Below are 51381 nucleotides of genomic sequence, written 5' to 3'. Positions count from 1 at the left end.
AAATTAAATTGGGTAGGTTTTGTGTTATGATTGCCAGCATCCTTCCCCCTAAAGTTTTGGACAATGTTTGTATGTGAAAAGATAATAGAGAAAATCACATTTGTTTTAAAAAATCTGATTGGTTGATGTTTGTTTTCACATTAGCTTTTGTACGTAAGCTGCTAAGAATTTTAAGTTTATTTTTTTAATTGATATATCATTACACTTTTTAAATATGATATAAAGAGTGTTTTAGTATGTTTGATGTGTTTTTAGGTTCTTTGTCTTTACAGGTTTTCTAGGATTTTGGTACGGATGAAGCAAAATAGAGCAGTTTGGAACGTTTTGGAGCATTGAAACCGAAAAAATCAACTTGAAGACAATCAATACCTTTGGTGTCGCTCGACACCTCTGTTAATCGACACAAGAAGCCCAAGTTTGAAGATTTACAAAGTGGTCCCAAAGTTTTCTCTAATTGCAACATTAGTCCCTGACGTATTTTAGAACACATATACGTCAGGGGTGTATATATATATATATATATATATGTGATTTTTAGGTTTTAGAAACCCAAAAGTTTTATTTTCTTTAACCCTCGAGAGAGAGATATTGAGAGCTTTTGGGTGAAATAGATCTGAACTCATCTGTAGAGAGAAGATTTCTAAACTCCTTATTTTCTCTTTTGATTTCTATTGCAATTTATTCAGAAAGAGTGTTTGTTCTTCTTTGAATATGTCTGAGTAGTTTGATTGTTAGGTTCAGGGTTTTCATAGGAGTTTTATGGTTTATTAGATTTGTTTATTATTTAAGATTTATTATCTTCTGAGATCTTCATCTTTGGTTGTTCTTCATATTAACTCTTGATTGATCACCTAGAATTAATAACATAGGAAAATAATTTGATAGTCAAAGAGGTTTCCAATCCGTACAAATTTCAAATCCTCCCAGGCACCTTTACCGAGGCAACGAGGATGGCTATTGTCCGGATCTCACCAACTGCTCTCCTCCAATGAAAAAGAAGCCCTGCTTTCCCTGCTGGATAAACCCATACACTGAATGGTGTTCTTCCCAGATCCCTCAAGGAGAGCCCCCCATCCCCACAACCACCAAGAAGATCCTGCATATTTACTCCGATTAAACCTGGTAATTGCGTCTACAAACCCTCTTTAATGCCCTTCGCACCCCCAAAACCCTCTTTCATAGGAGTTTTATGGTTTATTAGATTTGTTTATTATTTAAGATTTATTATCTTCTGAGATCTTCATCTTTGGTTGTTCTTCATATTAACTCTTGACTGATCACCTAGAATTAATAACATAGGAAAATAATTTGATAGTCAAAGAGGTTTCCAATCCGTACAAATTTCAAATCCTCCCAGGCACCTTTACCGAGGCAACGAGGATGGCTATTGTCCGGATCTCACCAACTGCTCTCCTCCAATGAAAAAGAAGCCCTGCTTTCCCTGCTGGATAAACCCATACACTGAATGGTGTTCTTCCCAGATCCCTCAAGGAGAGCCCCCCATCCCCACAACCACCAAGAAGATCCTGCATATTTACTCCGATTAAACCTGGTAATTGCCTCTACAAACCCTCTTTAATGCCCTTCGCACCCCCAAAACTTTAGTTTAAACTCTAATTGCGTCACTTCACTGCATTTTTTCGAACTTAAACCGTTACCTTTCCACTCCTACCGGAATTTTGTGATACTGACGAGTGGCTCTACCAATGGAGAACCACATCCCTCAAAACCTGAAAGGCAAGGAAGTTGAGAGAGGTTACTCACCCCCAGCTAGAAAGAGAATAAGAGCCATAAAGGAGAACTCTCTGACCCACATTGGACGTCTAATGAACCCGTCAATATAGAGGATGTGGGCCCTTTTCCCCTTTCCTCATCAACCGCTGGAACCTTAGAGGTAAAGTCTCGGGATCCGACTTAGGACAGGGCTGCTTCCAATTCACTTTTGAGACCGAGGATGACTTGCACTAAGTCATGGCAAACAGACCATACCATTTTGACCAGTGGATGGTCATCCTCTAAAAATGGGAACCGGTGATCTGCCCATCCTTCCCTGCCATCATGGTCCAATTTATAGGAGAGGCCTTGGGAGAGATTTTAGACTGGGAGATCACATCATCCACAATCCAGCTAAAAGTCCTCTTAAACGGCCTGGAACCAATAACCAAAGAAACTGTGGTGGAGTTTTCAAATGGTAGCGAGGCGGTTATCTACTTGGAATACAAGAATCTAAAGAATCACTGCTCCCACTGTTACCGCCTAACACATGAAACCACCAAATGCCCTGGGCTAAAAGCCACTAATGATAAACCAATTGGAACCAGAGGCTGATGTGGATTCAAGGCTTCAAAAATGTCGAATGGCCATTATTTCCTGGGCACGTGATCACCAGAATAATAGCCAAAACACTATCAAGGATCTGAGAGATCAGCTGGAAGAAGCCATGACAGATAATTCATGTTCATAAGAGGATATAGACTCCCTGAACTCTCAACTACTAATTGCTTATCAAAAAGAGGAAGAATTCTGGAAGCAACACAGGAGGCAACTCGGGCTGGCTTTGGGAGACAGAAACTCGGGTTTCTTCCATGCAACAACAAAAGGGCAAAGGTAAACAATTTTGCAGTGATATAATCAGACCAGGGAACTGCCGTTTATGAGGAGAAAGAAATAGTTGCCGCCATCATTAACTATTACCAAAACATGTTCACTACAGTGGGCACTTCAAACACCTCCATCGTCCATGATGCACTGAAACCAGTAGTGACACTAGAAATGAATGAGACCCTGATCCTTGTACCCTCCCAAGATGAGATCAAACAGGCTTGTTTTGCAATGCATCCTGATAAAGGTTCTGGACCTGATGGCTTCTCAGCAAGTTTTTTCCAGACAAACTGGGACACAGTGGGGGACAAGATTGTCGCAGAAATTCAATCCTTCTTCATAACTGATCGCTTGCCCCTATGATCTTGTCAGATTGATTCCAAAAGTCACTAGCCCTTTTAAAGTATTCGACTACAGACCAATAGCGTTATGCTCGGTATACTACAAGATCATAGCAAAGCTACTGACGAAGAGACTCCAACCTATCCTCCATAACTGCATCTCCCCAAACCAATCCGCCTTCGTTCATGGGAAAACCATAACAGACAACGTGTTAATCACTCATGAAACCCTGCACTATCTAAAGAATTCAGATGCAAAAGAGAGGTGCTTCGTGGTTGTCAAAACCAATATGAGTAAAGCGTACAATAGGCTGGAGTGAGATTTTATCAGAGCAACCCTAGGCAGAATGTGGTTCCATCAACAATGGATTACTTGGCTAATGCTGTATATAACCACTGTAAACTACTCTTACCTCATCAACGGTAAAGCAAAAGGCCTAGTCACCCCCCAGCGGGGTATTCGACTAGGGGATCCCTTGTCTCCCTACATCTTCATTTTGTGCAGTGAAGTACTGTCAGGAAAATGTAATACTGCACAGGTACAAGGGAAGTTAGTTGGAATCCGGGTTGCAAAAGGTAGTTCCAAAATTAATCACCTACTGTTTGCAGATGATACCATGTTCTTCTACAAATCGGACCAACAATGCTATAACCACCTACAGACCATTCTCCAAAAATATGAGACTGCCTCTGGACAACAAATTAACCAAAGCAAATCATCTATTACCTTTTCCTCAAAAACAAGACCCGAAATCAGAACCAGAGTGAAGAAAGAGTTAGGCATCACCAAAGAAGGGGGCCAAGGGAAGTATCTAGGTTTCCCGGAATTGTTCAGCAGGAAGAAGAAAGATCTTTTCACCATGATTGTGGACAGAATCAAGCAAAAGACACTCAGTTGGTCCACCTGTTTCCTCTCTTCCGCTGGAAAACCGACAATGCTGAAATCTGTTATGGCGGCTATGCCTTCATACACTATGTCATGTTTCAAGTTGCCAAATTTCTTGTGTAGCCGCATCCAGTCTGCTCTAACACGATTCTGGTGGGACTCACACCCTGAAAAGAAAAAAATGTGCTGGATTGCTTGAAATAAAATGACAAAGTTCTTTAAGGATTGTGGACTCGGCTTCCGAGACTTACAAACCTTTAATGATGCGTTATTGGCAAAAATTTGCTAGAGGCTACTCAACCAACCTAAAACCCTTCTGGCAAAGGTACTGTTGAGGAAGTATTGTAAGCATACTACTCTTCTAGACTGCCTTGTTCCGAATTCTGCCTCCCATGGTTGGAGAAGCATATGTGCAGGAAGAGATATTCTGAAGAATCATCTAGGGAAAGTGATCGGCTCGGGGGACTCCACCCCCCATTTGGGGAGTGCCTTGGCTCTCACTTTCCAAACCACTGACACCCATTGGTCCCCCAACACAAGAAAGCACTCACCTCAAAGTGTCAGACCTCCTACTACCTAACTCCTGGGATTGGAACCTGCAACTGATCCAAAAAACACTCCCTCTTTACGAAAAGACATCCTCCAACTCTGCCCCAGCAAACAGGGAGGTCCGGATAAATGGGCTTGGCTGGCTACAAAGGATGGTGTCTACTCAGCAAAGTCAGGGTATTATACTGCCCTGAATGAAAATCTCTTGACCACCACCATCACGGAAGAGTTTCCACTTTCCTCATCGGAAGAAATTTTCAGGTGGAAAGAGAGCATCTGGAACATCAAGTCCTCCCCTAAGACAAAACATCTCCTCTGGAAAGCAGCACAAAGCGCATTACCTGTGGGAGACAACCTAATCAAAAGAAAAATCACAACAGATGCCAAGTGCCCCCCTAATGCAGGGATATAGAGACTGAAGTCCATACCTTTTTCAAGTGCCCATTCGCCTCCCAAGTCTGGAACCTTTCTCCTTTCAAAGAACCTCTAGAGCTGTGCACAATCCATTCAGTGAGGACAGGGCTTACACTTGTGAACAAATTAATCTATCTCCCGCCCACTGGTATTGGTATTGGCCCGCTAGCACCCTGGATTATTTGGACCATCTGGACGGCGAGAAACAAGCTAATCTTCAATAAAGAGCAACCCCTGGCGGAAAAGGTCCTACTACTAGCAATCATCATGGCCAAAGAGTGGCAGGCCGCACAACCAGACCAAGAGCATCATGGCCCTAAACTTCAGCAACCAAAACCTCCGCTACCCTTACCCAATCGTGTTCTCTGTTTTACTGATGCCGCTTGGAAGGAGAACTCAGTTGGAACTGGCTGGATTTTTTAGGATCACACCAACAGACCCCTTCTTTGAGAATCAGCCTCTGTATCGAATGTGATTTCACCGCTGATGGCCGAAGCCTTAGCAACTCTCACCACGGTGGGAGTTGCAATCGAATCAGCCTTCACGCACATTCACTTCGCTTCAGACTCGCAACTGTTAATCAAAGCGCTCAATAGGAAGATCCAACCGCTGGAACTTCATGGGATTCTATATGATATTCTCAACCTATTCTCTTATTTTTTATCATGCTCTTTCTCCTTTATCCCGCGGGACATGAATCGGCAAGCAGATCTCTTAGCAAAAGAGGCTCTTCGCTTTGCCTGTATCGAACCCTAATTTGTTAATATGAAATTAAATCAGTTTGTCCAAAAAAAAAAAAAAGGAAAATAATTTGATATGAAAATATAATTGATTTTCCTAATAAAATTTTTGATGAGCAAAATTAATTTTTACAAAGAGATTTGATTTAGTAATTTTATGATAAATTAAACTTGTTTTCAAAGCTGGTTTTTAAATTGAATTTTACAAAGATATTTAGATTTTCGAGTTTTAAACTTAGATAATATTTGCAATGAGAACTGATTAATATTACAATTGAGTTTAGAGTTCTTGATCTGATTTTAATTAATTGAATCATAATTTATTAATTGATATGATATTCTATAATTTCGTGAGAATTACCCTAGACCTAGCTTTTTAATCCAATACTTTTGCTTTTTATTTTAATACAAAATCATTCTGTTTAGCCTAATCATAAAACTCTGCGTTCTATTGTGTGATTTTGTGTCTTTGTGGAATTCAACCCGAAGTACTACAATGATCTCTTAATTTGAGAGGGTAGCTCTAGGGTTAATTTGAGCATATCACTAATTTTCCCAATTTTAGTTACAGTTTTGGGTCTCTAATTTCAAACCACAATAAAATCCATTTTGGAGGAACTGTGAACAGTGAAGGAGAAGATTACACGCACAGTGGAGAAATGGTTTGTAAGACAGTTCATTGGACATTTTCTGAAATTTCATGGAAGAAATTTGATGACTTATGTATTACGGAGGCAAAAAATAGAGAACTGATTAGGTTCATTTGGTACAAAGAGACAAAGAAGGAGATGAAGTTTTTACAGTATTTGTTTGACCCCACAAGTGAAGTTGATATGGTTGACCTTTGTTTTCTAGGGAAAACATCATGTGAGCTTGATATTTTTCTCGAGCATAATTCAATTATTTATCCTCCAGGTAGCTGAGATCAGCACATGTTAGAAGATAAAAAGTATAAGGATTATAGTAGTGCCGATGAAGAAGTTGATAGGCCAAAAGAGGAATACCATGTAGACATGTCATGTGTTCTAGATGATAACCAAGATGATCCAGTATGGTATGTGGCTAATTATTACTTCACTTCAGTTTTTAAGAAGACATATGAAGAGAACATCAAACCTGTCAATGGTAAGAAGCTGTGGAGTAGGATAAATAAGCCTCCAATATGGATATATGAGATGAGAAAACCAAGAGGAAGACAAAAAAACAGAGACAGACGAAAAAAACTTTTTGAAGACCTAAAAAATTCAGGGAAATCAACAAGACATGACATGATTCCACATTGCAGCCTATGTGGTCAGGCTGGGCATAACAAGAGTAGTTACAAGAATGAACCAGTTGTCGTGGAGGGTCCAAAAAACAAACGTGGGAGACCCGAAGAAGCTTATAAATGGGTTACATTTAATTATTATTTTTCATTGATATTTCTTATGAGTCATTACTCTTTGCTTGGTATGTTTCAGAGTCATCCTAAGGCACCCCCAAAGCCAAGAAAAAGAAGAAACAGTCTTGTAGCCAGAAGTAGTTCACAGTCTATAAAAGCTGGTGAATCAAGCTCACAAACTTAAATAGAGATTTTGTTTGCTTTTGAATTCATTTATGAAAATCTGTAACAACCCATCCCGTGGACCCCACTAGCCTCACTGCTAGCCCACTAGCCTCACTGCTAGCCGTCCCAACGGACCCCAAGCTGGCCCTGCAGGGCATCGATCCTAACCCATCACTGTGGATATCCAAATCCACCAGTAGGTTATTGGTGCGCCAGGCGTTCCTCGAATCCTGGCCCTCACCCTTTAACAACCTTCCCACAGGACAAGTTGCCACAAAACCAGAAATTAATGGTGTCGACCGACACCACCAGTGGTGTCAATCGACACCCATCCCCAAAATACACATTTTGGTTCGCGGATGTTACATATTCAGACTAAGAAAATGTTATCATTCTAACTAAACCATTCAGCTCACCTTCTCTCAAGTTCAGCCATATTGTCAACTTGTGTTTGATTGTACTGAACGAGACCGGAGAATAAGAAAGCAAATGCCGTCAAGCTCACATGCAACACAATTTCAATTCCAAAACAACTAAATTTTTAGAAGATACAAATTTAAAATTAATGATCACACAATAAAGAGATCAAAAACCGAGAGAGAGATTTAAATCAAATCCCCATCACAACTATTAGATGCGGATCCAAATCGAAACAATGTTCTCAATTTCTAGTATGAGAGCCATAGTAATGGAGGAAAAAAAAACCTTTGTCACCCCGTCATGGGATATATTTATCGTTGTTGAAGGTCACAAATTAGAAAACTCTCTAGATCCAACACCAAATAAATCATTCAAATTAAAATTAGAGATAGAGATTGGGACCTGCAAAGCTTGGGCTATCTCGTTTTTCTGAACCAGAGCTCAAAGATCTCTCAAGTCCTTAGATTCATGATTGGGCTCCTTTTCAATGTCGAGAACGCAATTACTTGTTTCACTGACTTTGGATTACTCACAAATCTGATTGGGTTCGTCTGTGATTGAATTTGGAATCGGAGGAAAGAGAGGAGTGAGAGAGAACATGATTGTTGCAATCTCACGATTTTGACATTGTTATAATTTTATTAATATTTTTATTTAAATAATATATAAATTTGTGCTAATTTTGGAACTTTTGAAAATGGGTGCTAGTTTTGGACTAAAAACTTAAATTTGTGGTATTTTTGAAAATCTCCCATATTTAATGGCATGAATTGTAAATAATATTAACTAATGAGGACAAATCTCAAACATTTGTTTCAAGCTCTCTAGCAATGACACGTAAGATTTTTTACAAAATTCTTCTCTATTAATATATAGGGGATGTGTCTATTCTACAATGTGAAATAATGTTTATTGACAAATTGATATGATATTTGATTAAAATATATATGGTGTTAAAGATTTAAGTAAAACCTCTTTAAATTAATAAATTTTGTTGATCCCAAACTGGGCTAGTGTAAATTTTAACAAAATTTGATAATATAATAAGAGAATAATTTTTTAAAAATAAAGAGATATTCAGATATATAAATTTGTATTAACAAAGTGTTTGAATAAAATATTGACTTTTTGAAAGTAAACTGATGATACAAGTTACTATTTGACTTTTTGTATATGAGTATTTGCAAACTTATTTTTTTTGTAACTAATACTTTATTCATGTCTCTACCTTCCATTGGAGGGACATTGTTTTATGATCTAAACAAGATGAAATGTGAAATAGACTCTATCTGAACAGTGGATCAAGTTAACTTGTATAAAATTTGTGGATAAAGATGAAACTTGTGTAGTGGGTATCACGAATTTGCAAACTTGTATAAGCTAAATTGTACTCAAAAGGGACTTAATAGTTTCTCTCATTTTATATATTTTCTTATTAAATGTAATAGATGAGCCAGTGTTTGGTTCCTTTAGATGCGAAGATGTCCAAAAAAATAACTGAGAATAAGCTAATTTAGCTGGAAATATATATTTTTTTAGTAGTACAATGCAAGCGTTGACAAAATAAAACACTGGGAGCGTTGACAAAATAAAACTTATCTTAAATAGTAGTACAATGCAAGTAGGGGTTACTGAAAACAATATTCCTTGGAAGACTTTGTGATTTGTGTAGTCTTTCTTAATGACCATCGAAGTAGGAGTCTTCCTTCTCGTTTTTAATGTTTGTTTAACTTTTCTCTTTATCACCACTTAATTTAAGAATTTACTCCATTAATATCGGAAATGAGATTTAAAATTATAAGACCAACCCAATTGGGAGTTGTTGATACAAATACTCTTACCAAAAAAAAAAAAATAATAAGAAAAGAGATAAGAGAAAAAAAAAACTATTTGAGAAGTTTGAGAAAGGATTTTCAGAAGAAATAGGGCAGGTGTTATTTATTCAGTGGAACATATATATATACTATATTTTTAAAAAATTTATAATTAAAATTTTTATTTTTTTTTATTTTTGTTGAGAAACGTTCACCGTCATTCCCGGTAAAGATGCCCTAAGTAGACTTCAATATAAGTTATGTTAATATATTGGCATAGGAGTCATTTCTGTTTTAGTGTTTTTCTAATTTTTTTAAAAAAAAATATATAAGAAAAACCTTACTAATTAACTAATAAGAAAACATAAGCACAAATGATCACAAGAAGTAAAAACTTTTCAACTCAATATTTTTTCAACTCTTTTTAATTACAAAGATACCTCTCGTCATAGATAACCAGGCTTTCCGGAATATTCCCGTGTTAGTCTGTTTGAATGATCGTACTCTTAAGCTTGGTTTGAAAAGTTCTCGGCGTTGTTTGTCACTGCTTGACACAGAGTTTGAGTCATTCTTGCGGGCGATGAAGTGCCTTATTTCTCTCTGATATCTCGATGTTGTGTTTAAGACCGATTGCAAAGGATTTGACAAAGTTGATAAATTTTCTAGAGGATGGCCTTCTTTTACCGCAGAATTTGAACATTATCAAGTTTGAAAATCTCTTTTACCACTTTTTCTTTAGTTTTCATCCTTTGTTGTCATAACATCCGTGCGTATTTTTTTTGCTAAAAACCACACACACGAGATATATTTTTCCCCCATATATGTAAGCTCTGTTGTTCCAAATTGGTTTTCCTACGTGGAAAACCAGTCTTTTAGCTTCACTGATCATTCCTTTTGGTGTAAAAAAATTAAAAGTAAAATTTTGTGTCATAATACTTGTCGTTTTAGATTTCCAATGCAAATGTTTGGTAAATATTTCAATTTCATCCAACTTTTTTAATGTTTTAACCAATCAAAATATTAGAAAATATATTTTAAAAAAATAAAACAATAAAATTAATGATTTTCTTAATCTCTGTGAAACAACCTTAAACGACAACTAATAAAAAAACAAAGGGAATATATATTAACGACTATAGAAGCAATGTGCGTATTCACCAAAATAAGGCCACAAAGATAACTAAAAACAACTTATATCAAAATAATATATAGATGGTTCCACTATATATTGACAAAATAATGTTCTACTTTCGTTTTGAGGAAAATATATTGATGTCACCCCTTTTGGAGTTTTTAATTTTATTTAACTTAAGTTGATTTATTATGTGGCTTTAAAAAGACCAAGGATTTTAATTGCTTTTAGTTTTAACTAATTAGTTTTCAATATTAGTTTTTAATTTAATCTTTTAAAAGAAATATTTATAATTCTGCTCTTTATGGTGAAAGGCCCTATAAAATAGTACACAACTTCATCCTTTTGCTTATAGATCAACATAGCCTCTCAGTTCAATCAGCTGTGTCTCTCTCCTCGACTATAATAGGTCAGTTCTCTCTTTATGGTGCTTTTATTTACATCAATGTTTCAAAGCTCTAATATCTTAATTATCTAAATTTTTGCAAACGTAATGAGCATGTTCTTAAAATGTAGATCATCGAATATCAAAATGTTGCTTATTACGTTTAGATAATAGTCGCGTTTGCTTATTTTTCACCAAAACTTGATCGTCTTCCTTCAACTTAGAACTAGTGTTGATCCTTGGCTGGAAAGGGTATATATTACTAACTAAGTAACACAATTCCCATCCATATGTGAAGATTCATCAACCTGTTCGAGATGACCCAAAGATCGGAAGGGGAAGGGAGCAAGAAAGGAAACCTTAAGTGGGATAACGAATCTGACCATGATGATGTAACAAAGATATATGTACATTATTCTCTGAAAGGCATAGAGTCCATTCGTTTCGACTATGTCAAAAGTGGAAAACCAAATGATGGATCCTTCCATGGTGAATCGTGTAATACTTACACGCAGACGGTATATGATGACATCAGAAATTTTTACTCGTTTTTTGTTTTGTCAAACCCTTTTTAGCTTGGAATTTTTTGTAATCGTTTTTCACCTAAAAAATGAACATCTTGAATCTGTTGAGGGCTACTACACAGAGGAAAATGGGATTCAAGCACTTTAATTCAAAACCAACTTGCGGATTTCTGAACCGATTGGATATCATGACGGGTGTACTAAGTTTATACTAGCAGTAGAGGGGAAAAAAATCATTGGGTTCCACGGATCATGTTATGATTATTGGAAGATTTACTCTCTAGGAGCATATTTCACTTGGATTACTCCTACTAGAATAGAATCCATAGGGGGCAAGGAAGGCACGAAGTGGGATGATGGAGTCAACCAGGCCGGTTTTACAAAGATACATGTACGAAGTGGTCAAAAAGGCATACAATTCATCAAGTTTGAGTACATTGACAAGGATGGGCATCTGATAGAAGGGCCAATTCATGGTTCTATCTATAGAAGAGGTTCCCCACACGTGGTATGTATACACGTCATGGAAAAATAGTAATTAAAATTCTAGATCTGTTACGTTACGTTTATTCAGTTGCATGAGTATAAAATTAAATGTTAGACGTAACTTTTTTTTTACAGTTTGAGATTAACCATGTTGACAAAGAATATCTGGTGTCTGTTGAGGGTTACTACGATGGCGATGCCAAAAATGGGGTCATTCAAGCGCTTCAATTCAGGACTAACATCAGGACTTCTGAATTTATGGGATCCAACACGGGTAAGAAGTTTAGACTTGCAGCCAGTGGAATGAAGATTGTTGGGTTTCATGGATATGCTGAGACAAATCTAAACTCTCTTGGAGCATATTTGACACCGCTTACTCCAACAAAGTTGGAATGCCAAGGTATTACTGCTGGAAGCACCTTTTGGGATGATGGTGCTTTTGACGGTATTAGAAAGGTGTCCATTTTATCTATATATATACGGTGTCTCGGAGTTACCTATGAAAACGCTGGCAAAGTAGAAAAGCGTTACCATGGAATGAACAACGGTGACCTAGAAGAAGAGGTCAGAATACTTATTACTATACACATCCTTCAATGAAATATACATATATGTTGTTTAAGCTTATTGTGTTTATTAATTGCAGTTTCTTGTTGACTATCCAAATGAATTTATCACGTCTGTGGTGGGGACTAAGAATTCTACAAGGGTTACGTCATTGACTTTCAAAACATCAAAAGGGAGATCCTCTCAGACATTTGGAGACCGGTCTGAGTCTGATTCAGTTGAATTTGTCCTTGGGAGCAACGGTTGTGCTATTGTCGGATTTCATGGATGGTATAAGGGTAATGGGTCTGGGTTAATTACGGCTCTTGGTGCTTATTATTATCCGATGCCTCTTCCTCCTGCTGCGGAAAAGATAGAAGCACAAGGTGGTGCTGGAGGAGCTCCTTGGGACGATGGCAGTAATTTCGAAGGTGTTAGAAAGATATACATTGGGACAGGTGAGATTGGTATTCTTTCCGTTAAGTTTCTGTATGAAAATGACACTCAGGAGATAGTAGTGGGAGATCATCATGGAAATAAGAACCTACTTGGACATGAAGAGGTGATTTACTACTACTTCACTTCTATTAACTACTTGTCCAATTATGCAAACTTATTTTTCATAATGATCTTCTTGGGTTTAAAATTGTATAGTTTGAGCTGGACTATCCGTACGAATATCTCACATCAGTGGAAGGTAGTAATGAATTAGAAGTTATACTCATGCTTAAGTTCACCACCAACATGCGAACTTCTCCATGTTATGGACTCGATGATGACCCAAGCTTCGTGCTCCACAAGGAAGGTCACAAGATCGTGGGGTTCCATGGGAAATCAAGTAGCATGCTTCATCAACTTGGCATCCACGTGCTCCCCATCACCGACTCCTGATCAAATTTATATGACTTAAAACATAACGTTCTCCTCCTCTTTTTTCAATGACTTTGATTCGTTTCTCCTCTGTTTTTATTTCCTGATTCTCTGTTTTTTTTTTTTTTTTTTTTTTTTTAATCTGTGGATCTTATAAACTTTAAAATGATTTCTGTCAATAAGAAAGTGTATGGAGTTGGAGTGTGAAGCTCGTTGTGACTTATATGTGTTCAATCAGAGATGCTCAGCTGTTCAACAAGAAGCTTTAAGTGCTTCACTCATCTTGCTTTGAAGCTTCAAGAACAATATTCGGGTTTCTACACTCTTCTTCCAAATTCACAACACATTTCTCTAATTCTTCTACTCTTTCCACACATTTCTCTTTTTTTTTTCTTTATTGGCATATATATATATATATATATTTTTTTTATGGGTCTGTAGTTAGTTAATTAGGTCCAAACAAAAAAAAATACAGGTATCAGAAATATAATAAGCTAAGTATCATGTCTTTAGCAAAAGTTGAGAAAAACCTTCTCATATTAGTATAAGATTTCTTTAGGAAATTAAACTTGTACCAATCAATATTACAGTAGGACATAGTTAAGATTCGAGTCTAAGTAGGATTTGGATTAAGATTTAGAATATTTCTATTGTCTATATAAACCTTCGGAAGTTAAAAAACCTTAAGAAGAAACTCAAAACCTACATACCTACACGCTTGTTTTTTTTTGAACGACGATGCCTAAAAGAAACAGAGACGTGGATGACATTATCAGCAACCCGAGCATTGTAGAATTGCCCCAAGATGTGGTGGGAGAGATACTTGAGAAACTTCCGGTGAAATCACTATTGAGATTCAAAGCAGTTTCCAAACTATGGAGAAGGGAAATCGAATCCCGGCGTTTCCAGAAGAGACATCTAAGACATGAGCAGAAATCTCGAGACCCGAGTATCCTGGTATGCCATCCTAGGCTTGACCAAGGCACAAAATTAGCTTCTCTTAGGACATTGAGTCTGGGAGCAGCGTCAGTTTCGTTTGAGACCCATACTCAATACCCTGTCGATACAACGATTAGATCATACATGTTAAGAAATACACGGAGTTGCGACGGTCTGACTTGCATATATTCAGAAACCTTTATGTATGTGGTGAATCCCACAACTAGATGGTACCGTAGACTTCCCGAGGCGAGATGTCAAGCATTTTTTCGTGATACAAAGAACCAGTTTTTAGTGGGTTATCCAGGATTTGGTAAAGACAATATCACGGGAATATACAAGTTGGTTTGGTTATATAACTCTCACTGCGTAGACCTATACGACGGCCAAACTAATACGTGCGAGATTTTCTCTTTCGACACCAACAACACTTGGAGGTATGATGTGATTGTTTCTTCTCCTCATCCAATGCTACGTCATAAAGTCCCGGCTCACGCACATGGATCCCTCCATTGGTTTATTGATGCAGTCACAGAAACACAAGTCTTAGCTTTCGATCTTCACACTGAAACTTTTACGGTAATGGCCAACATACCGGTTGCCCATGCACCTCATCCACGGATCTCGATGTGCACCTTGAATGACCGCCTATGCTTATCGGAGGATAAGGGAGACACACAAACTATATGGTCGCTGAATCAAGACAATATGACATGGCACAAAACTTTCTCCATAAATCTCCGTGCAACTCTCTCTTGTATTGAAGAGGAGTATATTTTTCCAGTACCACCCGTCACATCCCTTTTCAACAACCGGTTATTGCTTTATGATGAAAGCGACAACGATGGGAAGTTTGTGATATACAATTATCGTTTAAATTCGTATGGTGAGATTTTCAACCCTCGTTATTTGGGAGGTGCCATTTCTTTTTCGGAAAGCTTAATCACTCTTCCATAAAACTCTCCTTTTTTTTTCATTTTTTGTTCACATATATAACAGGTTATTGTCTAGTAACTTTCATGGGTCTGTTGATGGCAACTCCTATTTTTATATATACTCAATTTTTCCTTATCAAAACTCCTTTTTCATTTAACAGGTAAATTGAAAAACAAACAAATCCTCTCTTTGTCTCCATTTGTGCTGTCGGAGATTGGTTTGTTTTAATGTACTATGTGAACGTTAATAGAATATAAGAATATTCTGTAAACAACTTAGCTGTAGTACATATTTTGTTATGTGTATCCCATCTATATAGGGAGCTCGTTGTAACCTCTTAGGCTATATAAAGCCTTGTATATCAATGAATCACTCAGGGGAGTTTATCCAACTTTCATGGTATCAGAGCCAATATTGCTCTTGATATTTCTTCTTCCGCTTCTTTCCTCTGTCTGTTCTCTTTTTGTTTTTCTGTTCTTTTTCTGTTCTTTTTTTGTTTTCAATGGCCGTTCCCCCAGCCAATTTAGAGAGAGCTTTTGGTGTCACTAACATCAAATCTCACATACCTCTCATACTTGATCTTGACGATCATAATTACGATGCCTGGCGTGAGTTGTTTCTCACACACTGTCTCACGTTTGATGTCCTTGGACACATCGATGGCACTCTCCTTCCTGCTAACGCCAACGACACTGCTTGGTTCAAACGTGATGGCCTAGTCAAGCTATGGATCTATGGGACACTTGCCCCAGATCTTTTTCGATCTTCGTTTGAAACCGGTGGCACATCACGTGATGTTTGGAGACGCGTGGAGAATCAATTCCGCAATAACAAAGAGGCTCGGGCGATTCAACTTGATGCGGAGCTTCGTAGTCAAGAAATAGGCGATCGAACAATACAGGAGTACTGCCAGAAAATCAAATCACTCGCCAACTTGCTAACCAACGTCGATGCCCCCGTTAACGAAAGAACTTTGGTGACGTATTTGCTTAATGGTCTAAATGAAAAATTTGATTACATCATCAATGTAATCAAACATAAAGAACCATTTCCGACATTTGAAGTGGCCAAATCGATGCTCGAGCTGGAAGAAACTCGTCTCAAGAAGTCAACAAGGCCAAGCTCTACACATTCCGATCACTCATCCTCAAATACAGCTCTCACGGTTGCCGTTACATCATCAGACCCTCGTCCACAACAGCAGCACAATCAGTAACAGCACTTCAACAATAACAATCGTGGAGGTCGCCGCAACAACAATCGTTCAAGAGGAGGAGGTCGTGGAAATAATCACTCTCGACCTAATTTTGCAAATTGGGCCTCTCCCCCATTTTGGCAAGGCCCGTTTCCGTCCTGGCCCAGTTACATCACTCCATGGCAACAACAACAATATCGGCCCCAATTTGCGATGTCTCAACCGATGAGTTACCATCAGTCTCCGCCTTACCAGCAAGCTCCGACACACCACCAAGCTCATCTAATGGAGCTTCCGCCTGCAAGTCCTATGACAGAATCTCTGACTGATCCCAATGCGTATCCATGGATAATGGACTCGGGTTCGACGGCTCACTTGTCCTCAACTGCAGGTAATCTCCACTCTAAGCTTAATCAAAGTATCAATAAATCGGTCATAGTTGGTAATGGTTCCAAGATTCCAGTAACTTGTGTTGGATCCTCCTCCATTCAAAGCCTTTCTCGTCCTCTTAACCTTCGAAATGTCCTTGTCACACCAAATATAGTCAAAAATTTGATCTCTGTTCGTAAATTTACAACAGACAATTGGTGTACTATCGAATTTGATCCGTTTGGTTTCTCTGTGAAGGATCTTCCAACACGGACAATTCTGCTCCGATGTGATAGTTTGGGTGATCTTTACACACTTCCTGCTTCCATCAATAAAAACCAGCCAACCTCGACAGCTCTCCTTGCATCCACTCCTGCTCTTTGGCATAAGCGTTTAGCTCATACCCATGACGCTAATCTCAACTCTGTTTTTCAAAAATCTTTGGGAATCTGTAATAAAAACAAGCTTTCTAAGTCTTGTGAACCATGTTATTTGGGGAAACAAATAAAACTTCCGTTTGAAACATCTCTTTCTACCGTTTCTAAAACTTTTGAAATGGTTCACTCTGATGTTTGGACCTCACCGGTTCCAAGCATCAGCGGCATAAAGTACTATGTGTTATTTCTTGATGCCTATTCTCATTATCTTTGGGTTTACCCACTTAGACGCAAAAGTGATGTCTTCTCTAAATTCATTCACTTCAATAATATGATACAAACCCAGTTCAAAACAAAAATTCAAGTTTTTCAGTGTGACAATGGAGGAGAGTACAACAATCGTCAATTCCATGAATTCTTTGATCAGAATGGGATCATGATTCGCTTCTCCTGTCCACATACCTCCCAACAGAATGGGAAATCTGAGCGAATGATAAGAACAGTCAACAATGCCATTAGAGCTCTGCTTTTTCAAGCTCGTCTTTCACCTTCATATTGGGTTGAGGCATTAAACGTTGCTGTTCATATCTTGAACATTCTTCCATCGACAGCTATCCAAAACAAAATCCCATTTACTCTCCTTTTCAACAAAAACCCTTCTTACACTCACCTAAGAGTTTTCGGATGCCTCTGTTTCCCTAACTTAAACCATTCAAACCTTTCAAAACTCTCACCTCGATCTACACCTTGCCTGTTCCTTGGATATCCTATACAACATAAAGGGTATCGCTGCCTGGACTTAAAGACAAACAAAATCATCATCTCTAGACATGTGAATTTTGTGGAGGATAAGTTTCCAGCCGCAGATCCAACTCTAATACATCATTCCAAATACACCTTCCTAGATGTCGTTGATGAACCTTCACCAGTTTTCAAACACATCCTTCAAACACCAAACACCCACCAAAACATCCCTATTGAACCTGAGCCAAATCCACCGCAAAGAACCACTACATCAAATGTGCCTCCAGTTCCTAGTCACACCATGACAACTCGTTCAAAAGCAGGTATCACCAAACCAAAAAAAGTGCTTTCCCTTATCACCACAAACAAATCTCCTCTCCCAAAAGGTCATAACCAAGCTTTATTGGATCCTAATTGGAATCCAGCTATGACTGATGAACATGGTGCAATGATTAAAACTAAGAGTTGGAATTTGGTACCTCCACCACCAAAGGTCAATATAGTGAATTGTATGTGGCTTTTCAGGCACAAGTATGATGCAGATGGGGTTCTTACGAGACATAAAGCAAGGCTCGTTGCTAATGGCAAGTCACAAGAACCAGGGGTAGATTTTACCGAAAATTTTAGTCCTGTTGTAAAACCGGCTACCATAAGGGCTGTCCTTGATGTTGCAGTCTCTTTAAACTGGCCAATGCATCAGCTCGACGTCAAAAATGCATTTCTACAAGGAGATTTGAAAGAGACTGTATATATGCGGCAGCCACCAGGATTTGTGAGCAACGAATTCCCACACCATGTTTGCAAGCTCAACAAAGCCATTTACGGCTTGAAACAAGCCCCTCGGGCATGGAATTCACGCTTCACAAAATTTTTGATTCAGATAGGGTTTGTCATGAGCAAAGCAGACAACTCACTATTCGTGTTTAGAAAAGGCTCTCGCATGGCTTATCTTTTACTATATGTTGATGACATAATGTTGACTGCTTCTTCCATTGAGCTCTTGCAACAGATCATAGAGAAACTCAAAAGTGAGTTCCCAATGTCCGATGAAGGAAGGCTCCGTCACTTCTTAGGCATCAAAGTTGATTACAACAAGCAAGGCCTGTTCTTAAGTCAGCAAACTTATACACTCGATATAATCAAGCGAGCAGGCATGGAAGACTGCAAACCCTGCACAACACCCGTTGATCTCCAATCAAAACTTTCGGCAACAGATGGTGATCCAGTTCCAGATCCCAAAACCTACAGAAGTCTAGCTGGAGCACTGCAATACCTCACCTTCACACGCCCCGACATCGCTTATGGAGTTCACCAAATATGTCTTTACATGCGCGACCCACGACAACCACATATGACAGCTCTTAAACGAATCATTCGTTATTTACAAGGCACAACAACACTCGGACTGCAACTCGTTCGTGGAAACATATCAACACTGACGGCATACACTGATGCAGACTGGGCGGGTTGTCCAGATACACGACGATCGACATCCGGCTATTGTGTGTTTCTTGGTTCGAATCTGGTGTCTTGGTCAGCAAAACGACAACAAACAGTCTCACGTTCAAGTTCAGAAGCAGAGTATAAAGGCGTTGCCAACGTTGTTGCGGAACTCACATGGCTGCGCAACTTAATGCGAGAACTTCATCTCCCAATACAGAAAGCTTCTCTTGTTTACTGTGACAACATTGGATCAGTCTACTTAGCGAACAATCCCGTGCAACATCAGCGAACCAAACATATTGAACTGGATATACACTTTGTACGTGAGAAGATCGCTATCGGAGAAGTGAAAGTGATTCATGTTCCATGTTCCCTCCAATATGCGGATATCTTTACAAAAGGACTTCCCACTTGCCTCTTCAATGAGTTTAGAACCAGCTTAACCATCCGCAGACCCGATGCTTCAGCTGCGGGAGGGTAATAGAATATAAGAATATTCTGTAAACAACTTAGCTGTAGTACATATTTTGTTATGTGTATCCCATCTATATAGGGAGCTCGTTGTAACCTCTTAGGCTATATAAAGCCTTGTATATCAATGAATCACTCAGGGGAGTTTATCCAACTTTCAAACGTCACTAATTAAAATCAAACAGACTCGGCATGTTTCTTTATGACATGAAGTGACAAAATTAGAAAAATTAAGTAAGGCCTAAATGGGTCTTGCCCGGGAAAGAAATTTACTATGTGCATTATGAATTGAGGGAGAAAGTAATGGTAACATATGAATTCATGGACTACATGTATTTGAATTAACGTTGGCTAGTAGGTAATGCATATGTAACGCAACAGGCTTCTACCACATACTGTAGGCAATGCGTGTTACATAATAAAGTAGTTAGTGTTTCTAACTTACTTTTAGAAAAAGAACGACACAGATTTCTTATGCAGTTTATTTGTGGAACGAGATTTCGTAAGCGCCTCCGCATACCTAATCAGCTCTTTCTTCCCGTTCTGATCTGATTCCAAATATCAAGAAAGTAAACCATGAAGAAGTTTAGAAAACAGAGAGACTTTTGATGAATAACTTGTATTTTGCTTAATGTTTACTTTGGGGTTTTACATCTTTTTATATACAAGGAAGAAGAACAATCTAGAAACTTTTGTCTTGGAGGACAGCTGTATTAGGGTTAGTCACCAACTTCGTACTGTCTCTGCAATGCTCTGTATTGTCCCTGTACTCTTCCGTTGATGTCGCTGCTTCTCTCCGTAATGTTGCTGCTGTTCTGTTTTGACCATTGAGATGTGTCAGTAGTCAACCTTTGATGTTGGGCAATCAAACTTTGATGTTGGACTTGGGCTTGAGGCTTGTTTCCTGAGGCCTTATCTTCTACACTCTCCCTCAAAGTTGGCGTGGAGGTGACGGAACAAGCTGACACACCAAGTTTGCCGCGAAGATAAAAAAAAAGAAGGACGTGGTAATGGTTTTGTGAAGATGTCGGCAAACTGTAGTGTCGCAGGAATGTGGTGTGTCTCGATAAGTCCCAGTCCTACTCTTTCTCTGATATAGTGAAAGTCTTTATTAAAGTGTTTTGTGCGGTTGTGTAGAGCAGGATTGGCAGACAAGTAGACTGCAGAGATATTGTCACAAAACACACGAGTAGGATGATATTGTGTAATACCAATGTCCCGTAGAAGAGAGGAGATGTGAGCTCCTTAGCGACAACTGAGAGAGCTCTATATTCTGACTCTGTTGACGAATTGGAGACCGTGGACTGTCGTTTTGCAGACCAGGATAGTAAGGTAGAGCCAAGGAGAATACAAAAACCAGTGGTGGACCTTCGTGTGTCCTTGCAGCCAGCGTAGTCACTATCACAGAAAGCTGAGAGAGAAGGATTATTGTGCTTCTGTATCGGCATCCCCATATTGAGAGTCCCTTTAACATACCTGAGAATTCTCTTAAGCAGAGTGAAATCTGAGTTAGTCGGAGCATACATCCCTTGACAGTAGTTGACAGCATACTGAAGGTCTGGCCTCGTGATTGTCAGATACTGTAATTTGCCTGCAAGACTCCTGAAGTTTGTAGGTTCTGCAAATGGTGTGACATCGAGTCTGTCAAGCTGTTGAGGCAGAGGAGTAGGCATTGGATTACAGTTTGTCATGCCCGCCTGATGGAGGATGTCAGAGGCATAAGCTGTCTGGTGTAGAAATAGACCATTTTTGTAGGCTTCAATCTCGATCCCAAGAACGTAACGAGGAGGACCCAGGTCTTTCATGGAGAATCTGCTGTTTAAAGCTGCGAGGAGTTGTTCCAGTAGGCCAGTGTCACTGCCTGTGAGGAGAATATCGTCGACATACAGTAGAAGAACCAGAGTTTTGTCACCTTGATTGCAGACGAAGAGTGAGGGATCGGATGTGCTACATTCAAAGCCGAAGTCAAGCAAGAAATTGCTAAATGTATCAAACCAAGCTCGTGGTGCTTGTTTGAGACCATACAGAGCTTTGGTGAGGCGACAGACATAATCAGGTTTCTCTGGGTCAACAAACCCTGTTGGTTGATACATAAACACAGGTTCCTGCAACTCACCGTGTAAGAAGGCATTGGACACATCGAGTTGTTTGATTGGCCAGTCCATGTCTGTAGCAGTGTCAAGAACTAGTCGTATGGTGGTTGTTCGAACTACGGGACTAAAGGTTTTGAGATAGTCAAGTCCCTCCTCCGATTCGAATCCTTTTGCCACTAGCCTGGCTTTTAGTTTATCCATTGTTCCATCTGGTTTGTGTGTTGTCTTGAAGACCCATTTGGAGGATAAGATGTTCATATCTTCAGTGGGAGGCACCAGAGACCATGTATGGAGCATGTGTATGCGTCCAATTTTGTCCATTACCGCACCATTCCAACCCGGATGTTTCATAGCCGCGACAATGCTTAAAGGTTCCTCAGTGATTTGTTTGGAAGCAAGAAGAACATACCGAGGGTTTGGTTTGTGAATCCCTGCTTTTGACCTTGTTGTCATCGAATGGTTGTTGTCAGCGACTATAAGCGTGGGTTCTGCAGTGTCTTGAACTGGTGCATCGACTTCTTCATTGGCTTCTTCATCACTATCTGCTTGACCACCAGATTCACTTTCAGCATATACGACATTGTCTGCCTGTTCTGGTTCTGCTTGGTCTTGTGTTGTGGGATTCTGAATTGGAATAGCAGGTTCAGTGCCTCGAGACAGCAGTTGCAGAGATGGAACTGACACAGGCTGAGGTAAGGCATCGGAGTGTTGCCAGGCTTGCAATAGAGGTGTTTGATATTGTGGAGACAAGTGGTGATATTTATCCTTGAAAGGATATTGACATTCATCAAATAGTACATGGCGAGAGATGTAAACTTTGCCTGTAAGTGGATTATAGCAGCGATAACCCTTGTAGTTGTTGCTGTAACCCAGAAAGACACATTGCAGGGATTTAGGATCGAACTTGTGCTGAGCTACTGGTCGCAGACACAGGTAACAGGCGGAGCCAAACACTCGGAGAGGAGAGTAGTCTACTTTCTGCTGGAACAGCGTTTCATAAGGACTAACATTGCTTAGAACTGATGATGGTAGAAGATTAACCAGGTAGTTAGCAGTGAAGAAAGCCTCGACCCAGAACTTCATTGGGACATGACCGTGAAACATCATGGATAGGCCGAGTTCAACTAAGTGCATATGCTTTCTCTCTGCAACCTCATTTTGTTGAGGTGTGTAGGGGCATGAAATGTTATGTTGAATACCATGCTCTTCTAGGTGTTTCTTAAACCCATTACTGGTAAACTCTCCTCCTCCATCAGTTTGAAACACTTTGATTTTTGCATTCAGTTGATTTTCAACCAGCTTTTGGAAAGCAATAAAAACAGACATAAACTCTGACTTCAAGCGCAAAGGATAAAACCAAGAGAATCTTGAGAAATCATCAACAAACACTGCATAATACTTGAAACCTTGGTTTGATACAACTGGTGAAGGTCCCCAAAGATCACAGTGAATTCGATCTAAGGGTTTTAAAGATTTAGAATCAGAAGAAAAAAACTGCAACTTAGTACTCTTCCCCATCTGGCAAGGCTCACAAACGGGTAGTGTTCTGCTCTTATTGACTTGAATTTCGTTGCTGGTTTGTAGGTGTTGAAGAATCGGAGAGTTAGAGTGTCCTAAGCGATGATGCCATGTTTCTAAGTCTGCTCCACACTGCCTATTTGAATAGAACACCATACACTCTTGATTCTGCAACACATAGAGGCTCTCTCTATGAGGACCCTTTGACACCACTTTCTGAGTTGTCAAGTCGATGATATACACATCATTAGAATCAAAAAAACACACCACAAGGATAATCATCACATAGTTTTGACATGGACAAGAGCGATTTTTTGATATCAGGACAAACTAACACCTCATTTAATGGAATGGTACCTTTAGCAGACGAGATAGTGGTGGATCCAACATGAGTGCTTGGGAGATAAGCTCCATTCCAAACCATCACCGTGTCACTTCCTTCATAAGCCTTTGCTTCGTGCAGACCAGAAGTGGATGATGTAATGTGTGCAGTGGCACCAGAGTCTAGGTGCCACTCTTTTCCCGTTTCAGCAGCCACACGCAGAGAGGAGAAGGCTTGAGTGATTGATGTGATCACAGGACGCGAGCTCGGCCAAGAAGACCAAGACACGCCGGACGCGACCGAGACGCCCGACCAAGATGCCTCGGACGCGGCCAAGACAACTCCTTCGGACGCGGCCAAAGCTCCAGCAATCCTTCCCGGAGACACCACACGCTCCAAGAGCTCAGCAAAGGCGGCCAAGCAACGGCTCAACCTATTCGTCCGGTCATTCGCTCAACACCAGCCATCCCATGAAGACTCGGAAGGCGCAATTCGTTTAGTTTTCACTCTTACCCAAGAGTGAAGACGATCAAGTCGCTTAAGCAAGGAAGTGTACTCTTTTTCCTCACTCCGGGTTTTTCCCAATGGGTTTACCGGAGAAGGTTTTAACGAGGCATGGAGCTAAGTGCACAACGCCAAAGGCTAAGTTGCTTCCCGCACAAGGCCAAGGCGGTTAACTTTCTTCTCTCTTATCTTTGGTTTAAATTTGAACTTTGGGAATATTCCTCGTGTGATCCTTTCGCTTTTGAACGTTGGGAGCTTTGCGTTGAAAGTCAATTGAGGCGACGTGTTCCATTTACAAGGGAAACACGTCTAAGGACGTTTGTGCGGATCATAAAGAATCCGCGTGTCCCTAAGCCCTCACTTGACCTAATGTATTTAAACTCTCTCTTAGCATTTGTTCCTCCTTAGACTTGTATGAAAATAAAACTTTTCCTCAAGAGAGATTCTTGAAACTTGTCTCATTCTTCTATTTCTTCAATCCAGGATTGAACCTTGAGAAAACCCTAACAAGCCTCGAACCGGGTTCGACCTTGTTAGAGACCGTATCAAGAGGAGAGTCAAACCTCTTGTGTCGTCTCTCGATCCACTCTCATTTCCCCCTTGCTTCACTTCCACCTTTCAACCATCGCAACCTCGAGTTCTCTTCCACAAGCCCTCGAGTCTTCATCGTTCCATCTCGACTCCTTATCACCATCGCTTCCACCACTTTCATCCGATCACCGCATCCGACCGCATCCGTACGATACGAACACTACAAGAAAACAATCGATTTGCGATAGAAGAATCCATCGCACATCCCTCGCAAATCATCAATCGCAAGGGATTTGCGAGATACTACGATTCCTCGCAAATCGCGTCTCGCAAATTCCAAACGTCGCAAGTACCTCGCAAATTTTGCGAGGAAAATTTTCCCTCGCAAATGCCTTGAAATGTGCGAGGACACATTTCCTCGCAAATCACTAGCAATTTGCGAGAAACCTCTTTACTCGCAAAGCTGAAGCAATTTGCTAGAAACTGAATCCATCGCAAATACGTTGTAATCTGGATTAAGTGTAATAAAATTAATTTAGAATTTGGATTAGAATTGAAATTTTAATTTGAATTGGCAATTGGTAATAGAATTAAAATTTTAATTTGAATTGGAAATTGGTAATAGAATTAAAATTCCTATAAAATCCAAACTGAAATAGAATTTTAATTGTCTTAACAAAAAATTCAAACTAGGATGAAATTTAAATTGTCTTAAAAAAATATTTACATTACAAAACACAAGGTTTTAAAAAGTTTGAGAGAGAGAGTCGGTTCTGGTTCCGGTTGCGCTACCGGTGTTGGTAGTGTTGCCCTCTCCTCCGGCTTCTGGGTTGGTAGTGTTGCCCTCTCCTCCGACTTCTGGGTTGGTCCTTGTCGTGTTTCCAAACTTAGAAGCAAATTCTGGATCCTTTTCAGCGAGATACTCAAAGTATGCATCATAGCTATGCATCCTCTCTGAACTTGTTTGGATTTGATTCGCCTGAGTTTGGATTTGATTTGCCTGAGTTTGGATTTGAGTCGCCTGAGTTTGAATTTGAGTGGCCTGAGTTTGAATACAATCCTCAGCGGCAGCTAGCTTCTGAGCCAATATTACCGGATCATTAGCCGGAGACATAGGCGGTGGACCGCTACTGGCAGAGGATGCTTCAAACTGCAATGAATCAACCCCATAAATCCTGTTTTTCTTCTTTGGAGCAACCTACAAACAAAACAACAACACACCAATGAACTTCAAAGAAAGACGAAGAAAAAACTCAAACAAAAACAAAGACAGTCAAAATATATAAAACAGACAACTTACCGATGTGTAAATTTTGTTTTTGACATGAATGGGCACCCCACCAGAAGCAGTGCTCTCTCCATTATCCCCTGTGCAATTCTCAGATTCCAAATCCTGAATCTTGGACGACACCTCGTTGAACAGAGCCTTAGACTTTCCATCCGTGAAAGACCCATCAGGGTTTCGATGAGTATCTTCTAGGATGCGTACAAAATCAGGAGTTAACTCACCAGTTAGCTCACACTGAAACAGAGAAACAGACAGATGATTAGTGTATTGATTGTCCATAAAGTCAATGCTAGTTCAAAAAGAAGAAGGCCTAAACACTTACATGTTTTCGAGCTCGAGCTTTAAAAGAGGTTTGGCCTGAGCGATGCTTATGTATGCCGGTGCCATCAGGATCATGATATCAAGCATTCCGGCTGTTGGTACTCTTGACTACTGATTTGGGGTCAAGCCAATATTTAACAAGACCAACCCATACTTGAGGATCAATCCACCGTGGCTTTGCCTCATAACTTTTTAGTTTCCACTTTAACTTCCACCTAGACACTTGATCACACATCCTGTCCTTAAGTTTGGTTTCAAACTCCTTCCTAACCCTATCGTTTATGGAACGGTCCCAATTATATATTTGCTTCCAAAAAACAAAAAAGTAAATTAGTATATGTTTAAACTTGACATATAAAACATTTTGTAAAGTAGCAAAATAGATTTGACTTACCACAAAAGATTCATACCAACGGTCTACCACGTTAGTCGGCGTCTGTGTCCAATTGGCATGAGGCTCTTTGAAATCTCTTTCAAAGATGCTTCGTAGAGTAGCGGCAACAGAGGAATCTTGGTCAAACCTCCAAACAAAATACAAAATGAAAGGAGTGAATTATTTGGATTCAACATGAAGACTGATTCGAAATACAAGTGTAACTATCATTCAAGTGTAACTATCATTCAAGTGCAACTATCATTCAAGTGTAATTATCAATCAACATGCAAATATCAGATTTCAACATGAAATTAAAAACTTTAAAGTATTGCTTACCAGACAGTTCCTGGAGGTCGACGTGGATCAAGCTTCGTTAAACCTGCACGCCCAGGACTATCGAGCAACTCTTCCAGTGTAAGATTGTTGAGACATGTAGAAGCTCGTGTAGACGACGAACGAGCGGATGGAGTCACCTCCGGATGATCCCCAGAGCCAAGATTCACATTAGAGGGTGAAGGTGAAGGTGAAGGTGAAGGAGAAGGAGTATGATAAGACGGTGTCACCGGTAGTGGTTACGAGGTTGAACGGCGAGAGTTAGAACCGGTGGGAGTCCGTGTACGGTTAGAACCGGTGGGAGCAGGTACACCTTGATCAGACAGGAACCTTGTGTAATCGTTGCCATTAAACATCTATAAGAAAATCAAAATCAATTTAATCAGATCTAAGAGAAATAAGAAATTAGGGTTAATTTATGAAATTAGGGTTAATAGAATTAGGGTTAATATATGAAATTAGGGTTAATAGAAGAAATTAGGGTTAATTGAAGAGATACCTTGACGGAGAAGACGAAGAGTTTGCCGGTTCAACGGAGAAGACGAAGAAGAGCGGCTACGGTTTGCCGGAGAAGACGAAGAAGAGCGGCTAGAGTTTGTCGGAGAATACGAAAAAGAGCGGCTACGGTTTGCCGGAGAAGACGAAGAAGAAAGGAGATTAGGGTTAATTGAGAGGATGAAGAAGAGATATTAGGGTTTAGGTGAATGAGTTTGAGCTTCGCTCAAACCAGAGCTCGGTGGTATATATAAATATTTTGAGCCCTCGCAAAGCCCTCGCAGATATTGCGACGGAGTAACTAGGAACCGACAAACTGACCAATCAAAATTCACCAAACTTTGCGAGGGATTCGCGATGGATCCGTCGCAAATCCCTCGCACTTGTATAATCAATCGAAATTAATTTTATACCAAGATCATCCTCATTAAAATGTAATTAATCAAAAGCTAAAGAAATACCAAAATCCAATATTATTAATCAAAAGCTAAAGAAATACAAAAATCCAAGAAATCAAAATCTAATATTATTAGTTTTCTAAGTCCAACATTATTATATACAAATAGTTTGTTATGTGTAGATAAATCTCTAAAGTTTTGGAAATTAATCTCCAAAGTTACTTGTCACTGGATGCAATGTTGGTTAGTAATGCTCTTCTTTAATTTGCATGTAAAAGATCAAATTACAAGGGAACCGTGAGGCTTTAGCGAGGGATTACCTAGGGTCCCTCGCACATTCCTTGCAAATTGCGAGGGATCTGCGATGCTACACTCGCAGATCCCTCGCAAATCGCTCGCAAGTGTATATATCCTTTTGCATCAACTTTATTTTCTTAATAATACAATCTCTATTAATTTCATATTTTTCCTATGTTTTGGAAAGTTCATTGTTCATATAGTTGGTTATTACTGGACTATGGACTCTACATTGCAATTGTTGATCAAAACACCTTTAACACTTGGTCATATATATGTTCATAATGAAAGTAAATCACATATTGATTTACATATATATATATATATATATATATATATATATATATATATCTTTATGTGTTTTCTTTACGCATGTTGATTCATCTCAAATGTTTTTTTGTCTCTTGATGTTTAATGGGAACTTCACTTCAGAATTAAACCTAAGCTCAAACCCTAAGCTCAAACCCTAAACCCTAAACCCTAAACCCTAAATCCATAATGACCTCACAAATCCCTCGCTTATTCCTCGCAAATTTGCTACGGATTATATTACTCGCTAATTCGTCGCAAGTCTGCGATAGATTTGTGAGGGATGGCTGCTTCCTCGCAAATATATCGCACATCCCACGCAAATTTGCGAGGAACCTGCGATGGACTATTCCCTCGCAAATTTGCGAGGGATTTGCGAAGGTTCTCGTCTTCGTAGCAAATGTCCCGCAAATTCATCGCAAATTTGCGAGGGCGTTTGTCCGTCGCAGATTTCCGTCGCAAATAACGTGTTTTCTTGTAGTGGAAGAGGTCTCACGACCGTTCTCGCGAACTACTCGTTGGAATCTCTTCTCTTCCCATTTCTGTCGTTTCAATCCTCCCTAGATTCAAACCTCCAAGGCTTGTCTGAGGAAACTTTCACCGGTTTTGACTTGGCCGAAGACGCAACCATACATCGATCCACATCCGCGTCTCCGGGTCACATCAGTGACAGTCTCACTTTGATATTCGTTATCAAACTTGTTGTAGCATTTGATAGCCGTGTGTCCAACTCTTCCACAAATCTGACAAACAGGTCGTTGCCCCTGGGACTGTGAAGCGCTCTGATGTTGTGGAAACCCTCTGCCTCGTGTCGAGTAGCCTCCTCTTCCTCTGTTTTGACCAAACAGACCTCGACCCCTCTGGCTCGGATCATAGTGAGGAGCATAATGGTGGGTTTGCTCAGTCACAAAGGCCATGTGAGGTGTGACAGAAGCAGCTTCATTGTACGACTGCAGCTTGCTGTCGAACCCTTCAACCTCGGAGACCACATCAGTGAAGCTTGGAGGTGAAAGTTTAGTGAGAGAGCTTTGAATAACTGTGGTGATGGGATCATATTCTCTCGTCAGACCATTGAGAAAGTCGAAGATCTTCACTTGAACTCACGAGTGTACTCAGCCAGACTTTTATCGTTTTTTGTGAGAAGTTGGAGGCTTCTACGAAGAGAGAATTCTCTGGAAAGTGAGCTTCTGTTGTAAGATTCAGCAAGATGGAGCCAGACATCGTGAGATGTCGACAGAGTATGGACAGAGCCCAAAACTTCCTCAGAGAGTGTACCAAAGATCCATAAACGAACCAGTTGGTCGGTGCAGAACCAAGATTCATAGAGAGGGTTGGATTCTTTAGTTTGAGCCTCATCACGAGTGACTATTCTGGTGACTGGTGGAGGCGTGATACTTCCATTGATGAATCCCAGAAGACGTTGACTGGAAAGAAGAGATTCAAACTGTGTTTTCCACAGTAGATAGTTGCTATCGGTGAGCTTAATAGTGACTGAACTTAAGACATGGACATTACTTGGAAAAGGATAAGACCGACAAGGATTTGTAGGATCAGCCATTGATTTTACCTGTTAAGGTTCACAAAGGCTCTGATACCTTGAAGGAGTTTAGAAAACAGAGAGACTTTTGATGAATAACTTGTATTTTGCTTAATGTTTACTTTGGGGTTTTACATCTTTTTATATACAAGGAAGAAGAACAATCTAGAAACTTTTGTCTTGGAGGACAGCTGTATTAGGGTTAGTCACCAACTTCGTACTGTTTCTGCAATGCTCTGTATTGTCGCTGCACTCCTCCATTGATGTTGCTGCTTCTCTCCATAATGTCGCTGATGTTCTGTTTTGACCGTTGAGATGTGTCAGTAGTCAACCTTTGATGTTGGGCTTGGGCTTGAGGCTTGTTTCCTGAGGTCTTATCTTCTACAAACCAGAGCGGAGCGAGGATATATGTAGGTTTCTAGAATTTTAGTATTTGTTTCTTTGTAGAATACAAATATTTAGATTTTCTAATGGACCTAACTCACTTCCAAAAGCTAGATCAAGAAAGGAGCATTGTCACACACTATATATATTGTCCAATGAATATTAATTCTTCTGATGTGGTAACCCACAACGGAGAAGTTTGAACCTAGCTAGTTCTGATACTATATTAGTAATGGGCCAAACTCACTCCCAAAAACTAGTTCAAAAGAAGAGGATTGTCACACATTATATATATTGGAATAATTCTAACATTTTCTGATCGAAAAGCATGTTTGAAACAGTTCAATCAAATATTTTTGGGTGTACAATATTCAATCAAAATCTTTCGCGAATTTGAGTTTCAATGTGTTTTTTTGTTTTCTTCTTTTTATCATAGTAATGTTTGGTGTATTATTAAAAAAAAATAGATGTCACCTATTTTCCGAGAAGAGTAGTTTTTTTTTTAAATGTATTTTATTACAAATCACACATACCATCCTAATTGATTGATATCATATCCATTCAATAACACTGTTTTAAAATACGTTCAGATTATACCAATGTACATCATATTTGAAGACTTTTCAAAATTCAGGTTCTGAGTTTTTGTCATTCAAAGACAGACCATCCTAATTGATTTATATAATATTTTCTAAAATATATGTTTTTCGTAGATAAGAAGTTAACATCAAAATTCAAACTTCGGAAATTAATTTATTATCATATAGAAAACGTACGACAGTTTAATCAAATTGTTTTGATTATCTAACGTTAATTAGGATATTTGCAGTGTCGTAGTAGTTTTGTCTCCATGTTATGATAAAGCCAAAATAACATTGGCATCTCGCGGAAGACCTCAGGTGGTCTTTAAATTTATCATTTACATTCAATACTTTTTAGCAACTTGAAATATAAAATACAGACTGGCGAACCAAGACTCATCATGTATAGAAATATAAAATTTTTGACGTAAAAGAGCCAAAACTTGTATATAAAGAGACAAGTTTGATGCTAAATATTGACTATGAAACCCTTCTTGTACAGCTCAAGATTGATATCCACCCGAGATGACCGAAAGGTTGGCCGCAAGAGGGGTCATGGTAAACCAATATAAATGGGATGACGGGCCTGACCATGATGACGTAACAAAGATATATGTAGGACTTGGTGATGAAGGCATACGTTATATTTATTGTGACTATGTCAAGAGTGGAATACAGAAAGAAGGATCACTCCATGGTATAACGTATCGTGGTTGCACACAGATGGTATGGCTTGATAAATTAAATACTAATTTTTGTGTGTTCAAATATCAAATTTTTTGTGTTCACTATGGTCATGGAGAATGCTGACTTTTATGCAGTTTGAGATTGACCATCTAAGAAATGAACACCTAGAATCTATTGATGGTTACTACGCTGACCCTATTGGTATTACAGCACTTCAATTCAAAACAAATTTCAGGACTTCTGAACTCTTTGGATTTAAAGAAAAGGGCACTAAGTTTACGCTGGCAGTCAAAGGGAAGAAGATAATTGGACTTCACGGGTCTGCTTTTATGCATGTTCTTTCTCTTGGAGCATATTTAACTTGGATCACTCCTATTAGACTGGATGAGAAAGGAGGTAAGGGAGGCAAGGAGTGGGATGATGGATCAGACCATGACAATGTATCTAAGATTCATGTACGAGGTGGTTTTGAAGGCATACAGTTCATCAAGTTTGACTATGTCAAGGATAGAAAAGTGCTAGAAAATGGCTCCATCCATGGTGTCTCTAGCAGAGGTTTCACACAGACAGTATGTATTCAAGTATATATATTTGTAAGTTTTAAGTTTTGTTTTTGATTTCCCAATTTTTTTTAAACTTTTTTGCAGTTTGAGATTAACCATCGCAATGATGAATATCTAGTATCTGTGGAAGGTTACTACGACGATGCGTCTGGAGTCATTCAAGGACTGCAATTCAAAACTAACATGCAAACTTTTGATATGATGGGATATGAAAAGGGTAGGAAGTTTACACTTGAAGCCAATGGATTTAAGATCATTGGGTTTCATGGATATGCAGGGAAGAACCTAAACTCTCTTGGAGTATATTTCACGACGCAAACTTCTAATAAATTGAAATGCCAAGGTCTAACTGAAGGTTTACTTTGGGACGATGGCTCTAATAATGATGGCATAAAAAAGGTATACGTCGATGATACAGGGGACTGGGAGATAAGGTGTATCAGGCTGGAGTACGTTAATAACGGCAAAGTGGAAAAGACTCATCGTCGGTATTATGCTGAAAACGAAAAAGAGGTCACAATAAAATTTCCTTTTAATTAAGTCTTCTAAATAAAATGAATATTCTTAGACCGTACATAGATAAATATTGTTTTGATTGCAGTTTGTGCTCGACTATCCAAATGAACTCATCACATCTGTGGAAGGGACTATGAGTACTGATTCCAATACGGATATTCGGTCGTTGACACTCAAAACATCAAAAGGTAGATCCATTTCGTTTGGTAGAAAGTCTGATGAAGATGTTGCCAAGTTTGTACTGGAGAAAAAAGGTAGTGCTATTGTTGGGTTCTATGGATGGGCTGGACTTTATCACCTTAAAGCTCTTGGAGCATACTATCGTCCATTTCCTACTCCTCCAGATGAAAATTTACTAGAAGCAAAGGGTGGAGATGGAGGAGCTTCTTGGGACGATGGTGGTAGTTTTGATGGTGTTAGAAGGATATACATTGGACTTAGTCAGAACGCTGTTTCCTTCATCAAGTTTATTTACTACAAAAACGACCAACTGGTATTCGGAGAGGATCATGGGAACAAGACCAAAATTGGACTCCAAGAGGTCATTGATTCTACTTCCCTAATTTCAAATCTATGATTGATTTATTACTACTCTTAACTCTTCCTTTATTTCTCTTGTTTAATATATATGCAGTTTGAGCTGAATTATCCAAGTGAATATATCACAACAGTGGAGGGTACTTATGATACTAAATCCGGAGTTATCACCATGCTTAGGTTCAAGACCAATAAACAAACCTCTCCACCTTTTGGACTCGTTACAACATCTGGCTTCATACTCCAAAAGGCTGATCACAAGATCGTTGGTTTCCATGGAAAATCCAGCAACATGCTTCATCAAATCGGAGTACACCTAAGTTTGATCAGCTGATTAATTTATGTTTACTTCCACCACACGTTTGTCTCCTATGTTGTTTAAGAGACAATCTATGTAATAAGACATGTTTTTATTTCTTCTAAGAATAAGCTATGGTCAATATCGTTACACTTATTTTATGTTTGGTTCACAAATTTACAAACTTTGAGCTATAATCTATACACATATATGTAGCTTTAGGCAATGCGTGTTACAGAACAAAGTAGTTAGTGTTTCTACTTACTTTTAGAAAAAGAACGACACAGATTTCTTATGCAGTTTCTTTGTGGAGCGAGATTTCGTAAGCGCCTCTCCGCATACTTAATCAGCGCTTTCTTCCCGTTATGATCTGATTTCAAACATCAAGAAAACAAACCGGAGCTGAGTGAGAATATAGGTTTTTAGAAATTTAGTATTTGTTTTTTTTTTAGAAATACAAATATTCAGATTTTTCTAATGGGCCAAAATCTAGTTCAAAAGAGGAAGTTTATGGGACTGGACATTTACGGATGGTAGCCCACAATCGAGAAATTTGAACCTAGACTCTGATACTATATTAGTAATGGACCTAACTCATTTCCAAAATCTAATTCAAAAGAGGGAGTTGCCACACACTATATACATTGTCCAAGAAATATTAATTCTTTTGATGTGGGATAATTCTAAATTTTTCTTATCGAATAATATGTTTGAAACAGTTCAATCAAATATTTTTTGGTATACAATATTCAATCAAATCTTTCACGAATTTGAGTTTTGATATGTATTTTTTGTTTTTTGTTTTTTTTTTGTTTTTTTTTATCATAGTAATGTTTGGTGTATTATTAAAAAAAATATTGATGTCACCTATTTTCCGAGAAGAGTAGTTTTTTTTTAATGTATTTTATTACAAATCACACAGACCATCCTAATTGATTGATATCATATACTCCATTCAATAACACTGTTTTAAAATACGTTCAGATATATTATACCAATGTACATCATATTTGAAGACTTTTCAAAATTCAGGATGGAAATAGCCTGAGTTTTGTCATTCAAAGACAGACCATCCTTTGGTGAACCAAAAAAAAAAGACAGACCATCCTAATTGATTTATATAATATTTTTCTTAAATTTTTTTTTTTGTAGATAAGAACAAAATTCAAACTTCGGAAATTAATTTATTATCATATAGAAAACGTACGACAGTTTAATCAAATTGTTTTGATTATCTAACGTTAAAAAGGATATTTGCAGTGTCGTAGTAGTTTTGTCTCCATGTTATGATAAAGCCAATATAACATTGGCATCTCTCGGAAGACCTCAGGTGGTCTTTAAATTTATCATTTACATTCAATACTTTTTAGCAACTTGAAATATAAAATGCAGACTGGCGAACCAAGACTTATCATATATAGAAATATAAATTTTTTGACGTAAGAGAGCCAAAACTTGTATATAAAGAGACACCTCCAAGGCTCCAACCCTCTCAACTTACAGCCCAATCAAGGTCATTAAGTTGAAGGTCAGCTATATATATTTATTTGTCTACATAGCTCTGTTCATTAATTCTCTCTCGCTCAGTCGCTTCAATCAAGGTCAGCTATATATATTTATTTATATGAATGTTTTTAGCACTAAGATCTTATATAGACTACGTTTTGTTATTGTAACGAGCATGTTATTAAAAACTGTAGAACAAGAAATATGTCCATGACAGTTATTATATATTAGATAGTAATTTATTTATCTTTTGATAAACTTTGTTAAATAATAATTGGCTTTTGATGAAATGGTTCTTCGTGAAGATTATTTCCAACCTAAAGAATTACACGAACGTGGGTTTGATGCTAAATATTGACTATGAAACCCTTCTTGTACAGCTCAAGATTGATATCCACCCGAGATGACCGAAAGGTTGGCCGCAAGAGGGATCATGGTAAACAAATATAATTGGGATGACGGTCCTGACCATGATGATGTAACAAAGATATATGTAGGACTTGGAGAGAAAGGCATACGTTATATTTACTGTGACTATGTCAAGAGTGGAATACAGAAAGAAGGATCATTCCATGGTATGATGTATCGTTGTTGCACTTGCATACAGATGGTATGGCTTGACAAATTAAATACTAATTTCTTTGTGTTCACTATGGAGAATGCTGATCACTTTCTGAATTTTTGTTTAAACAATTTCGATGCAGTTTGAGATTGACCATTTAAGAAATGAACACCTAGAATCTGTTGATAGTTACTACGCTGACCCTGTTGGTATTACAGCACTTCAATTCAAAACAAATTTCAGGACATCTGAACTCTTTGGATTTGAAGAAAAGGGTACAAAGTTTACGCTGGCAGTCGCAGGGAAGAAGATAATTGGACTTCACGGGTCTGCTCTTGTGCATGTTCACTCTCTTGGAGCATATTTGACTTGGATCACTCCTATTAGACTGGATGAGAAAGGAGGTAAGGGAGGCAAAGAGTGGGATGACGGATCAGACCATGACAATGTATCAAAGATTCATGTACGAGGTGGTTTTGACTATGTCAAGGATAGAAAAGTGCTAGAAAATGGGTCTACCCATGGTGTCTCTAGCAGAGGTTTCACACAGACAGTATGTATTCAAATATATATATTAACCTTATTTGAATGTTGTAAGTTTTGTTTTCTATTTCCCATATTTTTATGAAAGAATTACTGAAATGTTATCCAAAAGTTGGTTTATTACTCATATCTATAAATCTTTTGAAAATTACTCAAATGTTTAGTGTCCTGGGTGTAATTACAATTTACCCCTTAGATTTAGTTTTTCGATTTTAAGTAAAAAAAATAAAAAAAATTACACATCAGCAAATTAAAATACACATAACTTTATATTTTCCAAGTCACTAAACATTTTTTTTTTAGAATCTATAATTACTTTTTCTTGTTTATGTCAAAGAGGAAAACAAACCGTTTCCATTGTTCATAGCAAAAAAAAAAAACACCTCTCTTGTTGTCTCTCGTTGATTTTGTTGTCATTGTTCTTTCTTCTTCTTCTTCTTCCTTCTTCTTCTTCTTCTTCTTCTTCTTATTTGATCTCGATTAATCTCTCTCTTTATTTAACAAAGTGATTGATTTCAATTTCACTTTATGATTTTTTGCAGAAAAAGGAAGAAACGGCGACGAAACCTCCTCAAGCAGAGAAGAAACCTACCGCCGCCGATGGTGGTGCGATGACCATGATGGAGTCGAAAGTGGTACATCACCGGTTCGAAGGACATCAAACCGGCCAAGGATTCCAAACCGCAAATACAATTAATTATGTGGTTTGTGTTATTTGTTATTTTTGTTGTTTCATGTTTCAGTCAATAACGAGAGTAGTGGTCTTCCTGGTGTTAAGGAACCAACTCTCACACTTTCCCCATTTTCTTGTTCGTAGGAGTTGCGACTCCATCACTTTGTTTTGTTCAGCTATTTAAGATAAATGAAAAAGCCAAAATAAGCAATCTTAATTGCCAAAGAAAACTGTCTCTGTCTTATTACTTGCTCTGTCTCTGAAACGTATCAGACCACCACCGTCGTTATGAAGATTGATATGCATTGACGGTGGAGACTGATTATAAGGGTAACAAATTGACGGTGGTCGGAAACGTAGATCCAGTGGCAGTTCGAGATAAAGTTGCCGACAAAATCAAGAGGCCAGTCGAACTCGTTTCTACTGCCTCCTTCTTCAGGCGGTGAGAAGAAGCCTCCGGCGGAAGAGAAATCGGCAGAGAAGAAACCTGCCGCGGAAGAGAAAAAGGAAGAGAAGAAGAAAGAGGAAGCAGACAAGAAATCTTTGTATTTAATTTATTATATATTTTTTCGAAAATACAAAAAGTGTTGTTGGGGAGACGCAAACAATAATTATGTTTATTGTTAAGAACCACATGCGTAATAAATGAGATTTTAGCGATTTTTTATTTAAAAGTAATTCAAAATTTGAATTGTAAAAAAAAAAAAAATCAAAATTTGAATTTGAATTTTAAATTTTTTTTAATAAAATAAAAGTATTTCTCAAACAATTGACTGATATGGCTATGTTATCGACATAAACGGCTGACTTATGAAATATTTGTAAATTAGAATTATTATAACTCAAAATTAAAATATAGAATGAAAAAATAAATATTACAATCATTTAACAGTAAAAAGTAATAATTATAGACAAAGATTAATTTTTACACAGTCTGATTAAAATGTGTAAAACATTCAAAACATGACATTTAGGGGTTAGGGTTAGGGTTTGAGGTTTAGGGTTTGAGGTTTAGTATTCATATTTCCAACATTATGGATTTTAATATAACAGTTTGGTTTTAGTTATATTGTGTTTGGTTTAAGGTGGTAATTAGATATACTAATATGATAACCATTTGAAAATTTAAAAAATTTTGAAATTACTTTTCGGTTATTTCCAGTTATGGGTCGGTTAGATGAATATATAACCATAAATAATCCAAATGTTATTCAAATTAGGTGGATTAACTTAATATAACCGATAGCAAGCCGAATATAACCGTAATTAACCGAAAGTAATAGAAAAATACTTCCCGGTTCGGTTCGGTTTGATCGGTTATTTAGTCATTCTAATTTGAGGATTGGCTGAGTTATGGTAAAGTTATAGGTGAGTTATGCAACAGATATATTAATTTATAATATCCCTTTTCGAGAATACAAAAAGTGTTGTTGGGGAGACGCAAACAATAATTATGTTTATTGTTAAGAACCACACGCGTAATAAATGAGATTTTAGCAATTTTTATTTAAAAGGAATTCAAAATTTGAATTTGAATTTTTTAATTTTTTTTTAATAAAATAAAAGTATTTCTCAAACAATTGACTGATATGGCTAAGTTATCGACATAAACAGCTGACTTATGAAATATTATTCAATTAGAATTATTATAACTCAAAATTAAAATATAGAATGAAAAAATGAATATTACAATCATTATAAACAATAAAAGTAATAATTATAGACAAAGATTAATTTTTACACAGTCTGATCAAAATGTGTAAAACATTAAAACATGACATTTAGGGGTTAGGGTTAGAGTTAGAGTTAGGGTTTGAGGTTTAGGGTTTATATTTCCAACATTATGGATTTTAATATAACAGTTTGGTTTTAGTTATATTGTGTTTGGTTTAAGGTGGTAATTTGGATATAATAATATGATAACCATTTGAAAATTTAAAATATTTTGAAATTACTTTTCGGTTATTTCCGGTTATGGGTTGGTTAGATGAACATATAACCATAAATAATCCAAATGTTATCCAAATTAGGTGGATTAACTTAATATAACCGATAGCAAGCCAAATATAACCGTAATTAACCGAAAATAATGGAAAAAATAGTTTCCGGTTTGGTTTGGTTTGGTCGGTTATTTAGTTATTCTAATTTGAGGGTTGGCTGAGTTATGGTAAAGTTATGGCTGAGTTATCGTTTAGGGGAAGAATAATATGAAAACGTATTCTTCTTTCTTTCTTGGGTCTTTTATTCTATCAGATTCCTAATAAGTATTAAAACGTCTCTCGATATCACGAAAAGTGTTGTTAGGGAAGCGCGAAAAATCACTAATTATGTGCCTGCTCAAATCCACACGCATAATAAATTCATAAAGTGAGTTTTTTATCACAAGATATTATTGCAAATAATTAAATAATTATTATTCGATTTTAGAATTTTATTTTTCTAAAAGTATTAAAACGTCTCTCGATATTACAAAAAGTGTTGTTAGGGAAGCGCGAAAAATCACTAATTCTGTGCCTACTCAAATCCACACGCATAATAAATTCATAAAGTGAGATTTTTATCACAAGATATTATTGCAAATAATTAAATAATTATTATTCGAATTTAGAATTTTATTTTTCTAAAAGTATTTCTCCAACAATTGAATATTAAAATTATTAGAACTCAAAATTTAAATTTAGAATGGAAATATGTCTATTATTAGGTTAACTGATGGTTTCACGCCAAAATATCGCTTTACGGCTGAGTTATAATCATTGCGGGAAAACAAAAGGTCATATGACGGCTGAGTTATAATCATTACGGAAAAACAAAAGGTCGTGTGACGGCTGAGTTATAGTGAGTTATGGCTGAGTTATCACAAGAAACAATCTCACAGTAAATGGATGATATATATGACTTTACGGCTGAGTTATAATATTTACGGGAAAACAAAAGGTCATGTGACAGCTGAGTTATAGTTAGTTATAGTTAATTAAAAAAACGAAAATTCAGTTATATAATACAAAAAGTTATTTTTTTCGTTTTTATTTAATTTATATATCAAGAAAAATAATTTGTTCTGTTTTTCTTTTATTTAATAACTTTTTAATTAGTTATTTTATTTCTCCTAAGTTATTATTTTTTATTATCATTTGAAATGAAAATAGATATAGACCTAAATTTTATTCAAAAATGTTACCAATCACTAACAAAACTAATTTTTTTGAAGTTGAGTTTGAATAATCATGTGTTATGGTTGATGTACAAGTTTGAGGTATATCCTTTGTAAAATTGTTAACTCAAAAGATTATTCAACATCATAGAAATTTTCATGAGTTAAAGATGTGGTAAGTTGAGTTATCTATTTTTTTAATTAAAAAAACGAAAATTCAGTTATATAATACAAAAAATTATTTTTTCGTTTTTATTTAATTTATATATCAAGAAAAACAATTTTTACTGTTTTTCTTTTATTTAATAACCTTTTTAATTAGTTATTTTATTTCTCCTAAATTATTATTTTTTATTATCATATTGAAATGAAAATAGGCATAGACCTAAATTTTATTCAAAAATGTTATCAGTCACTAACAAAACTAATTTTTTTGAAGTTGAGTTTGAATAATCATGTGTTATGGTTGATGTACAAGTTTGAGGTATATCCTTTGTAAAATTGTTAACTCAAAAGATTATTCAACATCATGGAAATTTTCATGAGTTAAAGATGTTGTAAGTTGAGTTATCTATTTTTTTTAATAAAAAAAAAACGAAAAATTCAGTTATATAATACAGAAAAATTATTTTTTTCGTTTTTATTTAATTCATATATCAAGAAAAATAATTTTTACTGTTTTTCTTTTATTTAATAACTTTTTTAATTGGTTATTTTATTTCTCCTAAATTATTGTTTTTATTATCATTTGAAATGAAAATAGACATAGACCTAAATTTTATTCAAAAATGTTACCAATCACTAACAAAACTAATTTTTTTGAAGTTGAGTTTGAATAATCATGTGTTATGGTTGATGACAAGTTTGAGGTATATCTTTTGTAAAATTGTTAACTCAAAAGATTATTCAACATCATGGAAATTTTTATGAGTTAAAGATGTGGTAAGTTGAGTTATCTATTTTTTTTAATTAAAAAAACAAAAATTCAGTTAGATAATACAAAAATTATTTTTTTCGTTTTTATTTAATTCATATATCAAGAAAAATAATTTTTACTGTTTTTCTTTTATTTAATAACTTTTTTAATTAGTTGTTTTATTTCTCCTAAATTATTGTTTTTATTATCATTTGAAATGAAAATAGACATAGACCTAAATTTTATTCAAAAATGTTACCAATCACTAACAAAACTAATTTTTTTGAAGTTGAGTTTGAATAATCATGTGTTATGGTTGATGTACAAGTTTGAGGTATATCTTTTATAAAATTGTTAACTCAAAATATTATTCAACATCATGGAAATTTTTATGAGTTAAAGATGTGGTAAGTTGAGTTATCTATTTTTTTTAATTAAAAAAACAAAAATTAAGTTAGATAATACAAAAAATTATTTTTTTGTTTTTATTTAATTCATATATCAAGAAAAATAATTTTTACTGTTTTTCTTTTATTTAATAACTTTTTTAATTAGTTATTTTATTTCTCCTAAATTATTATTTTTTATTATCATTTGAAATGAAAATAGACATAGACCTAAATATGATAAGATTTTAAATATTATGGTATGCATGTAGTTAATTTTTTAATTTGGAATGTAACAAAGAAGTTTAGTTAACAATGTAACTCAGCCACAACATAAAAAACATTACAGTAATTAAAAAGCAAAAAAAATTGCTGCCAAACTCAGCCGCTTCATCAACTGAAAATATGTAACTCAGTCGTATCGTTTGATAAGTCAGCCGTAACTGAATAACATTCTAGTAATTAATCTTTTGCTAATAAGTCAGCCGTCAAATGGCTGAGTTGTCGATAAGTCAGCCTATGACGGCCGAGTTATAATTTTTTTACCATAACTCAGCCGTAAAAACATCTCATAAATCAGCCGTTTTTCATAACTCAGCCAGTCGGAAAATGGTAACTCAGCCGTGTCGTAATGATAACTCAACCAAAATTTTGACAACTCAGCCGTGTCGTATTGATAACTCAGCCAAAATTTTAACAACTCAATTATCTGGTGAAAACTCAGCCATAAAGACGGCTGAGTTATGCGCATAACTGAGCCAGATTTAATAAGTCAGCCGTAACGCTTGGCTGACTTATGAGCAAAACTCAGCCAGATTTTCATAAGTCAGCCGTCCACTCTTACTCAAATGTTTTTCCGATAACTCAGCCACAACATACCTATAATTCAGCCGCAACATACTCCATAACGCGTTACGGCTGAGTTATGGTTACACGTCAGCGATTTCTGACATGGCGTTTGACGTGGCAATGGCATTTTTATAATTACGTTTTTTCCGGTAACATAAAACAGGGGCACGCTGGGTATTTTGAAAATATCCGAAACATTCTAGTAATAAAAAAGTTTTTTGTAGTTTCTGGTAATATTACCTAAAATGAGTAACATTTGAGTAATTCACCCTATTTTTATTGAACTTTTGTTGCAGTTTGAGATTAACCATCGCAATGATTTTCCATGTTGTGGCTGAGTTACATTGTTAACTAAACTTCTTTGTTACATTCCAAATTAAAAAATTAACTACATGCATACAATAATATTTAAAATCTTATCATATTTAGGTCTATGTCTATTTTCATTTCAAATGATAATAAAAAATAATAATTTAGGAAAAACAAAATAACTAATTAAAAAAGTTATAAAATAAAAGAAAACAGTAAAAATTATTTTTCTTGATATATGAATTAAATAAAAACGAAAAAATAATTTTTTGTATTATATAACTGAATTTTCGTTTTTTTAATTAAAAAAAATAGATAACTCAACTTACCACATCTTTAACTCATGAAAATTTCCATGATGTTGAATAATCTTTTGAGTTAACAATTTTACAAAGGATATACCTCAAACTTGTACATCAACCATAACACATGATTATTCAAACTCAACTTCAAGAAAATTAGTTTTGTTAGTGATTGGTAACATTTTTGAATAAAATTTAGCTCTATGTCTATTTTCATTTCAAATGATAATAAAAAATAATAATTTAGGAGAAATAAAATAACTAATTAAAAAAGTTATTAAATAAAAGAAAAACTGTAAAAATTATTTTTCTTGATATATGAATTAAATAAAAACGAAAAAATAATTTTTTTTGTATTATATAACTGAATTTTTGTTTTTTTTAATTAAAAAAAAATAGATAACTCAACTTACCACATCTTTAACTCATGAAAATTTCCATGATATTGAATAATCTTTTGAGTTAACAATTTTACAAAGGATATACCTCAAACTTGTACATCAACCATAACACATGATTATTCAAACTCAACTTCAAAAAAATTAGTTTTGTTTGTGATTGGTAACATTTTTGAATAAAATTTAGGTCTATGTCTATTTTTATTTCAAGTGATAATAAAAAATAATAATTTAGGAGAAATAAAATAACTAATTAAAAAAGTTAGTTTTGTTAGTGATTGGTAACATTTTTGAATAAAATTTGAGTTAAGTCCATAACTCTACTTAAGTCAATAGTAACACATGTTATCATCTATTTACTTTCAGATTTTTCTTGTGATAACTCAGCCATAACTCACTATAACTCAGCCGTCACATGACCTTTCGTTTTCCCGTAAATATTATAACTCAGCCGTAAAGTCATATATATCATTCATTTACTTTCAGATTGTTTCTTGTGATAACTCAGCCATAACTCACTATAACTCAGCCGTCACATGACCTTTCGTTTTCCCGTTTTTCATAACTCAGCCGTAAAGCGATATTTTGGCGGGAAACCATCAGTTAACCTAATAATAGACATATTTCCATTCTAAATTTAAATTTTGAGTTATAATAATTTTAATATTCAATTGTTGGAGAAATACTTTTAGAAAAATAAAATTCTAAATTCGAATAATAATAATAAAAATTTACAAATATTTTATAAGTCAGCCGTTTAAGTCAATAACTCAGTCATCACTTCGTCAGAATTTTTTTATTTTTTTATTCGAATTTTGAGTAAATTTTTTAATTATTTTGTATAATATATGATGAAAAAATTAACTTTTTAAATGTATTACACGAGTGAATCTGAGCAAGCGCAGAATTATAATTACTATTAATATTATAACCTTTGGTGGTATATACTTTGTTTGCGTGATAGTTAGTAGAAAAAATGCACAGCTCAGTTGATTAAAGACCCGTTTCTCAGGTTGTGTGTCACGGGTTCGAAGCCTCAAAACTCTATTTTGTGCATTTTTCGTTATTTTTTAATAAAGGGTAAAACAGTCATTCTGAATTCATCTTCTCCATCCGAACCTGTAACCCTATTTCATGGCCGCCGGTCGTTTATTCACTCATTTTTCATCGATTTCTTTGTTAATTCAACTGTTTTTGATAACCCAATATTAGATCTAACATATATCATCCTATTTTCAGTAAAAAAGATCAATTTTTTTTCGTTTTCCCGATTTTACAACCGATTAAGTTTTTTTTTTTTGGGTTGTGACGTGGAAAATCGAAAATGATGTGTATTTTAATTTGCTCATGTGTATTTATTTTTATTTTTTTTAGTCAAAATCGAAAAACAAAACTCAAGGAGTAAATTGTAATTACCCCCAGGTCACTAAACATTTGAGTAATTTTCAAAAGATTTATAGATATAAGTAATAAACCAACTTTTGGATAACATTTCAGTAATTCTTTCTTGATTTATTATTACTACTCTAACTCTTTATTTCTTTCTCTTGTTCAATATATATGCAGTTTGAGCTGAATTATCCAAGTGAATATATCACAACAGTGGAGGGTACTTATGATACTAAATCCGGAGTTATCACCATGCTTAGGTTCAAGACCAATAAACAAACCTCTCCACCTTTTGGACTCGTTACAACATCTGGCTTCATACTCCAAAAGGCTGATCACAAGATCGTTGGTTTCCATGGCAAATCCAGCAACATGCTTCATCAAATCGGAGTCCACCTAAGTTTGATCATCTGATTCATTTATGTTTTACTCCACCATACGTTTTGTCTCCTATATGTTAGTTTTTTTAAGAGACAGTAATAAGACAAGTTTTTATTTCTTTTAAGAATAAGTCATGGTCATCTCAGCATGTGATGATGATCTCTCTCCCAAGCTCTTACGACGCATCATCTTAATGTGATTCTTGAAGTCACCTTCCTCGTCTTTGCCTCGCATCAATATAAAATGATATATCATGGTTTTTAGGTGTTTTTAGCCATGATATAAGTCTTATTTATAGAGTCTTTTGGTGTTTTTAGAGTCTTTTTGAGTATTTATAGGATTTAGCATGTATGGAAACATAATAGAACTAAATAGGAGGATTTGGAGCATATTCAAGCATTGAGCCTAAGCTGTGAAGTTGGAAGACAAGTTCAGAGACTTGCATCGGTCGATGCAAGTGATGGTGTCGATCAATGCATCATCCAGCAGCAGAATCAGAAGTTTTCTCATAAGTTTTGAAGATTTACAAAGTTGTCCCAAACTTTTCCATAAGATTTTTGGGTCGTTGTTTAGACCTAAGTTTTATTTTCTGCCACCTTTTGAGAGAGTGACCCTGAGAGCTTTTTGGGAGAGACAAGTCAAAGAATTCAGCCATATTGAGAGAAGCTTTTCTAAACTCCTTTGTTCTTCTCTTTTTAATTTAATGATATCTATTTTATCCATGGTCTTTTTTTTTTGTCAAACCATTGGGTCACAACTGGCCGGCCCATTAGCCAAATTCCTACATTCTAGTAATCGGGACTTGATCCCGGGTGTGATGGTGTCTTCTACAAATGGACTTACTTCCTACCACTGCACTAAGGTCACTTCACATTTTTTAGCCATGGTTTTTGTTTCATTAATCATGTCTGAGTAGATCTTTTGTTAGGGTTTAGGGTTTTTCATAGGGTTTTTATGATTTATTAGATCTGTTTATTTAAGATTCTTTATCTTTCTAGATCTTCATCTTATGTTGTTCTTCATATTAATTCTTGATTGATCACCTAGAATTAATACCTAGGAAAATAAATTGATATGAGAATATAATTGATTTTCCTGGTTAAACCTTTTGATGAACAAAATTACTTTCTGCAAAGAGATTTGATTTAATAATTTTGTGAACAATCTAAACTTGTTTCTAAAGCTGATTTTTTAACCTTGAATTTTGCAAAGAGATTTGGATTTTCTGGTTTTAAATTTAGATAATATTTGCAGTGAGAACTGATTTATTTTACAAGACTATTTAGAGTTTAGATCTAATCTTAATTGCTTGAATCCTAATTATTTGATTGATTTAATATCACATAAATTCCTGAGAATTTCTCTAGGCCTAGCTCTTTGATCCTTTGAATTTACAACACTTTTGAATTCTGTTTTACATTGTTTTTAATTTAATATTTTGATTTAGCATAATTAAAAGAGTAATAAGTCTATTGTGTTAACTAGAGTCTCTGTGGATTCGACCCCTAGAGTATTACAACTGCAAGGCTATTAGTACCATTAGGGTATTACAATTTGAGCATATCATAAAATCTAAACTCTACCCCTTTTAATTTATAAACCCAAACAAACATATAATCTCCATTAATTGTAAAATGTAAATTTTATTTATTAACCCAAACTAACATATATCCTTGTAAATTAAAATTTAATAATATATTATTAATTTATGGAAAATATATAAATATTATTATTATTATTATTATTTTTAGTAAGTAGCATAATCTGATTGGTTGACAAAGAAGAAGGTGAACAAAAAAGGTTCAATATTATCCGTTGAAGATTGGTTTGTTTTAATCTACTATATGTGTTAACGTCACTAAAAAAAATCAAATAGACTCGGCCTGTTTCTTTAAGTAAGGCCTTAATGGGTCTTGCCCGTGAAAGGAATTTACTATGTGCTAGGGAGAAAGTAATGGTAAGATATGAATTCCAGGACTACATGTATTTGTATTAACGTTGGCTAGTAGGTAATGCATAAGTAACGCAACAGGCTTTTGCCACATATTTACCTTCTTTTCTTTCTTTATAGCAACACATTTATCTTTATGCTGTTTAAGTGACAATCTCATGTAAGAAGACGAAAGTTTTCGATATTATTGATTCTTATTTTCTTTTAAGAATACTCTATGATCCAATGCTCAATTGTTCTTAAGAAACACTACTAGCTTGTTCATTAAACAAGCTAGAAAACCGTTGTAATCTTTAGCTCCACTATCTTCATTAACTATCGGGGTAACTCCACCTTGATCAGTAACACCAGAATTCTCTTCAATGTTTTCCAGACCAGTTTCATAATTGATAACTGGCGTGCCATTCTTCAAGTCTTTATACATGATCTCCTCTCTGAATATCACATTCCGACTAATAACACACTTACCTTCATCCAACAATCAAACCTTGTAACCCTTAACTCCCTCTGGATAGCTCGTAAAAACACCCTTCTTAGCTCTCGGATTAAGCTTCCCTTGATCCGCATGGATATACACCAAGCAACCAAACCTTCGTAACAAACTGAGATCCGGTATTGCAGAGGTCTACCTTTCTTCTGGAAGAACAAAATCAATAGCAGTAGAGGGTGATCAATTAATCAAATATACTATTGTAGCCACTACTTCAGCCCAAAACCTCTTCTCCAAGTCACTTTCACTTAGCATGCTCCTAATTTTATTAGTTATGGTCCTATTCATTCTCTCTGCAACACCATTTTGTTGTGGAGTATATGCACATGTCTTGTGTCTCACTATCCCTTCATCTCTACAGAACTTATCAAACTGATGATTGCAATATTCCAAGCCATTATCAGTTCTCAACTTCTTAACCTTTCTATCAGATTGATTCTCCACCATTCTCTTCCAGTCTACAAACTTCTCAAAAGCTTCATCCTTCTTCTTAAGAAAATATATCCAAACCTTCCTTGAATAATCATCAATAAACAAGATGAAGTATTGAGTATTTCCCAAGGACGTTGGATTGTGTGGAGATCCCCATAAATCTGAATGTACGTAATCTAACTTCTCCTAGGTTACATGCTGTGATGGAGAAAAACTAACTTTATGATTCTTACCGAACACACAGTCTTCACAAAACGTTAACTCTTTGATAGAGTCCCGTCTCATACATCCTTTCTTAACCAAAATCTCCATTCCTTTCTGGCTCATATGACCTAGTCGACTGTGCCAAAGAGCCGTCTCATTTTTAACCACCTCAGATGAATTTGATTCACCAATATCTACTTCACCTTGGAGAATGTACAATGTTTCCCTATTAAGACCCTTTATCATGACCGAACAACCTTTAATCACCTTCAAAACTCCATTTTGAGATTTGAACCAACATCCTTTGTCTTCCAAGGTTCCCAAAGAAATTAGGTTCCTAGACATTGTTGGCAATTATCTAACATCAGTCAAGATCACATGTGTACCATCAATGTTCCTGATCCTGACACTTCCAATCCCTTTAACCTGAGAGTAATTATAATTTCCCATCTTGAAAAAACCAGAACTCACCTCTTTAAACTCCACAAACCAATCTCTCCTCGGCGTAATGTGAAAGGAGCATCCTGTATCAAGAATCCACTCATCAGCTGTGCTTCCGGCTACCAATAAAGTCTCATCAATAGCAATCAGAACCATCCCAGGATCCGAGTTTGTTCCAGCTTTTGCCACACTGGCTTCTCCCTTATCAGATCGTGTACCTCTGTTTTTATTTTTCTCTAACCATTTGTAGCATTGCTTCTTAAAATGTCCTTCCTTCCCACAGATCCAACAGACACGCTTACCCTCTCTAGAATTTGATCTAGATCTTCCTTTACCCTTTAAAGTCTGATTATTATTCTCTGGTCTACCTCTTGCAAAATATCCTTCACCTATAGACTTCCCATTCTAAGCTACTTCTCTCTCTTTATCTCTAGCAGCTACCATTACATCATCCAACCTTAGTTTCTCCCTACCGGTACTATACTTCAGAGTCTCTACCAAAATATCAAACCTAGCAGGCAAAGAACTCAATAAAATAATAGTTTGAACCTCATCCGATACCTCAATCTGTAGATGATTCAAGTCAGCAACAATCTTCAAGAAATCATCAATGTTATCATCAATCTTTTTATTATCTTGCATCTTGAATGTGTAAAAGTTCAGCTGCGAATAAACTCGATGTGGAAGAGAAGTCGGCTGAAACATCTTATCCAGCGTAGCCCAAGCTTTTGCTGCAGTATCACAAAGCTCAATATTTCTGAGAACTTTGTCTGCGACATTCAGAAAGATAACGTTCTTCGCCTTATCGCATCTCTCCAGCCTTGCTGCTTCATCAGATTCACGTTTCTTTTTCTTCTCTAGATCTTGAGCTTCTTCCTCTGATAGTTGAGGAACCAGAGACTTTTCAACTAACGCATCCTTCAAAACGATGACGCTAAGATGTGCACGTATCCTTGTTTTCCACAAAGAGAAGTCTCCCGATCCATCGAAGACCGCGATCAGAACTCCGGACATCTTCGATTCACCACCGCTCAAACAACCGCGGCTATGATACCAATTTGTGAGGTTTGTATCAACAATCGAACTCACAACGCACTTGAATCAACCTTCGAACAAACGATCAACGAACTAGAACTTAAGATAAGAAATAAACAAAAACGAGAACACCACAAATTAACGAGTTCACGTTCCAAACTGGAACGCTACGTCTCGCTGGAGATAGTACTCTGGAATCCACTAGAATCTTATGATCAATCCGATTACAACCTCTCATGCTTTCTTACTCTTCTCTCTTCTCTCTTGTTCTTAATCTCTTTCTCTAGATCTAACAAATTTGTGATCTAACAAACTTCTCGAGATAAGATCAGAACAATGAAGAACGTTCATAAACGCTTATAAATCAACGTCAAAGTCTTCACCAACCAGCTAACCGCCTCACGTGCTTCTCAGGTGTTCTTCTTCCAAAAAACAGCTTGATAGGAAACCCTCTCTTCCACCGAGAGTATCTTCAACACTTAAGACTCTTTAAAGTAAAACCGAGTCAATCTCTTCACATGTCACTACACAATATCATGTATAGGCAATGAATTTTCCCATATTCGAGTTCCAATGCTTCGCAGCAAGCGTTAAGCTTCTTCCCTGAGCTACAAGCAAATCACATTCTCGGTTGCTCTGCTTTATGATGTCATTAAACTTTTCTTCGTTATGGCCGATTCTCTTATTCACCAAAAAAACAACTGGTAGATTCTGTAGTAGAGACGACTTGGTTCCTCACTCCTCAGCAGCAATACAAAAGTTCGAACATCAAGAAAGTAAACCGGAGCGGAGCCAATATATGTTTCTAGAATTTTAGTATTTTTTCCGTAGAAATACAAATATTCAGAATTTTCTGATCTAATAAACATGTTTGAAACAGTTCAATCAAATATTTTTGGGTATACAAAATTCAATCAAATATTTCACGAATTTGAGCTTTGATATCCTTTTTATCATAGTAATGTTTTACTATAAAAAAAATAGATGCCCACCTATTTTCCGAGAAGAGTAGTTTTTTAATAGTATTTTATTACAAATCACACAGTGATACAAACCATCCTAATTGATTTTTTATAATATCATTCCATATTATTAGAAGACTTTTCAAAACTCAGGATGGAAAATAGCCATGAGTTTTTTTTTTTGGTTTTAATGTTAAACAATAGCCATGAGTTTTGTCATTCAAACACAGACCATCCTAGTTGATTGATATAATGTTTCAATTTTTCTTCTTTTAGTAGGTAAGAAGATTACATCAAAATTCAAACTTCGGAAATTAATTTATTATCATATAAAAACGTACGGCAGTTTAATTAAATTGCTTTGATTATCTAACGTTAATTAGGATATATGCAGTGTCGTAGTAGTTTTGTCTCCATGTTATGATAAAGCCAAAATAACATTGGCATCTCGCGGAAGACCTAAGGGGGTCTTTAAATTTATAATTTACATTCAATACCTTTTAACAACTTGAAATATAAAATGCAGACTGGCGAACCAAGACTCATCATATATAGTAATATAAATTTGTTGACGTAAACTTGTATATAAAGAGACACCTCCAAGGCTCCAACCCTTCACTTACAGCCTAATCTACATAGCTCTCTGTTCATTAAATCTCTCTCGCTCCAATCAAGGTCAGCTATATTTCTTTATATGAATGTTTTAGCACGAAGATCTTATATCTTATATGAAGTATTGCTATTGTAACGTGCATGTTATTATAAAATGTTGAACATGACAGTTGTCAATTATTAGATAGTAGTAATTTATTTATCTTTTGATAAAACTTATTAAATAGTAATTGGCTTTTGATGAAATGGTTCTTTGTGAAGATTATTCCC

At 36.3% G+C, this 51381-nt stretch overlaps 4 protein-coding genes, 1 long non-coding RNA gene and 1 pseudogene across 5 annotated transcripts; all 6 read left to right on the top strand.

Moving 5' to 3' along the window:
* Positions 1-3306: 3306 nt before the first annotated feature.
* Positions 3307-4027, top strand: LOC147924834 (uncharacterized). The gene is made up of 2 exons (XM_087496984.1): positions 3307-3365; positions 3448-4027. Exons 1-2 carry the CDS (start codon positions 3307-3309, stop codon positions 4025-4027), a joined length of 639 nt encoding a protein of 212 aa, XP_087353110.1.
* A 7118-nt stretch (positions 4028-11145) lies between these two features.
* LOC104759972 (jacalin-related lectin 48-like) lies at positions 11146-13344 on the top strand (annotated as a pseudogene).
* A 648-nt stretch (positions 13345-13992) lies between these two features.
* LOC104759971 (F-box protein At1g11270-like) lies at positions 13993-15150 on the top strand. Its single transcript, XM_010482832.1, has one exon. The coding sequence runs from the start codon at positions 13993-13995 to the stop codon at positions 15148-15150; it is 1158 nt and encodes a 385-aa protein (XP_010481134.1).
* A 1317-nt stretch (positions 15151-16467) lies between these two features.
* LOC104758527 (retrovirus-related Pol polyprotein from transposon RE1) lies at positions 16468-19882 on the top strand. Its single transcript, XM_019239255.2, has 2 exons — positions 16468-16715; positions 16952-19882. Exon 2 carries the CDS (start codon positions 17249-17251, stop codon positions 19736-19738), a length of 2490 nt encoding a protein of 829 aa, XP_019094800.2. The 5' UTR covers positions 16468-16715; positions 16952-17248; the 3' UTR covers positions 19739-19882.
* Positions 19883-31453: 11571 nt separating this feature from the next.
* Positions 31454-33772, top strand: LOC104758526 (jacalin-related lectin 44-like). The gene is made up of 5 exons (XM_010481408.3): positions 31454-31741; positions 31837-32271; positions 32350-32778; positions 32867-33322; positions 33416-33772. The coding sequence occupies exons 1-5, from the start codon at positions 31541-31543 to the stop codon at positions 33650-33652; spliced, it is 1758 nt and encodes a 585-aa protein (XP_010479710.2). The 5' UTR covers positions 31454-31540; the 3' UTR covers positions 33653-33772.
* A 1331-nt stretch (positions 33773-35103) lies between these two features.
* LOC104759970 (uncharacterized) lies at positions 35104-36384 on the top strand. The gene is made up of 3 exons (XR_015587143.1): positions 35104-35217; positions 35503-35732; positions 35827-36384. It is a non-coding gene; the product is annotated as an uncharacterized LOC104759970 (long non-coding RNA).
* The last annotated feature ends 14997 nt before the right edge of the window (positions 36385-51381 follow it).

Source organism: Camelina sativa, chromosome 17 (assembly GCF_030686135.1).
Source record: "Camelina sativa cultivar CO46 ecotype springtype chromosome 17, ASM3068613v1".
NCBI lineage: Eukaryota > Viridiplantae > Streptophyta > Magnoliopsida > Brassicales > Brassicaceae > Camelina > Camelina sativa.
The sequence above is the reverse complement of the archived record's forward strand: the minus strand, read 5'-3'. Positions and strand labels throughout refer to the sequence as shown.

Coding starts and splice junctions, on each gene's coding strand:
- LOC104758526 (XM_010481408.3), top strand. CDS start 31,541: ATGACCGAAAGGTTGGCCGCAAGAGGGGTCATGGTAAACCAATATAAA. Junction 32,272..32,349: donor GCAGAGGTTTCACACAGACA/GTATGTATTCAA, acceptor ACTTTTTTGCAG/TTTGAGATTAACCATCGCAA. Junction 32,779..32,866: donor ATGCTGAAAACGAAAAAGAG/GTCACAATAAAA, acceptor TTTTGATTGCAG/TTTGTGCTCGACTATCCAAA.
- LOC104759971 (XM_010482832.1), top strand. CDS start 13,993: ATGCCTAAAAGAAACAGAGACGTGGATGACATTATCAGCAACCCGAGC.
- LOC147924834 (XM_087496984.1), top strand. CDS start 3,307: ATGGATTACTTGGCTAATGCTGTATATAACCACTGTAAACTACTCTTA. Junction 3,366..3,447: donor CTACTCTTACCTCATCAACG/GTAAAGCAAAAG, acceptor CATTTTGTGCAG/TGAAGTACTGTCAGGAAAAT.
- LOC104758527 (XM_019239255.2), top strand. CDS start 17,249: ATGGTTCACTCTGATGTTTGGACCTCACCGGTTCCAAGCATCAGCGGC.